The sequence below is a fragment of the Amblyomma americanum genome, chromosome 8 (genome assembly GCF_052857255.1).
Source record: "Amblyomma americanum isolate KBUSLIRL-KWMA chromosome 8, ASM5285725v1, whole genome shotgun sequence".
Lineage (NCBI taxonomy): Eukaryota > Metazoa > Arthropoda > Arachnida > Ixodida > Ixodidae > Amblyomma > Amblyomma americanum.
In genome coordinates this window covers 43866373-43938461 of record NC_135504.1, presented here as the reverse complement: position 1 = coordinate 43938461, position 72089 = coordinate 43866373, and the positions used below count along the sequence as shown (strand labels likewise).

At 45.4% G+C, this 72089-nt stretch overlaps 2 long non-coding RNA genes across 4 annotated transcripts; both read right to left on the bottom strand.

Moving 5' to 3' along the window:
- Positions 1–15006: 15006 nt before the first annotated feature.
- On the bottom strand, positions 15007–24054 carry LOC144100276 (uncharacterized). The gene is made up of 3 exons (XR_013307591.1): positions 23980–24054; positions 19596–19653; positions 15007–15219 (listed from the first exon to the last, which is right to left on the bottom strand). It is a non-coding gene; the product is annotated as an uncharacterized LOC144100276 (long non-coding RNA).
- Positions 24055–34653: 10599 nt separating this feature from the next.
- Positions 34654–49125, bottom strand: LOC144100274 (uncharacterized). Of its 3 annotated transcripts, none has more exons than XR_013307589.1 (4): positions 48937–49125; positions 48724–48779; positions 39210–39267; positions 34654–34868 (listed from the first exon to the last, which is right to left on the bottom strand). It is a non-coding gene; the product is annotated as an uncharacterized LOC144100274 (long non-coding RNA). The 3 variants fall into 3 exon arrangements; XR_013307590.1 differs by having other exon boundaries at positions 49012–49125; XR_013307588.1 differs by having other exon boundaries at positions 48932–49122.
- Positions 49126–72089: the final 22964 nt, after the last annotated feature.

Sequence of the window (72089 nt, the reverse complement as noted above, 5' to 3'; positions counted from 1 at the left end):
GCAGAGGTAAGCAGTGCTACCGCACCTACTTCGCATTTCATTGAGATCGCAAATGGGATGTATTTTTTCTTATATTGCACACTTGACATAAACGCATAATTTGGCTTCGTTATAATTTAATTAGAGGAAATCATGTAAGCTGCTCTCATGCAGGAACCGGAGGAGGCTACTACTAATATTGTTCTCAAAAGCGTTATTGGTGTGTAACTCAATTTTTTTCCAGAGCTTTTAGTCAAATTAATTTGAAACATTTCTATGCAGGAGATATCGATTAGCCGTATGTTTTTATTCATGATATTCGCAATACTCCTTAAGTTTTGTTGTCATCTTCACTAGATAGGTTTGCATTTCACAAGTGTTTTGGGGACTATAAATCCTTGGCTGCACATTTATTGCATGTGAGTCAAATGAAGATTGATGTTAGGAGACGTCCCTGTATTTTCCACCATTTCCCGATCAAACTATTTTAAAAAAAAAGCTCATGGCGTGGTTCAGGCGATCAGATCAGGTGCGAACAGAGCCGTGGCGGTGGCGTTTCGATGGAGGCGAAACGCAAAAATATTAGATGATTCCACTTGATTCACTTAATAGCGGAAATGCGAGCCGAAATCCCGTTCCGCGGTGCGTTAGAATGTATTGACAGGCAAAAAGTGTTTCCCAAAATGAAATCGTCGCTAAGGGTTGTGATAACCTCAGTAAACGATAGGAAAACACGCTCGCACTTCCAGATGTTTCTTTACCGAACTAGAGGACTTTCAACAGTATGCGTCAAACCGCGTAACAGTAACATTTGCTCTGCACCATATCCAGTTATTATAACTAAAGTTCTTTAAAACCAATTTAAACCACTTAAGCGTGATATCCAAGATAGCCTGCGGCAAGTAAAACAAGCTTGAAGGCCTCTATTGCCAAACAAAATGTTTTTTTTATTAAGAAGGAACCATACGTTCTGTGGCATGGAATAGATAGGTGCTGTTGTGCACATAGGGAGACCTAGCGTACTATAAAAATTACAGCAGCATATACCTAATTAAAACAATTAAAATCATAAATTATATCATCGACTATTTACTTTTTTCTCTCTTGTTGTTGTATGGATAAATCTAGAATGATATCCACCTAAACGCGGACGCAAGAAAAACATAAGCAAGCGACACCACTGCAGTTTCCGCGAAACAACAATCATGAACTTGCTCCATGCAGAGATGACAAACTAAGGTCAAGAAATGCGCCTTTATAGTTAAGGGGCGGCGACTTTACCCCTAGTGAGAAAAGCATGACCCACTTGAAAAGCAACATTCAATGTTTAGTTGAATTTTTTCAAAATGTAATCGCACTTTTAAAACTATTTTCAACTACCACCATTTGTGCCTTTTGAAAGAAAAAAATTGTTATAAAATGTGCCTTTTCGGTGAAGTTGCGGTAAGGTACTCACTATGACATGACAATCATTGCGGCAAAAAAGATCAAATAGATCCTGCGCTGGCTCACACTGATTTGTAAAATCATTGTTCCCGGAATCCAAAAGGATCTTCCAGAATACGACGCTAGCTCAGCTGTATATGAGCAGGCAACGGTCCATGCAAAGGATCGTTTCCGTGGGAAGTCTAATTATACTTTCTTCATTGTTGGACCCGCCGCATGTCCTTGGGGTTTCACCTTCAAGCTACGTGCGGCGTCTGTGAGGTGTTTTGATGCGTTTGGGGGTCATCACGACCACATATCCCACCAGATCACAACAAAGATTGCTCATAAGAAGGGCGGGCGCATGCAGAGTGGACACGTACTCCACCCGCTCCATTTTACCCCTCCCCCCCACCTACAACGCACCCCGCCTGAAGAGGACAAAACTAGCGCGAGCGACGTGCAGAGCGCGGTCACTACATCGCAGAACAGAGCCACGCATCGGTGATCGTGGGTCGTATCCTGGCTATGCCGTAAACACATTTGCTCAATGTTTCCCTGCCTACGGCGGTTTCTGAAGCGCTGCATGAGATACAGCTCGAGCGATGACTGATAACGTAATTTAAGCAGTAGTGGTTTTCTCTACAATTTTTTCCCTGTAAGTTTCGAAAACATTGCATTTTTATAAAATTGGTTTGGTTTATTGGGTTTAACATCCCAGAGCGACTAAGACTATGAGGGACGCCGTAGTGAAAGGCTCCGAAATTTTTGACCACCTGGGGCTCTTTAACGTGCACTGGCATTGCACAGTACACGGGCCTCTAGAATTTCGCCTCCATCAAAAATCGACTGCCACGGCCGGGATTGAACCCGCGTCTTCCGCCTCAGTAGCCGAGCGCAGTAACCACTCAGCCACCGCGGCGGCTGCACCATAGAATTGTGTTCAGAAAGCAAGAAAGAATTCGCACTGCACGGGCCGTAAAAGTGTTGCAGACGACATTAGCATTCTCGGCTTGAAAATCGCCAATATTGCAGAAATAATAATAATTGGTTTTGGGGGAAAGTAAATAGCGCAGTATCTGTCTCATATATCGTTGGACAGCTGAACCGAACCGTTAGGGAAGGGATAAGGGAGGGAGTGAAAAAGAAAGGAAGGAGGAGGTGCCGTAGTGGAGGGCTCCGGAATAATTTCGACCACCTGGGGACCTTTAACGTGCACTGACATCGCACAGCACACGGGCGCCTTAGCGTTTTTCCTCCATAAAAACGCAGCCGCCGAGGTCGGGTTCGTACCCGGGAACTCCGGATCAGTAGTCGAGCGCCCTAACCACTGAGCCACCGCGGCGGGCCCAATATTCCAGAAAGGAAGAACGCTAAAAAACATGGTTAGTCATTTCAAATACCATTGCATATTTTTTTAATCGTTGCTTTAGAAAGCGCATAAAATTGACAATAAGAATTTTGGTGTCTGAAACATTGCTTCATAGTGCGACGTTTAAACGATAATATATTCTCAAAAGTCTGAAAATGCTGCCTTCACGATACTGCATAGGAAATTCAATTAAGATTATCTGCATCGCATTCTGCCTTATATATGGGTAAAAAGTGAAATGGCGATTAAGGTAAGGAAGCATAAAAATATATTTTTTAACAAAAACCAGCCAAGGTAGCGACAGGTGGTGATGAGGGAAAGTTGCACATTCACAGTCTTATCTATAGTGTAAGATATAAAATGCGCTTTGCTGACTTTAACTATAGACCTTCTTTATTACATCTCATTAGACCTTCCCTTTTTCATCTCATTTGCTTAACTTAACTTTTATAGGTCATTTTGTGATTGAAATAAATGATCCGTTTCTCAATAAGATTAGAAGCACAGCTGTAATATACTCATGCTTCTCTACGCGTCGAAATTGCGATATTATTGGGAGCAGTTACTATGCAACCCTCAACTATGACTCTGCAGTCTCTGCAGTCTACATTTCGGCAAAATTTTAATAATGGAATACAGCGTTCGAATGAATCCCCTCCGGGGAGGATAGTTCGTATCTGCGTGACAAAGATACACACTCACCAAGGGTTGTATAAAATTATCTCCAAATTAAAAAAAAAAGACAGAGTAATGCCTTAAAGCCCGGGATACATGGAGCGATTTTTGGGCGATTTTCGCCCGACGGCGCGAATTTGACGCCTGGTCTCGAAAAAAACGCCCGCCGCCGCCGATCTGGTCCCGCCAGTTATTGACGCGTGGCGTCCGGAGAGACCGGAAGCGGCAGCCGGAGCAAGCCAATAGCAGCGCAGAAAACCCGCTCATCCGGTTTGGCCGCCTCCGCCGCCGCCGCCGCCAACATGGCCGCCATGGTTGACGAGCTCTGCTGTGTTTATTGCACGAAAATGTTGTTATCGTGAAAATAAACGCTTCACGAGACATGAAATGTCACTTTTTTTTTTGCAGAACAGGACCGAATCTTGGATCGAAATGCCTGCTTTTCCTCCCTGAAGCGAAGGTGCCGAACAAAACCGCAGCCGATGGTAGCCACGGCTGAGCGCGCATCGAAAGGTACGCGACCGCATGCATTCGAGCGCGCAAAAGCTTGTATATATCTATGCACGCGTGCTGCAATCAGTACAGTGGTGTCTAAATGAACAATTTCGTTATTCTGAATAAGGAGTCAGCGTCGCTGCTCTCAAAGAGCTCCTCGCTCAATGGTATTTGCCACTTGTTGATCATATTGCTTTCGCGCTGAGAGATACGCGGCGGCGGGCTGCCGCTTTTTCGCTCCATGTATCTCCGGCCGGGCGTCGCACCGCCGCGACGTTTTCTGCCGCGCGAACACCGTCGGAAAAAACGTCGCATGTATCCCGGGCTTAAGGACGCGTCCTCTCTTCCGAGTGTGTTTCTTTATTTGTAGCGATAGCTACATTACGATAGCATTTCGAGCCTTCAGCGTGGCGGTGGCACGTGACCAGCCATGTGGCGCGGAGCAGCTCCTGCTGCCGAGGGCGTGGTGCGCCGGCGAAACCGAGCTGCAACGGCTGTGCGCATGCGCAGGGTCAAGTGGGTCAAAGATGAGATAGGAACGCCCAGCGAAACGGAGCGGCGAAAGACTGACTTTGCAATTCAATTCAGCAAGTTCCACTCGGCAAGCTGTAGCTATCGCGTCACTCCAGGTTTAATCAGAGTTATACCACCGCCAATTTTTTAGCGGTAGCTACATTACGGTAGCATTTCGAGCCTTCAGCGTGGCGGCCCCGCCATCCTATGGCTGCGCCGCTACGCTGTCACATGGTTAGTCACGTGGTCCACTCGGTGCCGTTGCTGGTTACGTGGTTCGTCACGTGATAGGTCACGTGACCAGCGGCTGGTCACGTGATGCAGAGCAGCTGCTGAGCAAGCTCCACTCGGCCAGCTGTAGCTATCGCTTCCCTGTAGGTTTAACCAGAGGTAAAACCACCGATAATTGTTTTTCTAATCTCTCAGAAGAATCGTGTATGTAAACGAGAGAATTTTTTTATGTGTGTTAAAATGAAGAACCTATAGTAAATCTTCAGTTTTAATTAGGAGCCAGAGATGTTCACTATTGAGGCACTTCGGGCTAAATTTTGTGACACAGAGAACAGATAGGGCGCGGTTGAGACATAAGATAGTGAGTGACGCGGACTCGCACTGGGTCGCCAAGCCCTGTATGTCATTTTTTTTCAGTGTTTCCTTACTAGGAGTCTGTCTTGAATTTAGGCATCTCTGGAAATCAGCTGTGTTTCTTTATTTCGGTGCTGTGCAAAGGGCGTTTACAGGAGTTATCAACGTGGTATAGGGTTAATGTTAGAGCTTTCCTGACGCGTACTGCCAAGCTCTGTTCTACGCTTGAGCTGAGCTCAAGTGCGCTTGGCTATGTAGTTTCTATGCCCTGTACGGTGTCGTCTTATTGAATAATGCTCACTATCGATGGACCACAGAAATATTTCTGGATGGCAAAGGAAGGCAGGAGTCGCTGCGAATACGTGTCTTAACAAGCGAACGATGCCTTCTCGCTTCGTGAGTGCGATCCGGGTTTAAAATATACAAGCGCTCTCTACTGCCCCACACACTAGTTTGGTTACTTTGTCATCAAGAGTGGAGAGAATGAATGTGCACACATCTATAATGATGATGATAATGTCCTCAGGCTTAATGGCACATACCCACGTTGGGGGATTGGCCAGGGTGCATTGCGGAAACAACCGCACTCATTGACAAGCAGTGAATATTTGGATAATTTTGTGTCTCAGACTAAAATTTGTACAAAAAATGAGGAAAAAACACGGGAAAGAAAAAGCAGTGAATTCTCATTCTACCAGAGGAATCTACCTTATGTAATTATATCGTCGTGAATAGAATCGCACACTGGCTTCAGGCCTTATCCCTTGGCGCTTGCCCCAGAGGAGAGTAGAATGCCAATAGATAGAGGAAGACCTCGTTGAGCGAGGGGGATCTCCAAGTAAATTCTACGGAGAGAAGCGGCTGAAGAAGGAAATGTGATCTATGGACTCAATTTCGCCACAAGACTCACCAAGATTGGTCAGAGATAACCCGGATCGATTTAAATAACGGTTTTAGTCGCGGTATTCTGCAGCGCAGCGGGATCAAGGACACCTCACGTTGCCTTTAACCGCACATCCGAACAGCCCAAGGCAATTCCAGGTGTTGAAAACCCGCTGCAGCAAGGAGAGGCTTATGGCTCAAGTAGTGGATGCGCTTTAATCGTGGAAAGTGTGTTATTGTCATGTAGACAGTATTTCGGAGGAACGGAAGAATACATCCTCTAAGAGCGGACTTTGCTAAAAAAATCAAGCCATGCCGCAGTGCCCAGGAACGCCGTGAAAGCGTACTTCTGTAACATGTGGTGGAATAAAAAATTGAAAGGAACGGCTCATAGGAGTATCCCTCTATTTTTCGAGTGCCGTCAAAGAAGGGAAGGCTGTTAGGAAGTGATGATGATGACGGATTTTTATGGAGCTAGAGAATCTGGCCAGAGAGTGCCATGAAGCAAGGTATTTTTCCTCTACTCAAGGTGAGGTGAACGACCAATTTTGAAAGTATAATAACCTGAGAGATACTGCAGGGAATCCTGATTAAGGCCAACTCAGTTACCAGAAACTCTGCGCGATAAAAAATAGGGATATAGTCAGGGGCCCGAAATGAGTAACTCCAAACAAGAGCCCTTGAGCAAATGCAAATGGCTGGCTTTTTATTTCGCTGAGTGGCGTATGTGAAAACGGCAATAAGGTTAGCAAAAATAACTAGATACTGCTCTATAAGCCCATTTAATACACTACCAAGCAGACATTTAGCATTCCCTTGGAGGCTGTCGTCAAAGGACATTACAGTATCAGTCCGCCAGTGGTAAACTTGTACTAAAAAAGTTATCAATACAGAAATTTTTGACAGCAAGGATAAGGTAACACATCCTGAGGGAGCTTATACCTAGGCCAAGGAGCACAAAAGAAGATAGTTGGGTTCGTCGAAAGTATGGGGTTAGCCAATCCAGGAACAGGCTCCAAGGACCTCAAAAACGTCCTCACAGTGAGAAGCTGAAACCGCAAATTTAGGTCAGGTATCCGCGCCTCCAATTGCAGTACAGCATTGGACACCGTTTTAGGCCGGCCTAAGCAGAGGCGCAGAGCACGTCGCTCCACATTTAGCCAGTTTAAGTTTAAATAGTCCACCTTCCCTCATCCGTGCTTGTTTGAATGAGGGGGCAATGACAATTGTTTGGCATGCCTTTAATGGTGGTTGTAGAGGCTCATGTACGGTGCCATGTAAGTGCACGTTAACGAACAACAGGTGGTCGGAATTTATGGAGCCTTTCACTATGACATCCCTCATAGCCTCAGTCGCTTTGGGATGTTGAGCCCCCCTAAAGCAAACCAAACCTCAATGGCGGTCTTTTTACAGAATCCCATTTCTTTTAGAATACAGGAAAGAGAAAAGTTCTCATTTTTTTTTCTAGCCGCGTTCATTTGTGTTCAAGAACGAACTTTCGAAAAAATTTTAAATGCCGAGTAGAGCTTAAAGTGCTATCAGTCCAGTCCAATGTATCCGAAAAATTGAATAAAAAGTCTAGGCATCCTATTTAAGGCCGCTCTTTCTGTTCTCAGTGGCTTCAAAAGATTGCCGTCAGCGATAACTCTCATCGCGCACAAAGTTTATCCGCGCTCACTGCCACTCTACGCAGTGCTCTCATCGAGCCTCTATTCAGCGTCGTATCGCTCTTCCACTCAAGTGGCACGAAATTCCGCCCGATATATTTTCTTGAATGAAACTGCAAGAAAGCAAGCGGACTGATGGAAAGGGCATTCCTCCAATCTTTGAACACAGTCTACTGACGAATTTTTGTATTATTATTTTGCGTGAATTGTCGTTTCCGTGCACTTGAGGTTTCCTTTTTTATGTGCTGTTCGGTCCGTTTCCTTGCTTTTTGAAACTGACGTCGTGGAATGAAAAGAAGCTGGCGCTTTGCGGATCGTGCTCCGAAGTTTTTTCGTTTTATAGTACTTCACTGATCGCAGTACTGTTTTGTACATTTTTATATGCATAGGAAAATTTGAGCCAGCATCCTTCTGGCCTAACACGAGGAGCAACATTATTTCCTGGCAGGAGTCATTGTGATTGACCAGTGTTATTCCGTCCTTTTTCTTTAGGGGCAAAAATTGTGGGAGTGTTTAGCTTTTGCAGAGCGGTGGCATCCATAGCTTAAGCGCACAATTAAGCGGAGAGCAGTTTCACACTCCAAATAAATATACTCCTGCCGCTGACGCGATTTTATAATATTTTCCCAACTCTTCTTTCTTCATGCAGTGGAAGAACAAAGGACATGGATTCAGCTTATTTTTCAATTATCACCATAAAATCGCTAGAATACATGTAGGTAAGTGCGAAAGATTCATTCTAATATTTGCACTTCTCATGCATGAACACAACACAATAAATGAAATCAGAAATTTATTAAATGGAAGTGCATTTTCTAAACAAAGTGCTCAAAAATGTTCTGGAACTATAACTGACATCTTGTGCCAAGCAGTTCCGCCGCTCTTTGGTACTGTGGCCTATAAATGAAATTAGCGCAAGTGGCCGCTAATAGAACAGGCAAGAAAGGAGAAGCTGTAGGTGACGAGTGTTTGCTGAACCGGCTCTAACGATCAATCACAGGAACTCTGCTCACATTCGTTTTGGGCATGTTCCTGAACGACACCTCCGCATTCTGCCATTCCGCCACTCGATTGATGGGTTAGATCGGCTAATATTTTAATCCGAATGCACTAAAATAGCTCACCGGCAACGAAACACGGCGTTTACCAGCAGCAATGGTTCCAAAAATTTGAGATGACATCAACGTGACATAAATTTCTTCCGGGAATAAAATTTCGTTTGATGTATCAGGGAACTGAACTCATGAATTTAAGACTACGATAAGGGCACGCATCCTACGGGCCTCAAAACCGCGTTTCTTTTTGGCGACCGAAGGTAAGCCTAGTATACGGTTTACCTTACGACTGTGTGCTGAGAGTAGACGTGTCATCAGGCAGGAAGATAGGAAGATTGGAAAATAAATGAAAATATAAAGAAACTAAATCAAACGCAATGCCTTCGCATTCCAAGCATTTAAGCAGTCTTAAGTGCCCTCCGTAATTTTTTCTGCCCGCCGCTGTTTGTTTTGTCGCGATTGGGTACCGAACACGCGGCGGCGCGAACAGATAAGCTTCGCTGGCCACGGTTTGAGAGTACTATGCTATCGCTGCTTCCGATCGCACCTAGAGTTAAACAACATACTATCGCGCTGTGAATTGCACATCGTCGTCCTCATCAACTCACTTCTGCTGTACGAACCGATCAGATCAGCTTAAACTCGATCAGAGCTTAGCCTGAATCTAATATCGTCTCCACATGTGCCGACGACCCCTCAAAGCAAAACAATGACCCAACCAGGTTAGACACACGCTTCACACGTCTACTCGGTTTAAATACGTTAAAATCCGACCACTGTTTTCTATTACAAAGATGTTTACAGCGCACCTATTACTTGCACATCCCCCGTTGGAACGTCGTTGACGGTGGAGCGGTAACCGAGGGCGTGCACACTCCCTTTATCTACACTCGGATAGTGAGTGAGTAAACTTAAACTGAATTAATTATTGAGGCTTCTCGTAGGTCACGGCCCCTATTTCAGGACTCTGCTGGGTTTCTCAAGTCTCTTGGCTCTTCCGACCACGAGGATCTGGGCCTCTAGGTATGCGCTCTCACCGATTTCTATTTGAATTAGTTATATGAGGCTCTATGTTTTGGGCTGTACACTTTCATATTGCGTTGTACAGGGTTGGTGTTGACCGGAACCATGGGAATATGCTCCTAAAAGCTCTGAGGTGCGTCTTGTGTCGTTTATGTAGGTTTGCGATGGTGCCTGCCTGGAGCCTACGCAGATATGTTTCCCCTTCAGTCTTTCTTTAGTTTTCTGTGGGTTGGTGGATAGATCATACGATTCCCTTTACAGTAGTTGGATATCGTAGAGTAATCGGAATCGATGGCCGTTAGCTCCTTTACCGCGGATGTGTTGAGGGCCCGGTAGTTTCCTTATCGTCGGGCCACTATTCGTATTTCTTTAAAGCGATATTTATTGCCTCAGGACGTGAAAGGGTATGTTTAGGGTTTATGGGGGTTTAACGTTACAAAGCGACTCAAGCTATGAGAGACGCCGTAGTGAAGGGCTCCGGAAATTTCGACCACCTAGGGTTCTTTATTGTGCACCGACATCGCACAGTGCACGGACCTCTAGAATGTCGCCTCCATCGAAATTCGAGCGCCGCGGCCGGGATCAAACCCGCGTCTCTCAGGCCAGCAGCCGAGCCCCGTAACCACTGAGCCACCACGGCGGCTCGTAGAAATATATGTAATGATAGATGATGAGCATGCTTAAATAAATTTAAAAAGGGTTGCTGATCTAATGAAGTAAATGAGTGAACGATCATGTGGTTCCTGCGTCCAAGCGGTATGTGAATCGGGATTGCTCGGCGAGACACCCGCTGCCGCCATGTGCCGAATTCTCATCGGCTTCAGCACCGGGCCGATCTATAGCGGGTAATGAATATCGTCCTCAGTATTTCTCTTCATGCAGACTCGGCACCCGGGACTACGATATAAACCTTGAAATTGCCGCCACTTTCCTGTCGCAGGTGGAGTTAGGCCGGCCCCACACGGATATTCCGAACACAGCCTCCTCTTCGCGGGTAAGGCCTCGGGAGAGGGTTGCCGCACATGGAGCGATTAGAGCACGTGTGCGGCGCACGGGGAGTTCCTTACTGGTTAAGACGAGGGTGTTGTCTTCCAGAGTGAGGACTCGAGGCAAAGACGAGGCTGGGGTCGCAAGGCGATTGGCAGAATCTGCACGGCTTTGTGAGCTTAGGAGGTCACGTGAGACCCACTCAATACGGAATGACTTCGGGATGCATGCCGGTAGACGATGGATGTCTTGGAAAATTTCTGGGGTGCGAATGACACGTCGCAGTAGGCGTATGACGTGAGGAGCGTCAATGCGAATGACAATATGGGCCGTACACGCAGCATGGGAATGGTGGCCAAAGAGCAAAGTTCCTCTTGAACCACAAGCATCTCCGCACAGAAGGAGGAAGTAAGGTCTGGGAGATGAAACCTGGACATTTTGTTCAAGGCAGGCTCGCAAGGGTAGTAAACTGCCACTTTTGTTTCGCAGGCCGGGATGCTTGCGCCAACGAATATAACATTGGAGCAATGCGGCAGATGGGCGTCTTGCTCTGTAATTCGGTCGCGAAACGAGGACGCCGCGAGGGTAGGTGACGGCCGACGTAGATAAATTGGTCTGTTGTCGTTTAGCTGCACAGAACGCCAGGATGGAGAATTTTAGGAGGCGAATGTAGGCTGGATTGCGATGAAGCATATGCCCTGAGTGCACACGTTGTGTGTATAAGGTTAGACTTAAGCCTGCGTTCTTCGCGTCGTTGCTGCACCCGCTCATCTAGTGTATTCAGCTGCGCATGTTCTTGGAACGCCATGAACGGCGTTATGCTGGAAAGGCAAATGATGACCCCCATTGCCTCTCGATTAACACCTTCGAGGCGATTCCATTGAGCCCTGGACAACTGCTGAAATGAGCTTGGTAAACGTGGAGCGGTTGCACAACCATCCGAACCAACTGTCGTGCAGCGTGAGAGCGGGCGCCGCCTATATAAAGAGCAATGCATCTAATGAGACCCTACGCCTTAATCTCTTGCTTTTTAGCTCGATAAAACCAAGCAGTCCCTGTTCCTGAATCGTGTATTGTCAAGCCCAAGAACTTTTCGGTCGTACTTTCGTGGAGCTCTGGATAGATGGAGACGAATTGGTGATGCAGGGAGACTACGGCGCCACCAGCGGTTCGCGACTGACGCGTACGTAGTTTTGCTCACTGCAAGTTCAAGACGAATTGAAGAAGGATAAGTCGACGTAATATTTATGGCTGATTGTAAGCCACCGTCTTGCGTCAGTAGGTTAGGCTGAGTGCTCCACAGCGTTATGTCACCAGCGTACCATAAGAGCTTGATGTGAGACCCATCATGCAAGCACCAAGCAAGACGGATAAAAGCAATGTTAAATAATGTTGCCGATAATACCGATCCCTGGGGTACGCCACGAAGAGGCACAATAGATCCGATGGCCTCACCACTGAGGAGAATGGCAAAGTGTCGCCTTTCAAGGAAGCATTGAACAAAATTCCGCCCTCTGGCGGGGAAAAGCAGCATATCAAGGGATTCCACGATGGCAGCATGACTGATATTATCGTACACCTTTTAAACGTCCATGGCGAGTATGGTACGTACATTGTGGCTGCGAGTTGATGCTAGAACTGCTGACGCCAAGACAGCCAATCCATCTTTTATACCTAAGGGCGTATGAAAGCCAATGTGAGTGGGGCCGTAAAAACCACCACACACTGGTGTGGAAAGCATTCTTTCGGTAAGCTTGCACAATGATGGCGCAAGGGATATGGGCCGGAAAATACAAATGTCTGTTGGTGGCTACACGCCGCGGTGGCTCAGTGGTTAGGGCGCTCGACTACTGATCCGGAGTTCCCGGGTTCGAACCCGACCGCGGCGGCTGCGTTTTTATGGAGGAAAAACGCTAAGGCGCCCGTGTGCTGTGCGATGTCAGTTTACGTTAAAGACCCCAGGTGGTCTAAATTATTCCGGAGCCCTCCACTACGGCACCTCTCTCTTCCTTTCTTCTTTCACTCCCTCCTTTATCCCTTCCCTTGCGGCGCGGTTCAGGTGTCCAACGATATATGAGACAGATACTGCGCCATTTCCTTTCCCCCGCAAAAACCAATTATTATTGTTGGTGGCTTCTCCAGCTTTGGGATGGGGTTCACAATAGCTGATTTCCAGGTTTCTGGTACGATGCATTCTATCCATACCTTGTTAAGGGTGGCGAGGAGTTAATGAAGTACAGCGGAACTCAAGTTCTAGTACACCTTGTAAAGAATGTAGTCTGGAACGGGCGCAGTCTTCCGACGGGCCTCATCTGTTGCTGCAAGCACATCGGGCATGGAAAATGGCTTGCGATTCCCTCGGCGTCGGCTGTAGATATTCGCTTATCGACATTCTGGAATTCCTGCCAAGTAGACTCCTGATACCCTTGGAAGTAGCAAGTCTTACTTAGGAAAACACGTCCACGATGCCTGTCTGGCGCAATCATCCGCAGCAAAGTTAGCTGCAAACCATGCTGTGGCTGTTGCGTAAGGACGACGGGAACCGTGGTCTATTGCACGGAACGTTCGCCAGAGAGAAGCATTCGATGACTTTGTCGAGAACTGCTCACACCACGCATGGCACTGCCGTCGCGAGAGATCGCGTTCATATCTGCGAGCTTTGGCAGTAAGGTAATTAAGCCTTGTCCGTGCTTGCACAGATGTCGAGTCTCAGAAAGCTGCCATCTCCGCTTGTCGCCGAGCAGCCGACAAGTTAAGCAGACCCACATCTGGCGCTGGGCGATTGGCGTCTGTCCAGATGAAAGTTGTAGCCTTATTAGGCGCGGTTTGTATGCAGTGTACAAATAGCGCAAGGGCCGATTACCGTTCTGGTATGTGTCATGGGCTCCTCTACCATCTTTTTGATAAAACCGAAGAAAGAGCATGCTGAAAGGAGATGCGAACGGTGGAGCCCGTATGCACCGCTCTGTTCGCCTTTCTTTCTATCGCCCCTGTAAAATTCCGCACGAAGATTCCTACACCAAAAAACAGCATAGCTAAATCTCGGAGAGCTGGGAACACTAACTTTTCACCTCCTGAAACAGAGGACCTCTAAGGAAAGGATAATCTCAACCACTCTCTTCACTACCACCATGATCGGCCTCGCAAGAAAACTTCAAAACATTCAAAGTATAAGACGTGAATTTTACACGGATGATATCCCGATATTGTTAACTAAGGGCTCCCTGGCCAAAAAGCAGGAACGGCTCTAAACAGCAGCCACAGCAGTAGAACAATCCTCGCAACAAAGTGAACTGCAGGGCTCACCGGACAAATCTGAAAACCCAAAAGCATAAGAATATGGAAAGGGAGAGGAAACCAAGCAGTGCTCATGAACCACCTTGGCACAGCACAGCCGCTGTGCTCATGGGCCACCTTGGCACCGCACTGAACGTGATCGACTATTTTTTTTCGCTCGCTGAAAAGTTTAGGGTGAGGAGTTTTGTAACTTTGAATGCATGTAACGCACAGAACGCAATTCGTGATTTTTTCTCCTTATTTGTTTCATTCAAATTTTGCGAATCAAAGATAATGTTCTTTACACAGCCACATATATTCTGTATTCTGAGTATCATTGAAAACAAAAATATATTTGCTACACAATGATGTGCTGGAATGAAATAATTTTTTTTATTAATTGGTTAAGAAGCATTATGCGCACAAGCAGAAATTTCCTGTTTTCGCGTTTTACAGATTCGCGTTTTCGCGTTTTACGGAAGGGGCGTTCAAAGCTCCCCTTGTACACCGTATGTGCAATTTTTCTCCTGCAGAATCTAAACATTCGAGTCGCAACATGATTTTATTATAGACGGTAAAAAAAGCTGAGGTTCTAATTTTTCTTTTCCGGTGGCGATCTGGTCTTGCTTTACTGCAAAATCGCAAAAGAAACGTTTTGCGTTCTGTTGTGATATACGCATGTTTCTTGAAGAAAACTACACCGTTTCTTGAAGACCGGGTCCAACATCTTCGCTTCGACATATTTAGCGATCACACACAATTTTCATCAAAAAACAAATGTGGATGGGACCTCGGTTGCCTTGCTTGTCTGAACACATCTTTATGCTGGTATTGATACATGAATTTTTAAAATCTTTATGAATATTTTTCCTGAGTTTTTATGTCAATCCTTCAATGGCATGCATGACAAATTCTTGAAGAGATCGTGTGAAGACATGCTTACCATAACACAGTATGTCCCATGTGCCGAAAAATCTGATAGTCGCCTGTGATCCCTCCCCTGTGCAAAATGGTTTCCGTCAACGCAGTTATTCAGAATCTTAAGCGTCTGCTACTAAAATAGAGCGCAATATCCAGCGAGCCTATTTTATTTGCTCCGTTTTATAGAAAGCATGCAGGCCCTGCATATTCAGCATAAGTAACGTAGTGTGCCTGCTCCCTACTATTCAACATAAGGTGGGACGAAAGAGTTTATATGCAGGCAGAACAGCTGGTTCCGTTCCATCTTCGTTCTCCGGCATATACATCCTGGATTGCAGGGCAATTTCCACTGTCCAGGGTGACACTAGAAAGTTGTAAAGAGAGCAATGTGTTAAAATAAAAATGCAGGAAGGCTTTTGTACATACAAGAGAATGTTTATCTAATCACATTGAAACACGGCCTGCGTAAGGAAAATTAGTTTTCTTACACGAATGAGAACCTTTCATGCGAAGTGCGTACTGTGCTTTCATACCGAATGTTTCTGTGCTGATTTCCGCTCCTCATATTGTACTGCTGTAATAGGTGAGAGGGGATTTTGTGCATGATTAAGCGAAATATTGGGTTCAACAATTGGGTAGAGATTTTCTTGAGATATTTCTCGATAACTTCGTAATGTGCTGCTTCGAATGATTTGCTTTAAGAAATAAGGGAAAAAAACCACGACGTCCATCTCTTCCCAGAGAGCAGGTTGTAGCAAAAAATTGGAGAGCCACTTAAGCTTCGCCTTTGAGGGTAGGGCCTGATAACGGTAATGGGGACCTCACCTAGCTGGGATCTGCAGAGGACTCATTCGACAATTCGCGTCTTATCGAATGAGGCTTCTTTAGTGCACGCTGTCGTCTGCAACACCGTCAAACTTAGGTAGCTGGTGGGATCAGACCTTTGTGCAGACGCTAATTTACCATATTTAGTCCTTTTAAGCAGGCAGGGCTTGAACCGCGAGATTTCGCTTTTTGGTTTTTCTATTTTTCTGGAGTAAATAACCAAAACGCATGAGCTCCAAAAAAGCCCTTTATGTGTTTCTCTTCATGCATACTCTCGGAGTTTTGCAGCTGAAGTTTTCAGAGGTTCGCGATGGCGCGAAGCATACCGATGCCCACTAATGCCTCAAACCTGAACTTCCGATCTAACTCGGGAACTCAAGATAGAGCCAGAGCACGGCGGCTTTCGGTAGACATAAGTGACGCTGAAAAGCCATCTCTGGCTTGTCAAAAGGGTCAATGTAGTGACGCGTCGCTTGGTACCGTGCCATCTACATGTGAAGGTGGCACATATTGCCAGACAGTGCACCTGATAATGATGGGGGGGGGGGGGCGCTCTGGCTGTTAATACAGAGGTTTATAATAGCGGACGCATGTTTGCATCCTTTAAACGAAAGCATTCTTTGGGGATTCCGCGAATACTGATCAGGCCACTTATCGCCTTCCACCCCCCTATCTCTTCCCTCTCGCATATTCTCTCTCCCTCCTCTTGTCTCAACGAAGGAAGAGAGATTTTACACTATGAACTTTGCCAACTGCCAACTTTTGTAGGCTGCCGCCACCTGTCGAGTTTGTCTGCTGGCAACGTAATTGATGCACTTGAATCGATGTATATTACCTTGGGTATTTAAAGGAAATTAATGGTTTATACTTTAAGAGGGCTTACCGTCTCAAAGCGACTCAGGATACAAGGGATGCCGTAGTGAAGCGCTCCGGAAATTTCGAACACATGGGGTTCTCTAACGTGGACTGATATCGCACAGTACACTGGCCTCTAGAATTTCCACTCCTTCGAAATTCGCCCCCGCGCCGAGCGCAGTAACCACTTTTGATAGGCTTTGCGCTAAAAAGACATTCACAGGAAAAAATGGGGTAGAGATGACAGGAAAGATGCGCAACTTTCAACTTTTATCACGACTTAAGAAGCCAGGCACACTTATGTATCCACAGAGACGAGCTCCATCAAAGAGCGTGAACCTAACAAACAAACAAGAGAAAGAGCAATGGGGCATGTCTAAATGAGATTATAAAAAAAAACCCAATACGGTAAACATATCAACACGTGCCGAGGAAGGGTAAAAAAGCATTCACATGAGTTGACAACAATGCATAACAACATGAGAATACACGGCTGCATGAAAGAAAAGAAAGAGTGCGTAACAACAAGAAGGTATGCATAACGACATAAAAAAAATTCTGACAATGAAAGGATACAAGAGAGACGCGGACAAAAACCGTGTAAAGGGCTGCACAAGAAAAAAGATAAAAGCACATTAAAAATTCTAAAAGCAAACTAAAATACAGAGCAGGGACCGGATTGAGAGACTAGATGTAACTATCCAAAAAGGATAGTTCATTCCTAGAAAGGTTAATAGAAGGCGTCCTAACGCACTTGTCTTTTCTTAGGTCATTTAAAAAGGACTCAATTTCTTCTCTCTCGGTCTTGCCCGGAGCCTTAGCTAGAAACCCAGGTTCATTAAACTTGGGGTAGCATTTTTGCAGCTGCTGCAGTGTAACAGAACGTTACCTCCAGATTTGTTCTCCAGGGTGACGTTGTGCTTGCGGGCGCGCTCATGGAAACATTTCCCGGTTTGGCCCAGACACACTTTGCCGAAGGTAAAGGGAATCTCATACACAACATTGGCAGTGCATTGTGTGTACACAGATGCTGGACATTACAGACCTCAACACGCTTCTTGCTCAACATCGGACAAAATTTCGCCAGTTTGTTATTTGCTTCCGGGAAGAGTTTTACTTACAACAGGCGGGAATTTGTATAAATTCTTCATTCGCACCGGTCCTACCCGAAATATTTCTGGCGCTATTTGACCGGCGTCTTGACGTCAGCTTGCAGGACACAGGAATAGCACGTATTTTGAGATACGTCGATGGCTTTCTTATCCACCTTAATGTACCTACACATTCTGCCGCAGATACACTTGTAAACCAAAATCTCACTGCTTTTGGCTCTTTAGCGAGCGGTCTGAAATTCACGCATGAACGTGCATATCAAGATCGACTCCCGTTTCTTGCCCTACGACTTATTTTTTCAAATGCGCATGCGTTTTGGGCTTATCAGCCGTGCTCAAAGAAGTCACTTTTGTCCTTTGGTAGTGCCCACTCCAAGATGGTAAAGCGTGGCATAGTATCTCTTTGAATGAAATCTACATTAGAAAAATCATGCGCGCACAAGATGGGTGAAAGCTTCCAGTGTCAGACCGACAGAATTTTATCTGCAGGTTACCCAGCCCATCTAGTCACCGGCATGTCTGAAAACCTTTTGAAAAATTATTAAAAAAACCGGACCATGCTGATCGCGAGAGAGAACTGAAAGCTGTGCAGGTAATGCCTGACCTGCACGGTCTTTCACACAATTTGAAGAAAGTTGCATGCCGTCACGGTGTTAAGCTGGTTTTTTCGGCTCCCTGCAAACTGGCGAAATTATGTCCAATGGTGACGAAGAAGCGTGTTAAAAAGGCCTCAAGCATCGAACCACGTACACAACAATGCACTGACAATGTTGTGTATGAGATTTACTTGACGTGCGGCAAAGTGTATGTGGGGCAAACCGGGAAATGTTTCAATGAGCGCGCTCGCAAGCACAACCTCACCCTGAAGAACAAATCTGGAGGTAACCTTCTGTTACACTGCAGCAATTGCCAAAAATGCTATCACAAGTTTAATGAAGCTAAGTTTCTATCTAAGGCTTAGGCCAAGACCGACAGAGAACGAATTGGGGCTTTTTTCATTAGGCTAGGAAAAGAGAAGGGCGTTAGCACGTCTTCTGTTAACATTTATATGAATGAACTATCATTTTTGGATGGTTACATCTAGTCTCTCAACCCGTTCGGTGCTCTGTATTTTAGTTTGCCTTTAGAATTTTAAATGTGCTTATGTCATTTTTGCCGCCATTTACACGGTTTTCATCCCAATCTTTCTTGTTTATTTTCATTGTCAGAACTTTTTCATGTTGTTATGCACTTGATTCTTTTCACTGTCACCTTTCATGAAGCTTTGTATTTTCATGTTGTTATGCATTGTTGTCAGCCCATGTGAGTGCTCTTTTACCATACCTCGGCACCTGTTGATATATACTTGGGTTTTTATAATCTCAATAAAATATGCACCATTGGTCCTTCTCTTGTTTGGTTTTTAGGTTCACGCTTTTTGATGCAGCTCGTCTCTGTATATCGGTGGATTTATAAGTATGCGTGATTTCTTTTTTCGTCATTTAAGTTGAAAGTTGCGCTATTTTCCTGACGTCTCTACCGTGTTTTTCCTTGTGAAAATCTTTTTAGCGCATATCCTACCAAAAATGAATATGTACCAACTATCCCGTCAGAAAGTCTTACCATAACCACTAAGCCACCGCGGCGGCTCGGAAATCAATAGTCAAATAAATAATTTCTCAAAAGAATTAACGTCTAACGGCTGACTCTGTAGATTTCGCAGTAAAGCGCAGGGCTGCGTGGCTAAAAAAGCTGCTACAGTATTTTCGGTCAAATGAGGCTTTTAGAGTTTCCCAATTACGCAGGCTTATAAGGCATCACAGCTGCGGTTTGTATATTATGTTTTCCTGTTCTATTTGAATCATATTTCTCAGCTTTTATATTCCGACTTCAATTGATTTTGTTAGTCACACACAGTAATGTGTTTGTGTCTGTTATTTACAAAAAAGTTTTAAAAAAATCCGCTTACTGCAGCTGGACAAAATCGCATGCTAGGCCGTGGCAGAAATTCTGGACCAAATCCGCCCCTGAAAGGACACAAATGAAATATATCCACAGCGATATACCTTTCTTATGAAACATTTATTGCGTCTTATTTAATTCATGTTTTCTGAGCATTCTTACTGGAAACAGTAAAGATTTGCATTACTCAATGCATTTGTTACGTACAGAGCATTCGTAAGAGAGGAGAAAGGCAAGTTAAAATTCACGGTCAAGGTACACTTGATTGCTTTCGTTCATATGTGTTCGTCACATAAATATTTTGTTCCCTTCTTGTCTGTTTCTCTGGAATCGTTCATTCGCTTTCCGGAAAACAAGCCAATTCGGAGACGGTGAGCAGCCGGCCTACAAAAATAAATGCGAGAGCATAGAGCTAATTCATACCAAACGTAACATATTTTTGGGGTGTGTTCCCCTCCCCGCGGTGCGCTTCTCTTCAAAGCAGGGTACAAGGTGGCCGACCTGCGATGATGGTCGGGGGTTTCTTCGGCCCGCTTCGTGACCCGTTGAACGTCCGGTTTCGAATTGAGCAGCGAGGCCTCCCACTGCGATTTTCACTGACCTTGCGAAGGTCTTTCACCTAAATCCCACAGTTTCCTGTTCTCGCTATTACAGCGCTCTATTCTTGGTTCAGTTGTCTACGTGCGAACACGTTTTTCTTGCAATAATTGTTCCGCACGCTAGGTTGTGAATGGTTCTCTATCACAAACCGTGACCATCTTTTTGTCTATGAAAGAGAGGTGTAAATTATCGCCACTTCGCTTTGCACTCTAATTTATGGTGCTCTGTTACAGCATTCTGCAGAGTCATGTACAACATTCTCCGACAAAAATGTTGAAAATTTGGAATATTGTAAGAGGTTATATTGAAAATACTGAAGGCAATGATCTATTCTTCTGATACGTAGTAAAATCTTTATTTTTAGGTGTTTCCATCGATCGCATCGAGAAATTATGGCTGCCATAAAAACCAATGGGGAAAGCTTTTGACGACATTAAAAGCGTTTGCAGAAAAATTGCAAGATTGCCATCGGGTCAACTGCGGACATATTGATTGTTATGGTGAAATCTTGCATTATATGAGAAAATTGCGTTGAAAAATGGTTTCCCTCTCAAAAATGCTTTTGTTCAAAATTGTCAGGTATGAGTGCCATTCGAGGTTTCCTTATAGCGAGACCAAAATATTAGCTGATGCAGATGATCTGGCGTTTTCTGCGCAGGCAAGCCTAGCGTAGACGAAGTTGTTCGCTTAACTGAGCAGTCATACCGTCAAAGCAGTCACTTTTGACAGACTGATTATGTCCTCTAACCTCACTACCGTGCTTGTTTGTGTGGGTCTATGCATGAGGTCTATTTTTAATTGCGGTTTCACACAGTCCGTTTTTCAACACTGATCATATTTTCAGTGTCGCCAGAAAACACTTATGCGAAAACTTCATTTCGAGAATTTTCCCTCCGACTATTTAGCGCTCGATTTACTTTGAATTGCCAGGACATGATGTCTTTATCCGGGCGCGAAAAATGTTACTTTTACCTCGCACTAAGGCTCTCATCTACAATTTGCATACGGAAACATTACCTGTGAAGACAACTTCAGAGAAAAGGTCAATTTTTTGTCATCTCTGAATTTCCGCCTCTATAACGTTCATGAAAAAAATTGAATAATGCTTCATCAATAACAATCCTGTACACATCTGCACATTATGAGGTCGTAAAGCGAGGCATTGTTAATTTATGCTTGAAAAATACCCTATAAATGTCACCCCCACTTCATCAGACAGAGCTTCCACGAACAACTCGCAAGGTTGTAAGAAGCAGGCTACCCAGCTGCAATCTGTGTTTCTGTCGCTGAAGGCCTACTGAAGAAGAAGCGCCAGGAACATGAACTACCGTGTGTGCCTTCATAAAGAAAGAAAGAGAAAATTGTCATCATTCCTTACTTTCATTGCCTGTCCCACAATATGAAGAAAATTGGGACGAAAGCGAATGTTCGCGTGGATTTTTCAGCCTCTGAAAAACTAAACACGCTATCCAAAAAAAAAATGCTTTGCCCGCCGATACGCGTTCACAAAAGCTGCAGTACGCCATTAACAGGGGAAAATTCGTGAAATGTACAGAAGGCATTGTTTATGACATCCCACTTTATTGTGGCAAGCGGTATGTAGGTCAATCTGGTCGTTGCTTGAATGAGAGGTTTCGTGAATATAAAAACAACATGAGAACTTTTACTGGCAGTAACCTGGCTTTGCACTGTAAGGAGTGTGGTTGTGTGCCATTTTTGCATTAGTGCTCGATAGTGGCCAGATGCCGGGATCAGTTAACACGTCAGATTATTGAAGCAGCGCGTATCGCGGCTTTCGAAGATAACTGTGTCAGCAAGATGTAAATCTCCCTGTCCAAAAAAAGAGCTGGCCTTCTTAGACAATCGTTTATTCGTATATGTGCGTAGTTCCTCATTAATCTAATTTTCATTATTTTTTCCGGACGCATGCGCCGGTTTCCCCTTTCGGATCATGGTCGTCTTGGTCACATAGGTTTCTGTCAGTCGGAAGTTAGCGCCCGTGTTGTGTGCGTCTTTCTTTGTCCCTTGTCCCGTATTGCGCTACACTCACATAACATTGTTCATCAATAGGTTTGGTTTGATTTGGCTTATGGCGGTCTAGCGTCCCACAGCGGTTCAGGCTATGAGGGACGCCGTAGTGAAGGGCTCCGGAAATTTCAACCACTTGGGTTTTTTTAACGTGCACTGACATCGCACAGTACGCGGGCCTCTAAAATTCTAAGGACGCAATTTTGTTTTGGGATTTCTTGACGCGGGCCTTGAAATGGCGAATTTATTTGACTTCTCATACATTCGATACCTCCCCGCAGTGCATTGTGTTGATGAACCTCTTGATATGTTTTTTTTTTCTGACTAGACTACACACCATATGGAAAACTAGAATGAGCGATCGGAATGGTGAATAAGTTGTTTCGACGAAATTTGATTTCTGCCAAAGGTTTGTTGAACTAAGGTATGTGTAGGAACAGAACGAATTTAAACCGGAGTGGCATTCCTTATTGGTGATGTGATCAGCCTTACCACCCGTGCAGTGGTCTGTTGCTGTGTGGTTTTGAGATGTCTTCCGTGGCATTTCCTAAAACCTTTGTAAATTACTCATCTAAATATAATACACTTTCAGTGTAGTGAATGGGATGTTTTAAAAAATGCGGTGATAACCTAGTGTTTTCTTGCAGTGGCTAGCGAATGAAGGTATCTGGGCAGTCGCGGGTTCGAATCCCAGTCGCAGCAGTGTTCATTTTGGTCATTTATTTATTTATGGCTGAACCAAGCTCTGTCTAAACGTCAAGTCTCACAAAAACCTTTCTGCCGCTATGGCATCGTGTTGTAGTGTTTCGAGTATAAATAATATATGTTGCTTACAAAAGAAGCCTCTTTGCCTAAATTTCACAATGTAGCACAAAAATATTAAACGTGCTCAGTAGGAAAATAGAATAAAGTTATAAAATACGCCTTTTTGCTTTAATATGGAAGCACATTTAGTATTCCAAGTTACACAACTGTTCACGGTAAACATTCCGGTCAGCAAGAAAGAAAAAACAAATGTCCGCACGCAAAGATTTGGGCTACTGCGCAGTGTAGAGTCAAGGTGGACACCTTGACATCCTGCAGCTAACTCTACGCTACAGTGCTGGTAGCAAGAAAAAGTTCAGAACATGCCCAGTGCTTTCAAAGAAGCCCTGAAAGCAGAGAATTTCTTCGGCAACGATGGAATCGTTTGTGAGAGAAGGCCACCGCTCAATAGTCCGAGCAAAGAGGAGTGGTCATTGCTGTTCGAACTAAATAAAATCAATGGACCTCCTCTGTTTGCACAAAGCTGTCGCTCGCGTCTACTAAGTCTAGTTCCAGTGACTTGAAATCACATCAACAGCGTCGGTGGTTAGCAGGCTCAGTGCGTGAAGACGACGTAACTTTGGGCGCCATGAGCGATCGCTCGGTGCTCACAGGTCTCGTGCGAAGCTTAAATATACTCCATCTTACGGCTGACGAAAATACCGACTCTGAACGCGAAGTAAAGTACTTTTGCATCACACCCAACGGCGCTACTTGCCCAGATGCGACTGGGATTGCTCAGAATGGCATATCTGATGCCATCGTTCAAATTGAACCATTTGAATAGACGCGATATGTAGACAGTTAAGCGCTGGCCATCTAAAAAGATCTCAGCGCCCCACTCGTTAAGGTGAACAATTCACAACCAAAAATACTATGACGCTCATTTCAATGGGGTGTCTTGTTTTGCTTATAGAGTAGGGCCTTTTTTGTGAAAATTTCGGCAATTTTGTACTTACTCGGAGATAGCAAGCAATGCGGCCAAAAGCAGCAGGCAGAACCCACTTGGATGCATCTAGATTGATAAGAAAAAGTTACAGGGATTAAACGACAGCTCTCTCGATAAAGATAGACTTCAAACAGAGGTCGTCAGCAAATTATTTTCCTTGTTAAAGCTTATTAGAACATATTTAGTGTTTCTTTCCAGCAATAACACCAGTACTCAACCCTACTGATGGCTCCTGTCGGCAATATTTAGTGCAAAGTCCTCAACAGCACCGGTAGAGATAACAATACAGGCAGCCTACTTGGTTGTTGCTGCAGCGCCTGCCTAGTTGTATACGTAATAAAAAATCAAGCGACGTCTAAGAGCACGGACTTCAAAAAAAAATTGCACTTGTCTCACAGAGGTTAGAACCGCTACCAACAGGCCGCTAAATGTTCAAGATGCATGCGATGACATTAAGCTCGGTTAATAGATGCGCTATGCCAATCATAATATTGAAACTTCTGTGTGACATCACATTTGCTTTATGTAAAGTGCGTGGGCATTGTATAGCTTTCAGAAGAAGGATCCTTTTCATAGTCAGATAGCCATCAGAGGAGCAATAATGCATGTTCCCGCAGCTCCACGCGTCGCAATGGCAACAGTGCAATTCGGAGTTTCTATTCGACGTTACAGCACGATTTGTAATTGCGAAGAAAATTTGAAGAGTAAATTTTTCAGGATGAACTTTGTCTTTCAAGCATGCGTTTTCAATTTGACTCTTGAAAGTAGTGCAAAGAAGAGAGATGGACAGAAATCGAATATTAGGGGTCAAACTAATCGTTCAGGAAACTTTCAGCCTGCCTCACCAGGCCTAACTGTACTCCAGGCAGCTCCGCTGGAAATGGGGCGATGCAAGGGGCGCAAGATGAGAGGGCTATGTTACCGTGTACCGTGCGAACAGAAAGGTATTTACAGTACCCGGATACTCAGATTGAGGACGTTTTTAGACATGTCCACGATGATGACGACGTTATCGACCAGCGCCTTGTTCTATTACGTTCGGCTTGAATGCATTGGTTACCGATTTCAAGCCATTTCGGCATGTTTTGCAGCCCTTTGCGCAGCTGTAAAAATGTAAATATTGTCCAGCTACAATTGTGCTGAGAGCTGACACTAGAGAAAACAAAAAATTGTTCCGTCGCACCACCGTGCGAAGGGTGTGCTCTTGGGGTGGGTGCGTTCATTGCTTACTCTGTGCGGAATGATATTTTCCCGGGCGTGGAATTGCATTTGCATTCATATAGAAAATTCGAGATGTGTAATGCTGAATATCCTATTATTTTGAAATTGAATAATTTTATTCAGTATTCACTGCGGCAACAACATGCTTAGCCATCCTCCAAACGTGCTTCTAGCCGCAGAATTAGCACAAAATCCAGTAAAGTAATGATGCTAGCTTTTAAAAAATGCTTGCATAGAGTGGTGTTGAACGTCCAGCGGAACGCACCTCTCTGGCATTTGACGTTGGAATTGAAGCGCTTTTGGTTATTTAAAAAAGTATAACTAAATTTGGCACCGTTATCTTAACTTTTATGTAAAGTTCAGAGTGGCTTTTTCTTTTGCACTTGAATTTGTGGATGCTTAGTAAAATAGATTTTAGACTATTCAAATTGTCTCTGATGATGGAAATCAGTAAAAAGAAATTGTTGAACTTTTATTTTCGTCATGCTCAGAACTTTCTGTGATGTTCAGTGAAGATATTACTTAACAAATTAAAGGCAAACTGAAGTACAAAAATCAAGAATCTAACATTTCTTCAAAAATTAACTTAAAAGCAGTACCGCGTATATATGAAAAAAAATCTACAGCTTTATTCCACTACTGAAGGTCAAAATATTCATGCAAAAAGAAACGGAATAATTATACTGCCATCGTTTACGAAATGCGGAAGGGATAAAAACAACAATCGCGCAAAAAAAAATCTGAGAAAAAAACGTAAATTTTTTTTACGTTTGTTCAGTTTTTTAATGGCCTCGCTTGTTTATCCTTTTTGTCAAAGAAATTCAATAATGCAAATAACGGAGGCTCTGATCTCTCCGCTTCACGATGACACCGAACGATTTTAAGATCTTTGAGTTCGCTTGCCACAAAGTCGTGGAATCCACGATGCGCCAGGACCATGAGAAGGGTGATTTGCTCAGAGGGTTTTAACACTACACATGATGAAAACGTTTTGTTTCCATTTGCACTGTATTTTTGCTGTGACTTTTGCTACGAGACAAAAGAAGACCCGAGGTTCACGACAAAGTATCAATTGAAAAATGGGAAATGTCTACCATATTGTCTATTTACTTCGCCACCTGCCCCCTCAAAGGCATATAGAACGTGCGAGAATGAAAAAAGATCAGTAGTTTGTCAGGAGAGGCTTTATGTCGAGTTCATTTTATTTTACTCAATAAATTGCGCAGAATTTCTCCAGCCTAAATTTCGTACGCGTCTTAAATGCAGAGTTGAAATGCCTTTTAAAAGTAGGATTCGCTAGTTCCCACATATTGTAGATGTCATAGAGAACAGAAAACACAGCATCAATTTTTTATCTCAGCTTAAGGTTTTGTTGGCACATGTAAGTAGAATTCTAAAAGCATCGGGCGATGAAATCATTTTCTGCTATTTTTTTGTGCCAAAGCGGTATTATGCTTTTTTTTTGTATGTACACAGCTTGGAATATTCTTCGTTCCATTTGCAAAGAAAAACAGGTTCTGGAACATTCTTGATGGCACTGCTCGGTCCGTATTGGTGCTTTGATGTCGCAAATTTAAAAAAAAACAATAATTATATCTAAGGAAAGGAAATGCCACACTATCTGTCACACATATCGTTGGACACCTGAACCGCGCCGTAAGGAAAGGCATAAAGGAGGTAATGAAAGGAGAAAGGAAGAAACAGGTGCATTAGTGGAGGGCTCCAGAATACTTTCGACCATCTGAGGATCTTTAACGTGCACTGACATCGCACAGTACACGGGTGGCTTTCCGTTGCGTCTCAATCAAAACTCGGCCTCCGTGGCCTGGATCGAAACGGGGAACTCTGGCCCAGTAGCCGAACCCCTTAACCACTGAGCTACCGCGGCGGTCATCGACTGCTACACGGGGACGCTGGAAATGAAAACTAAATATCCAAAAAACATTTGCTGTTCAAGCATATGGTGAAACTGCTTAAGAAAAGCGGCCTTAGATAAGTAAATTAGCAGTTCTTGCACCAAATTCACGCCTAAAAAAATCGTGTTCAGTGTTTCTTGAATGAGCATGCGCAGCGCTTGACGTTTAGGTTCTTTTCAGTGTTTGTGAATAGAACTCAGCGGCAATCGTACGCACTGCTATGCTAAAGAACTCAGCGAGAAAGCTGTGTGAGTGCTTGTAAATGCTTATCAAAAAAGAAAATCGTTTCCGCCTGGTTATATCGTTTTGTGCACCCAGTACAGAAACCTTTATGAAATTTTTCATAACTCTGAAAAAATTTGAGAAATCAGTTGCTCACCTACAGTATCAGGAACCAATTTCACTGCGTCCACTGTGTACCGGTCGTCTGAGCTGTGCGTAAAACAAATGAAAAACCTCGAACGGATTGCCACCCCGAAAGAAAGAATTTCTTGTGAAGTAAAATGGTCCAGCTGAGGTAGTCAAAAAATATCAGACACCGAATTGTTCGACATTGTCTTGAAAGCAAAAGTAGCGATGGCGTAGAGGTAGAACATCCGCCTCGCGTGCAAGAAGACCGGGGTTCAAATCCTGGTGCCGCGCAATTCTCCACCGGGTTTAACCAAAAAAATCCGCGTGTCGATGGAATTGCATTACCAGGCCTGGAGTGCGGCCTGATCTCGGTGACCAAAACCGACAACGCACTCCCTCACCAGAGCAGGATTTGGCCACCCTAGTGTAGTACTTGGCCACAACCTTCTATGAATAAACCAATTAACCCTCGGCCCTCAGTCCCCAGCGGCTGCAGAGCAACTGACCACGGCGGCGGTCAGACGGCGGTGTGACGCAGCGGAGGGTGCTAAGAATCTGTGGCTCCGGACAGGCGGCCATTGGAATCTGAACCTGGCAACGTTTAACGCTAGAACTTTAGCTAGTGAGGCTAGCCTAGCAGTGCTGTTTGAGGAAATAGCGGCAATTAAATGGGATGTGATAGGGCTTAGCGAAGTTAGGAGGACAGGTGAGGCGTATACAGTACTAAAGGACGAACACATACTGTGCTATCACGGGTTAGAGGATAGACGAGAACTAGGTGTGGGTTTCCTCATTAATAAGGATATAGCTGGCAACGTAGAAGAGTTCTACAGTATTCACGAGAGGGTAGCAGCTATAGTAATTAGGCTGAATAGGAGGTACAACCTGAAAGTGGTGCAGGCTTACGCACCCACATCCAGACATGATGACCAGACCGTTGAAAGCTTCTATGAGGACGTAGAATCAGCAATGAATAAAGTAAAATCGCAGTACACTGTACTGATGGGCGACTTCAATGCGAAGGTGGGCAAGAAGCAGGCTGACGACCACGCGGTAGGTGACTATGGGATAGGCTATAGAAATAGCAGGGGAGAGTTATTAGTCGAATTCGCGGATAGAAATAATTTACGGATCATGAATACCTTCTTCCGCAAACGAGAAAACAGGAAGTGGACCTGGAAGAGCCCCAATGGTGAGATTAAAAATGAAATCGACTTCATACTATGCGCTAAACCTGGCATCATTCAGGATGTGGCCGTCCTCGGAAGGGTGCGTTGCAGCGACCATAGAATGGTAAGGTCTAGAATTAGCTTAGACTTGAAGAGGGAACGGAAGAAGCTAGCGAAGAAGAAGACCATTAACGAGTTAGCCGTAAGAGGGAAAGCACATTAGTTTAGGATAGCGCTGCAAAACAGATATTCGGCTTTAACTGAGGAAGATGATCTTGATGTTCATTCAATGCACGATAACCTGACATCAATAATTACGGAGTGCGCAGTAGAAGTAGGCGGTAGGACGGTTCGAAAAGATACCGGGAAGCTATCTCAGGTGACGAAAGATCTGATTAAGAAGCGCTAAAACATGAAGGCATCTAACACTACCGATAGAATAGAGCTAACGGAGCTATCAAAGTTAATAAATAAGCGCAAGGTAGCCGACATAAGGAAGTTTAATATGGAGAGAATCGAGCATGCTATAAAGAAAACAGTGAAGAGGAAACTAGGCATAGGTAAAAACCAGATGTATGCATTACGAGACAAGCAGGGCAATGTCATTAGCAATATGGATAAGATAGTTAACGTAGCCGAAGAGTTCTACACAGACCTGTACAGTAGCCAAATGTAATCAGAGCGCTAATGAGAAAGACAGCAGTGCATAGCAATGCGTCATCCCGCCAGTAACGAAAGATGAAGTAAAGAAAGCCTTAGAAGCAATGAAAAGGGGAAAAGCAGCTAGGGAGGATCAGGTAACAGCAGATCTGTTGAAGGATGGAGGGGACATCGTGCTAGAAAAACTAGCCACCCTGTACACGCAGTGCCTTATGACCTCGACTGTACCAGAAGCTTGGAAGAATGCAAACATTATCTTAATTCATAAGAAGGGAGACGCCAAGGACTAGAAAAATTACAGGCCGATCAGCTTACTATCCGTTGCCTACAAAGTATTTACTAAGGTAATCGCTAATAGAGTCAGGGCAACGTTAGACTTTAATCAACCAAATGATCAGGCAGGCTTTCGTAAAGGATATTCCAGAATAGATCATATTCACACTATCAATCAGGTGATAGAAAAAAGCGCAGAATATAACCACCCTCTCTATATAGCTTTCATTGATTACGAGAAAGCATTCGACTCAGTGGAAACCTCAGCAGTCATACAGGCATTGCGTAATCAGGGGGTAGAAGAGCCTTATGTCAAAATACTGGAAGATATATATATATAGCAACTGCACAGCTACTATAGTCCTCCACAAAGTCAGCAATAAAATTCCAATAAGGAAGGGCGTCAGGCAAGGAGACACGATCTCGCCAATGCTGTTCACCGCATGTTTGCAGGAGGTTTTTCGAGGCCTGAATTGGGAACAGTTGGGAATAAGAATAAATGGAGAATACCTAAATAATCTGCGATTTGCTGATGACATTGCCTTGCTGAGTCACTCAGGAGGTGAACTGCAAATCATGATCAACGAGTTAGACAGGCAGAGCAGATCGATGGGTTTAAAAATTAACATGCAGAAAACCAAGGTAATGTTCAACAGCCTAGCAAGGGAACAACAGTTCACAATTGGCAGCGACAGCCTAGAAATTGTGCCGGAATACGTCTACTTAGGGCAGGTAGTGACAGCTGATCCGGATCATGAGAGGGAGATAACTAGAAGGATAAGAATGGGGTGGAGCGCATATGGCAAATTCTCGCAGATCATGAGTGGCAGTTTACCAATTTCCCTCAAGAGGAAAGTGTACAACAGCATAATCTTACCGGTACTCACCTACGGGGCAGAAACGTGGAGGCTAACGAAAAGAGTTCAGCTTAAGTTAAGGACAACGCAGCGAGCCATGGAAAGATAAATGATAGGTATAACGTTAAGAGATCGGAAGCGGGCAGAGTGGGTGAGGGAACAAACACGGGTTAATGATATCCTGGTCGAAATCAAGAGAAAGAAATGGGCTTGGGCAGGGCATGTAATGCGAAGGCAAGATAACCGCTGGTCTTTAAGGGTAACGGAGTGGGTTCCAAGAGAAAGTAAGCGTAGCAGGGGGCGGCAGAAGGTTAGGTGGGCGGATGAGATTAAGAAGTTTGCAGGCAAAGGGTGGATGCAGCTGGCAAAGGATAGGGTTAATTGGAGAGACATGGGAGAGGCCTTTGCCCTGCAGTGGGTGTAGTAAGGCTGATGGTGATGATGTCTTGAAGTGGCATATTCGCTCCCCCTTATTTTTCTCAACAGTGATTACACAGACATTCACCGGAAAGCGATGGTTGATGAGAACACGTTGACGTCGAACTTTGTTTTCAAACACGAAAGGGAAATGAGTAAATGGCGTGCAAGTCGTAGGTCGCGAATGCACGGCACTGGCCGATTAAAAAGTAGTAAACATCTCCACAGCGTCAACTAACGGGAAACAACGGAGAGGATTGTTTATCAGTGCTCTCCGTTCGGTGACTGTCGGCTTTCTTCGCACATACACTAAGTAGCTACACCGTAGCAGGCAAGTAGTCGAAGCGCTAAATGTCTTCTTTTCTGTTTCGTTTCGTTTTCTTCGCAGGGTGAAACCCCAGCACCTTGAAGAACATGCATTCACTATATATATATATATATATATATATATATATATATATATATATATATATATATATATATATATATATATATATATATATATATATATATATATTAGCAGACAGGGCAAATGAAGTGAGGGGCTCGTTTGACAAACATATTAAGGAAGCTAACAGTCACCGAAATTAAGGTCCATAGGGGAATGTTTCTTTTTTTTAATATCTAATGCCAATCAATTAGTTTTTTTTAAGAAAATTACTTATAAAGCAGCAGAAAAAACAATCATGCCGCCGGTGGGATCCGAACCCAAGACCTCCGAATATCGCGTCCGGTGCTCTTACCAACTTACCAAGTTGGTAAGAGCACCGGCGGCATGGTTGTTTTTTCTGCTGCTTTATAAATAATTTTCCTTAAAAAAAACTAGTTGATTGGCATTAGATATTAAAAAAAAGAAACATTCCCCTATGCACCTTACTTTCGGTGACTGTTAGCTTTCTTAATATATATATATATATATATATATATATATATATATATATATTTATCTATATATATAATGTAAAATCACCAAAAATTGAAGAAACATAACAGGATATATATATATATATATATATATATATATATATATATATATATATATATATATATATATATATATATATATATATATATATACATTAGCAGGCAAAGTTAAGGAAATGAGGTGCCCGTTTGATAAGCTTATGAAGGGCCAACAGTCACCGAAACCAAGGTGCAAAGGGGAATGTTCAATTTTTTTTAAATATGTAGTGCTGATCAGTGGGATAATAATACTTGGATTAATCTATCGCTTAAAAAATTACTTACAAAACAGCAGAAAAAACAAACATGCCACTGGTGCGATCCCAACCCACGACCTCTGCATACCGCGTCGGGTGCTCTACCAACTGAGCTACGGGGACGGCTGTCCAATCTGCTGCTTTATAAGTAATTTCTTTAAGCGATAGATTAATAGAAGTAATATTATCCCACTGATCAGAACTACACATTAAAACAATTAGACATATATATATATATATATATATATATATATATATATATATGTGTGTGTGTGTGTGTGTGTGTGTGTGTGTGTGTGTGTGTGTGTGTGTGTGTGCGTGTGTGCGTGTGTGTGTGTGTGTGCGTGCGTGTGCGCGTGTGTGTGTGTGTGTAGTGCTGCTCAGTGGGATTATAATACTTCAATTAATCTATATATATTTTGCGTTTTTTATAGAGTATACATCTTATCTGTATAATCTGTCAAGATTGGCAGCGGTTCCTTGATTTTCTTCTCTCTTGGGTAGCGAGAGCAATGACTTCGTACCCTGCTTCCGTGATTGATCTGCGAGATATCGACACGCCGGATGTTATTGCTATCTGGGATCGGTCACCACTGTTAAAGCTTTCTTAACGATGCCTGCGTAGAGTGCGGCGTCTGCAAATGAGGCAGCATTCATAAATATGAATTCCTTTTCGGTGTATTAGGCTAGTCTCAATCTCTTTCCGGGGCGAACCCATGCAGCACAGGTCATCGGCCCAATATTGCAACAGGATGGCCCCATCCTAGTCCTTTGTAAGGCCAACCTTTGCCAATTCGATTACGATATTGGGCCAATTACTTGTGCTGCTTGGGAAGCTTCGGGTCCCGGTTTTCGGGATTCGGGCTTTCCCGGTACAGCTTCAGATCGCAAGGTAGTGGAGGCGAACGCGTTGTCCTAGCGATAGATAACAAAGAGGCTTATGACAATGTGAGCCACCGACGAATCTTGGAAGGACTAGCAAACACAAACTGTGGGGAGCAAACGTGCTATCATAGAGGAAAGAAACAGGAACAAAGTGGTGCCTACGCGCTCCTCTGTTCTAATTTTTTTCATCCTGAGTAGTAAGAAAAAGACGTTAGAACCGTCCTGGTATGTGTCATGGGCTACTTAGCATCTTTTTGATAAAACCGAAGTAAGAGCATGCTGAAAGGAGATGCGAACGGTGGAGCCTGTATGCACCGCTCTGTTCGCCTTTCTTTCTATCGCCCCCGAAAAATTCCGCACGAAGATTCCTACACCAAAACATAGCATAGCTAAATCTCGGAGAGCTGGGAACACTAACTTTTCACCTCCTGAAACAGACGACCTCTAAGGAAAGGGTAATCTCAACCACTCTCTTCACTACCACCATGATCGGCCTCGCAAGAATACTTCAAAACATTCAAAGTATAACATGTGAATATTACACGGATGATATACCGATATTGTTAACTAAGTGCTCCCTGGCCAAAAAGCAGGAACGGCTCTAAACAGCAGCCACAGCAGTAGAACAATCCTCGCAACAAAGTGAACTGCAGGGCTCACCGGACAAATCTGAAAACACAAAAGCATAATAATATGGAAAGGGAGAGGAAACCAAGCAGTGCTCATGGACCACCTTGGCACAGCACAGCCGCTGTGCTCATGGGCCACCTTGGCACCGCACAGAACATGATTGACTATTTTTTTCGCTCGCTGAAAAGTTTAGGGTGAGGAGTTTTGTAACTTTGAATACATGTAACGCACAGAACGCACTGTAACGCACAGAACGGAAATCGTGAATTTTTCTCCTTTTTTATTTCATTCAAATTTTGCGAATCAAAGGTAATTTTCTATTCTAAGCGACATATATTTTGTATTCTGCGTATCATTGAAAACAATAATATATTTGCTACACAATGATGTGCTGGAATGAAACAATTTTTTTAATGAATTGGTTAAGAAGCCTTATGCGCACGAGCCGAAATTTCCCGTTTTCGCGTTTTACAAATTCGCGTTTTCGCGTTTCACGGAAGGGGCGTTAAAAACTCCCCTTGTACACCGTATGTGCGATTTTTCTCCTGCGGAATGTAAACATTCGAGTCGCAACATGATTTTTTTATAGACGGTAAAAAACGCTGAGGTTCTAATTTTTCTTTTCCTGTGGCGATCTGGTCTTGCTTTACTGCGAAATCACAAAAGTAACGTTTTGCGTTCTGTTGTGATATACGCATGTTTCTTGAAGAAAACTACACGGTTTCTTGAAGACCGTGTCCAACATCTTCGCTTCAACATATTTAGCGATCCCACAAAATTTTCACAGTAAAAACAAATGCGGATGGAACCTCGGTTGCCATCCTTGTCTGAGCACATCCGTATGCTGGTATTATTACATGAATTTTTTAATCTGTATGAATATTTTTCTTTACTTTTTATGTCAATCGTTCATTGTCATGCATGACAAATTCTTGAAGAGATCATGTGAAGACGTGCTTACCATAACACAGTATGTCCCATCTGCCGAAAAATTTTATAGTCGCCTGTGATCCTTCTGTGCAATCTGGTTTTCATCAACACAGTTATTCGGAATCTTAAGCGTCTGCTATTAAAATAGAGCGCAATATCCAGCGAGCCTATTTTATTTGCTCCCTTTTATAGAAAGCATGCAGGCCCTGCATATTCAGCATACGTAACGTAGTGTGCCCGCTCCCAACTATTCAATATAAGCTGGGACGAATGATTCTTTATGCAGGCAGAACAGGTGGTTCCGATTCATCTTCCTTCTCCGGCATATACATCCTGGATGGCAGGGAAATTTCCACTGTCCAGGGTGACACTAGAAAGTTGTAAACAGAGCAATGCGTTAAAATAAAAATGCGGGAAGGCTTTTGTACATACAAGAGAATGTTTATCAAGTCACATTGAAACACGGCCTGCGTAAGGAAAATTAGTTTTTCTTACACGAATGAGAACCTTTCATGCGAAGTGCGTACTGTGCTTTCATACCGAATGTTTCTGTGCTGATTTCCGCTCCTCATATTGTACTGCTGTAATAGGTGAGAGGGGATTTTGTGCATGATTAAGCGAAATATTAGGTTCAACAATTGGGTAGAGATTTTCTTGAGATATTTCTCGATAACTTCGTAATGTGCTGCTTCGAATGATTTGCTTTAAGAAATAAGTGAAAAAAACCACGACGTCCATCTCTTCCCAGAGAGCAGGTTGTAGCAAAAAATTGGAGAGCCACTTAATCTTCGCCTTTGAGGGTAGGGCCTGATAACGGTAATGGGGACCTCACCTAGCTGGGATCTGCAGAGGACTCATTCCACAATTCGCGTCTCGTTGAACGAGGCTTCTTTAGTGCACGCTGTCGTCTGGAACACCGTCAAACATAGGTAGCTGGTGGGATCACACCTTTGTGCAGACGCTAATTTACCATATTTAGTCATTTTAAGCAGGCAGTGCATGAACCGCGAGATTCCGCTTTCTGATTTTTCTATTTTTGTGGAGTAAATAACCAAAACGCATGAGCTCAAAAAAAGCCCTTGCTGTGTTTCTCTTCATGTATACTCTCGGAGGTTTGCAGCTAAAGTTTTCAGAGGTTCGCGGTAGCGCGATGCATACCCATGTCCACTAATGCCTCAAGCCTGAACTTCCGATCTAACTCGGGAACTCAAGATAGATCCAGAGCACGGCGGCTTTCGATAGACATAAGTGACGCTGAAAAGCCATCTCTGGCTTGTCAAAAGGGTCAATGTAGTGACGCGTCGGTTGGTACCGTGCCATCTACATGTGAAGGTGGCACATGCTGCCAGACAGTGCACCTGATAATGATGGGGGGGGGGGGCGCTCTGGCTGTTAATACAGTTTTTTAATAGCGAATGCATGTTTGCATCCTTTAATCCAAAGCATTCTTGGGGAATTGCGCGAATACTGATCTGGCCACTTATCGCCTTCCACCCCCCTATCTCTTCCCTCTCGCATATTCTCTCTCCCTCCTCTTGTCTCAACGAAGGAAGAGAGATTTTACACTATGGACTTTGCCAACTGCCAACTTTTGTAGGCTGCCGCCACCTGCCGAGTTTGTCAGCTGGCAACGGAATTGATGCACTTGAATCGATGTATATTACCTTGGGTATTTAAAGGAAATTAATGGTTTATACTTTAAGAGGGCTTACCTTCTCAAAGCGACTCAGGATACAAGGGACGCCGTAGTGAAGCGCTCCGGAAATTTCGAACACATGGGGTTCTCTAACGTGGACTGATATCGCACAGTACACTGGCCTCTAGAATTTCCACTCCATTGAAATTCGCCCCCGCGCCGAGCGCAGTAACGACTTTTGATAGGCTTTGCGCTAAGAAGACATTCACAGGAAAAAATGAGGTAGAGACGACAGGAAACAAGCGCAACTTTCAACTTTTATCACGACTTAAGAAGCCAGGCGCACTTATGTATCCACAGAGACGAGCTCCATCAAAGAGTGTAAACCTAACAAACAAACAAGAGAAAGAGCAATGGGGCATGTCTAAGTGAGATTATAAAAAGCCAATAAGGTAAACATATCAACACGTGCCGAGGAAGGGTAAAAAAGCATTCACATGGGTTGACAACAATGCGTAACAACATGAGAATACAGGGCTGCATGAAAAATGACAGCGAAAAGAAACAAGTGCAAAACAACATGAAAATATGCATAACAACAGAAAAAATTTCTTACAATGAAAAAAACAACAAGAGAGACGGGGATAAAAACCCAGTTAAGGGTGGCAAAAAAAGAAAAAAACCCATTAAAAACTTTAAAAACAAACTAATATACAGAGCAGCGTACGGGTTAACTACCCAAAAAGGATAGTTCATCTCAAGAAAGGTGAATAGAAGGCGTGCTAAGTCACTTGTCTTTCTTTAACTCAATGAAAAAGTCTTCAATTGCTTTGCTCTAGGTCTTATCCTGACCCTTCCGTAGAAACATAGTTTCATTAAACTTGGGGTAGCAGTTTCGGCAACTGCTGCAGTGTAACGGAAGCTTACCTCCAGATTTGTTCTTCAAGGTGACGTTGTGCTTGCGGGTGAGCTCATTGAAACATTTCCCGGTTTTCCCCACATACACTTTGCCACACGTCATTGTGCATTGTGTGTACACGGTTTGGTGCTGGACATTGCAGGCCTTCTTAACACGCTTCTTGGTCACCATCGGACATAATTTCGCCAATTTGTTATTTGCTTCCGGGAAGATTTTCACTTACAACAGGCGGGAATCCGTACGGGTTCGTCAGTCGCACCGGTTCCATGCGAAATATTTTTGGCATCATTTTCCCGGCACCTTGAAGCCTGCTTGCAGGGCACATGGATAGCACGTATTTTCAGATACGTCGATGACTATCTTATCCATCTTAATGTACCTACACACTCTGCCGCAGATACACTTGTAAACCAAACTCTCACTGCTTTTGGTTCTTTAGCGAGGGGTCTGAAATTCACGCATGAACGTGCATATCAAGATCGACTCCCGTTTCTAGATCTACAACTTATTTTTACAGATGCTCATGTGTTTTAGGCTTATCAGCCGTGCTCAAAGAAGTCACTTTTTTCCTGTGGTAGTGCCCACTCCAAGATGGTAAAGCGTGGCATTGTGTCTCTTTGAATGAAATCTGCATTAGGAAAATCATTCGCGCACAATATAGGTGAAAGCTTCCAGTGCCAGACCGACCAAATTTTATCTGCAGGTTACCTAGCCCATCTCGTCACCGGCATGTCTGAAAACATTTTGCAAAAAATTAAAAAACCGGAGTATGCTAAACGGGAGAGAGAACATAAACCTGTGCAGGTAATGCCTTACCAGCACGGTCTTTCACACAATTTGAAGAAACTTGGATGCCGTCACGGTGTTGAGCTGGTTTTTTCGGCTCTCTGCAAACTGGCGAAATTATTTCCAATGGTGACGAAGAAACGTGTTAAAAAGGCTTCAAGCATCGAACCACGTACACACAACGGACTGCCAATGTTGTGTATGAGATTTACTTGACGTGCGGCAAAGTGTATGTGGGGCAAACCGGGAAATGTTTCAGTGAGCGCGCCCGCAAGCACAACCTTACCCTAAAAAAAATTGGAGGTAACCTTCTGTTACACTGCAGCAATTGCCAAAAATGCTACCCCAAGTTTAATAAAGCTAAGTTTTTATCTAAGGCTTAGGCCAAGACCGACAGAGAACGAATTGAGGCTTTTTTCATTAGCCTAGGAAAAGAGAAGGGCGTTAGCACGTTTTCTGTTAACATTTATAAGATGAACTATCATTTTTGGATGGTTACATCTAGTCTCTCAACCCGTTCGGTGCTCTGTATTTTAGTTTGCTTTTAGAATTTTAAATGTGCTTATGTCATTTTTGCCGCCATTTGCACGGTTTTTATCCCAATCTTTCTTGTTTATTTTCATTGTCAGAATCTTTTCATGTTGTTATGCACTTGTTTCTTTTCACTGTCAGCTTTCATAAAGCTCGGTATTCTCATGTTTTTATGCAATATTGTCAGCCCATGTGAATGCTCGTTTACCATACCTCGGCACCTGATGATATGTTCTTGGGTTTTTATAATCTCAATTAGATATGCACCATTGGTCCTTCTCTTGTTTGGTTGTTAGGTTCACGCTCTTTGATGCGGCTCGTTTCTGTATATCAGTGGATATATAAGTATGCCTGGCTTCTTTTGTCGTCATTTCAGTTGAAAGTTGCGCTATTTTTCCTGACGCCTCTACCCCGTTTTTTCTTGTGAGCGTCTTTTTAGCGCATATCATACCAAAAATGAATATGTACCAACTATCCCGTCAGCAAGCCTTACCATAACCACTAAGCCACCGCGGCGGCTCGGAAATCAATGTGAAATAAATAAGTTCTCAAAAAAATTAACGTCTAACGGCTGACTCTGTAGATTTCGCAGTAAAGCGCAGGACTGCGTGGCTAAAAAAGCTGCTACAGCTTTTTCGGTCAAATGAGACTTTTAGAGTTTCCCAATTACACAGGCTTATAAGGCATCACAGCTGCGGTTTGTATATTATGTTTTCCTGTTCTATTTGAATCATATTTCTCAGCTTTTATATTCCGACTTCAATTGATTTTGTTAGTCACACACCGTAATGTGTTTGTGTCTGTTATTTACAAAAAAGTTTTAAAAAAAATTCGCTTACTGCAGCTGGACAAAATCGCATGCTAGGCCGTGGCAGAAATTCTGGATTAAATCCGCCCCTGAAAGGACACAAATGAAATATATCCACAGCGATATCTTTCTTATGAAATATTTATTGCGTCTTATTTAATTCATGTTTTCTGAGCATTCTTACTGGAAAAGTAAAGATTTGCATTACTCAATGCATTTGTTACGTACAGAGCATTCGTAAGAGAGGAGAAAGGGAAGTTAAAATTCACGTTCAAGGTACACTTGATTGTTTTCGTTCATATGTGCTCGTCACATAAATATTTTGTTCCCTTGTCTGTTTCTCTGGAATCGTTCATTCGCTTTCCGGAAGACAAGCAAATTGGCAGGCGGTGAGCAGCCGGCCTACAAAAATAAATGCGAGAGCATAGAGCTAATTCATACCAAACGTAATATATTTTTGGGGTGTGTTCCCCTCCCCGAGGTGCGCTTCTCATCAAGGCAGGGTACAAGGTGGCCGACCTGCGATGACGGTCGGGGGTTTCTTCGGCCCGCTTCGTGACCCGCTGATCCTCCGGTTTCGAGTTGAGCAGCGAGGCCTCCCACTGCGATTTTCACTAACTTTGCGAAGGTCTTTCACCTAAATCCCACACTTTCCTGTTCTCGCTATTACAGCGTGCTATTCTTGGTTCAGTTGTCTACGTGCGAACACGTTTTTCTTGCAATAATTGTTTCGCACGCTAGGTTGTGAATGGTTCTCTATCACAAACCGTGACCATTTTTTCGTCTATGACAGAGAGGTGTAAATTATCGCCACTTCGCTTTGCACTCTAATTTATGGTGCTCTGTTTCAGCATTCTGCAGAGTCATGTACAACATTCTCCGACAAAAATTTTGAAAATTTGGATTATTGTAAGATGCTCTATTGAAAATACTGAAGGCAATGATCTATTCTTCTGATACGTAGTAAAATCTTTATTTTTAGGTGTTTCCATCGATCGCATCCAGAAATTGTGGCTGCCATAATAACCAATGGGGAAAGCTTTTGACGATAGTAAAAGCGTTTGCAGAAAAAGTTCAAGATTGCCATCGGGTCAACTGCGGACATATTAATTTTTATGGTGAAATCTTTCATTATATGAGAAAATTGCGTTGAAAAATGGTTTCTCGCTCAATATTGCTTTTGTTCAAAATTGTCAGTATGAGTGCCATTCGAGGTTTCCTTATAGCGAGACCAAAAGATCAGCTGGTGCAGATGATCTGGCGTTTTCTGCGCAGGCAAGCCTAGCGTGGACGAAGTTGTTCGCTTAACTGAGCAGTCAGACAGTCAAAGCAGTAAGTTTTGACAGACTGATTATGTCCTCTAACTTCACTACCGTGCTTGTTTGTGTGGGTCTATGCAGGAGGTCTATTTTTAATTGCGGTTTCACACAGTCCGTTCTTCAACGGTGATCATAATGTAACGTGAAGATGTGCACACCAAAAGGGAAAAATATATTTACAGGGAAACAGCTTACAGCCACGCAGCCGAACAACCGGGCACGCGAAGCCCAGCCGCAGAAACGCACTTCGTCCTCCTCGCGTTCCAAGCGCGAGCGCACCAAGCACGAGCGTTCCAAGCACAAGCACAACCGTAGCATAACTCCCGGCGGCAAAAGCACCGTCCCGGTGCTAAGTGGATGATGTAGCAGGCGTGTGGTACGGTTTGAGACGGACTACATGAACGACGTCAGTCAAAGGTCTAGTGGACGACGTCGGAGCATGAAGAGGTGTAATCTCGTAGGTCCCGTCGGTCACCTGACGGAGAACTCGATAAGGGCCACTGTACTGACGTAGAAGTTTCTCAGAGAGACCTACACGGCGAGAAGGAGACCAAAGGAGGACGAGTGAGCCCGGCGGATAGTGTACTGGGCGATGCCGGCGGTCGTTAACTGACTTCTGGTAGGTCTGAGATGCGGTGAGCCGGTCTCGGGCGATTTCACGGGCCATAGTTGCTCGGGAGATGGCGTCACGTGCATACTCTGAGGTCGAGGCAGTAGAACTCGGTAGTAATGTATCCAATGGCAGCGCAGGATGCCGACCAAACAGAAGGTAGAAAGGAGAATAGCCGGTGGTATCATGCCGCGACGAATTATAAGCAAATGTTACATAAGGCAAGGCAACGTCCCAATCGCGGTGGTCGGGCGAGACATACATGGATAGCATATCGGACAGAGTCCTGTTGAGGCGCTCGGTAAGCCCGTTCGTCTGGGGATGGTAAGCTGTAGTGAGCTTATGCTGCGTGCCACAGGACCGGAGGATATCGTCAACTACTCGGGACAAAAAGTAGCGGCCGCGGTCCGTCAGCAATTGGTGTGGAGCGCCGTGGTGAAGGATTACGTTCTGCAATAGGAAGTCGGCGACATCGGTTGCGCAACTTGTTGGTAACGCACGCGTGATAGCGTACCGGGTCGCATAGTCGGTCGCGACAGCAATCCAACGGTTGCCGGAGCAGGACGTCGGAAAAGGTCCGAGAAGGTCGAGTCCAACACGGTAGAATGGTTCGAGAGGTACGTCAATAGGCTGTAGAAGGCCAGCAGGCAACGTTGATGGTCTCTTCCTGCGTTGACAGAGGTCGCAGGAGGCAACGTAACGCCGAACGGAGCGGTACAGACCAGGCCAAAAGAAGCGGCGTCGGACCCGATCGTATGTGCGGGAGACGCCGAGGTGGCCTGCGATCGGTAGGTCGTGTAGTTCCGCTAGGACAGATGAACGGAGACGGTGGGAGACGACTAGCAGGAGCGGAGGTCCGTCAGGACGAAGGTTGCGGCGGTATAGGACGCCATCCTGAATGACGAACAGTTGCAATGAAGGATCTCGGCTGGCACAGTTGAGGCGATCAATGAGAATACGCAAGGAAGAGTCTTGTCGCTGCTCGTCCGCGATGTTAACCAGATCGGAGATAGCGAAGAGGCACGGGCCGAGGTCGTTGTCTCCAGGATCAGGCGGCTCTACAGGGTGCCGAGACAGGCAGTCGGCGTCTTGATGGAGACGCCCTGACTTGTAATGAACAGTGTAAGAATACTCTTGGAGGCGCAACGTCCAACGTCCGAGCCGGCCTGTGGGGTCTTTCAGTGAAGACAGCCAACAAAGGGCGTGGTGATCGGTCACTACGGAGAATGGACGGCCAAACAGGTACGGTCGGAACTTAGCTACAGCCCAAACAAGAGCTAGACACTCGCGCTCTGTAATTGAGTAATTTCGCTCAGCTGTAGAAAGGAGGCGGCTGGCATATGCAATAACGCGTTCTTGCCCTTGGTGACGTTGGGCTAGCACGGCGCCAATCCCATAACCGCAGGCGTCTGTGCGAACTTCAGTCGGAGCCGACGGATCAAAATGGGCCAGAATAGGTGGGGAGGTGAGTAAGTCGACTAGCGAAGAAAAGGCCTCCTCTTGGGCAGGGCCCCAGGTAAAAGGGGTGTCTTTCTTTAGAAGGTCGGTCAGGGGGCGAGCGGTGCCGGCAAAATTTTTGATGAAACGGCGGAAGTACGAGCAGAGGCCGACGAAGCTGCGCACATCCGTAGAAGACTGGGGAATAGGGAAGTCCTTGACGGCTTTAACTTTAACAGGATCCGGGCGGACACCAGAAGCGTCGACTAGATGTCCGAGAATGGTGAGTTGGCGGCGACCGAATTGACATTTCGACGAATTGAGCTGTAGCCCGGCTCTACGGAAGACAGAAAGAATGCTCGCCAGTCTTTCGAGGTGCGTGGTAAACGTGGGCGAAAAAACCACAACATCGTCGAGGTAACATAGACATGTGGACCATTTAAAGCCGCGAAGCAAGGAGTCCATCATTCTTTCCAAGGTAGCTGGCGCATTACAGAGACCGAATGGCATAACTTTAAACTGATATAAGCCGTCCGGTGTGACGAATGCCGTCTTTTCGCGGTCATTGTCATCAACAGAGATTTGCCAATACCCGGACCGAAGGTCAATTGAAGAGAAATATTTGGCTCCGTGAAGGCAGTCCAAAGCATCGTCTATTCTTGGGAGTGGATAGACGTCTTTTTTTGTTATGTTGTTTAGGTGCCGGTAATCAACACAAAAGCGCCAGCTGCCGTCCTTCTTTTTAACCAGCACAACTGGTGAGGCCCAAGGGCTCGACGAGGGCTCTATGATGTCTTTACTGAGCATCTTGTCCACCTCTTGCTGTATGATGGTGCGTTCTGTACTGGACACTCTGTAGGGTCGTCTGTGAATAGGAGCTGCGTCACCGGTGTTGATGCGATGCGTGACCACAGATGTTCGAGCCAAAGGGCGGTCATCGAAGTCAAAGATGTCGCGAAAAGACGACAGAAGATACCGAAGGTCGTGAGCTTGCCCTGGTAAGAGGTCAGCAGCAATCATTTTTGCATATTCATCAGGTGGTGGGACGTCAGAGTCGCGGCAGTTCGACGAGGGTGGGACGCTGCTCACCGCCGATACGACGCATTCGGCAGCAGGGCACAGCGTGGCGAGCGACATACCTTGTGGGAGCGGCTGAACGTAAGAGGCAAAGTTGAGAACCGGAAGGGACGCTTGATTTGCCGACATGGTGACAATTGTATGCGCAAGGGCAACACTGCGTGTAAAGGGCACATCAGGAACCGGAGTAATGATGTAGTCACCATCGGGAACTGGCGGGACAGAGGAGAAACGGACGTAAGTGGCGGCATCGGGGTCCAGGCGGACAAAGTCGGCGGTGCACAGTCGGTGAACAATTGGATCCGGTGGCTCTGAAGGAACAGGTAGAGCGAGTTGAACGATGCTTGTGGCGCAATCTATAACGGCGGAATGGTCGGTGAGAAAGTCAAGGCCGAGAATGATGTCATGAGGGCAGTGTTCGAGGACAGTGAAGAGCACAGAAGTATGGCGGCCGGCTATTGAAACACGAGCAGTACACATTCCGACGACAATAGACATACCGCCATCTGCAACACGGACCACAGTTGAGGGGGCAGGAGTGAGCACTTTCCTTAGGCGACGGCGAAGACGAGCATTCATGACTGAGACGTGCGCTCCAGTGTCGATCAGAGCGGTAACAGGGACCCCGTCCACGTCGACGTTAAGGATGTTCCGATGAGCATGAAGAGTTAAAGGAGGGTTTTCTGGTCGGGTCGTCAGAGCAGCATCACCCCCAGACGCTGCAGCCATCAGTTTTCCGACCGGGAGCGGACATATGGGGCCGGCGACGAAGGGCGGCGAGGTCGGGGCGATGGAGATCGACGGCGCTGAGGTGACGACGAACGGTTGGTAAGCGGGGTCTGAGCGTGGTGGCCAGAAGAGGTCGTTTCCGAGGGCGAGGGAGAGCGGCGGGAATATGCAGAACCCGGCGGGTAGCGGCTGTAGGTCGAGGACGGACGGCTTCGGCAGTGTCGAGATATGTGGCCAACTCGGGAGCAGTTAAAGCAGATGGGCCTGTCATCAGGTGTTCTCCATTCATCTGGATTGCGGCTGCGTCGAGGGTAGTATGCACGTTCAGAACCGAGCTCCGGGGACATGCGGCGAGCATATGGGGCACTAACTGAGCAAACAGGTTGAATCCCAAGATTGGCAAATTCTTTGCGAACGACAGCCTGTATAAGGGATACTGCTGGAGTACTGTCTGTTGCGGGTGGATGAAACGCAACGGGGGACATTGCCTCTACTTCTTGGCGCACAAGTCGTGTCAGGCTCTCAGATGTCGGCAGACGGCTCGGTGGAGTCGCGTCTACACAGGACGACGTCGCAGTCGTATTCGGCAACCGCGTGAACTGCGGAGAAATTCGGCGGCTCTTCGCTTGTTCGAACCGGCGGCATTCCTTGATGATTGCGTCAACCGTTCCGCAGTCCTTGTATACAAGAAGGTTAAAGGCGTCATCTGCGATGCCTTTGAGCACGTGACCTACTTTGTCGCACTCTGACATAGTGGCGTCGACTTTAATGCAGAGAGCTGATATGTCCTGAATGTATGATACATAGGACTCTGTGGACGTTTGTGCACGGCATGCGAGCTCATTCTTCGCAGCGAGCTGACGCCCGAATGGCTTACCAAACAGGTCACAAAGCTTGCGCTTGCAGAGATCCCAGCTGGTGAGTTCATCCTCGTGGGTCTCGAACCATACCCTGGCAGTGCCCGTCAGGTAGAAGATGACGTTGGCCAACTTTAGGGACGGGTCCCACCTGTTGTGTGTGCTCACGCGCTCGTACATTGCGAGCCAGTCCTCCACGTCGACGCCGTCCGTTCCGTTGAAGGTCCCAGGATCTCTCGGATGGGCAATGATGAACGCCGGGTTGGCGGACGCCGACGGAGCGGCCCCTTCGCTGGTCATGGTTGAAGAGCCGGCGAGCTGACGACCGCTGCGGAGTTCCGTGCTTGCTGTGGCTGTACCCCGCACCTCACACCAATAATGTAACGTGAAGATGTGCACACCAAAAGGGAAAAATATATTTACAGGGAAACAGCTTACAGCCACGCAGCCGAACAACCGGGCACGCGAAGCCCAGCCGCAGAAACGCACTTCGTCCTCCTCGCGTTCCAAGCGCGAGCGCACCAAGCACGAGCGTTCCAAGCACAAGCACAACCGTAGCAATATTTTCAGTGTCACCAGAAAACACTAATGCGAAAACTTCATTTCGAGACTTTTCCCTCCTACTATTTACCGCTCGATTTACTTTCAATTGCCAGGACATGATGTCTTTATCCGGGTGCAAAAAAATGTTACTTTTACCTCGCACTAAGGCTCTCATCTACAATTTGCATACGGAACCATTACCTGTGAAGGCTTAGCTTCAGAAAAAGGGTCAATTTTTTGTCATCTCTGAATTTCCGCCTCTACAATTTTCATGAAACAATTGAATAATGTTTCATCGATAACAATCCTGTACGCATCTGCACATTATGAGGTCGTACAGCAAGGCATTGTTAATTTATGCTTGAAAAATTCCGTAGAAATGTCATCCCCCACTTTATCAGACAGAGCTTTCACGAACAACTGGCAAGGTTGTAAGAAGCAGGCTACCCAGCTGCTATCTGTGTTTCTGTCGCTGAAGGCCTACTGAAGAAGAAGCGCCAGGAACATGAACTACCGTGTGTGCCTTCAGAACGAAAGAAAGACAAAATTGTCGTCATTCCTTACTTTCATTGCCTGTCCCACAATATGAAGAAAATTGGGACGAAAGCGAATGTTCGCGTCGATTTTTCAGCCTCTGAAAAACTAAGCACGCTATCCAAAAAAAATACTTTGCCCGCCGATACGCGTTTACAAAAGCTGCAGTACGCCATTAACAGGGGAAAATTCGTGAAATGCACAGAAGGCATTGTTTATGACATCCCACTTTATTGTGGAAAGCGGTAGGTAGGTCAATCTGGTTGTTGCTTGAATGAGAGGTTTCGTGAACATAAAAACAACATGAGAACTTTTACTGGCAGTAACCTGGCTTTGCACTGTAAGGAGTGTGGTTGTGTGCCATTTTTGAAGAAGTGCTTGATTGTGGCCAGACGTCGGGATCAGTTAACACGTCAAATTATTGAAGCAGCGCGTATCGCGGCTTTCGAAGATAACTGTGCCAGCAATACGTAAATCTCCCTGTCCAAAAAAAGAGCTGGCCTTCTTAGACAATCGTTTATTCGTATATGTGCGTAGCTCCTCATTAATCTAATTTTCATTATTTTTTCCGGACGCATGCGCCGGTTTCCCCTTTCGGATCATGTTCGTCTTGGTCACCTAAGTTTCTGTCAGTCGGAAGTTAGCGCCTGTGTTGTGTGCGTCTTTCTTTGTCCCTTGTCCCGTTTTGCGCTACACTCACATAACATTGTTCATCAATCGGTTTGGTTTGATTTGGCTTATGGCGGTCTAACGTCCCACAGCGGTTCAGGCTATGAGGGACGCCGTAGTGAAAGGCTCCGGAAATTTCAACCACTTGGGTTTTTTTAACGTGCACTGACATCGCACAGTACGCGGGCCTCTAAAATTCTAAGGACGCAATTTTGTTTTGGGATTTCTTGACGCGGACCTTGAAATGGCGAATTTATTTCACTTCTCATACATTCGATACCTCCCCGTAGTGCATTGTGTTGATGAACTTCTTGATATGTTTTTTTTCTGACTAGACTACACACCATATGGAAAACTAGAATGAGGCATCGGAATTGTGAATACGTTGTTTCGACGAATTTGATTTCTGCCAAATGTTTGTTGAACTAAGGTATGTGTAGGAACAGAACGAATTTAAACCGGAGTGGCATTCCTTATTGGTGATGTGATCAGCCTTACCACCCGTGCAGTGGTCTGTTGCTGTGTGGTTTTGAGATGTCTTCCGTGGCATTTCCTAAAACCTTTGTAAATTGCTCATCTAAATATAATACACTTTCAGTGTAGTGAATGGGATGTTTTAAAAAGGCGGTGATAACCTAGTGTTTTCTTGCAGTGGCTAGCGAATGAAGGTATCTGGGCAGTCGCGGGTTCGAATCCCAGTCGCAGCAGTGTTCATTTTGGTCATTTATTTATTTATGGCTGAACCAAGCTCTGTCTAAACGTTAGGTCTCACAAAAACCTTTCTGCCGCTATGGCATCGTGTCGTAGTGTTTCGAGTATAAATAATATATGTTGCTTACAAAAGAAGCCTCCTTGCCTAAATTTCACAATGTAGCACAAAAATATTAAACGTTTTAGTAGGAAAATAAAATAAAGTTATAAAATACGTATTTTTGCTTTAATATAGAAACACATTTAGTATTCCAAGTTACACAACTGTTCACGGTAAACAATCCGGTCAGCAAGAAAGAAAAAACAAATGCCCGCAGGCAAAGATTTGGGCTACTGCGCAGTGTAGAGTCAAGGTGGACACCTTGCCATCCTGCAGCTAACTCTACGCTACAGTGCTGGTAGCAAGAAAAAGTTCAGAACATGCCCAGTGCTTTCAAAGAAGCCCTGAAAGCAGAGAATTTCTTCGGCAAAGATGGAATCGTTTGTGAGAGAAGGCCACCGCTCAATAGTCCGAGCAAAGAGGAGCGGTCATTGCTGTTCGAACTAAATAAAATCAATGGACCTCCTCTGTTTGCACAAAGCTGTCGCTCGCGTCTACTAAGTCAAGTTTCCGTGACTTGAAATCCCAAGAACAGCGTCGGTGGTTAGCAAGCTCAGCGCGGGAAGACGACGTAACTTTGGGCGCCATGCTTGAGCAATTGCTCGGTGCTCACAGGTCTCCCGCGAAGCTTAAAAATACTCCATCATACGGCTGACGAATATACCGACTCTGAACGCGAAGTAAAGTACTTTTGCATCACACCCAACGGCGCTACTTGCCCAGATGCGACTGGGATTGCTCAGAACGGCATATCTTATGCCATCGTTCAAATTGAACCATTTGAATAGACGCGATAAGTAGACAGTTAAGCGCTGGCCATCTGAAAAGATCTCAGCGCCCCACTCGTTAAGGTGAACATTTCACAACCAAAAATACTATGACGCTGATTTCAATGGGGTGTCTTGTTTTGCTTATAGAGTAGGGCCTTTTTGTGAAAATTTCACCAATTTTGTACTTACTCGGAGATAGCAAGCAATGCGGCCAAAAGCAGCAGGTAGATCCCACCTGGGCGCATCTAGATTGATAAGAAAAAGTTACAGGGATTAAAAGACGGCTCTCTCCATAAAGATAGACTTCAAGCAGTGGTCGTCAGCAAATTATTTTCCTTGTTAAAGCTTATTAGAACATATTTAGTGTTTCTTTACAGCAATAACACCAGTACTCAACCCTACTGATGGCTCCTGTCGGCAATATTTAGTGCAAAGTCCTCAACAGCACCGGTAGAGATAACAATACAGGCAGCCTACTTGGTTGTTGCTGCAGCGCCTGCCTAGTTGTATACGTAATAAAAAATCAAGCGACTTCTAAGAGCCCGGACTTCAAAAAAAAATTGCACTTGTCTCACAGAGGTTAGAACCGCTTCCAACAGGCCGCTAAATGTTCAAGATGCATGCGATGATATTAAGCTCGGTTAATAGATGCGCTATGCCAATCATAATATTGAAACTTCTGTGTGACATCACATTTGCTTTATGTAAAGTGCGTGGGCATTGTATAGCTTTCAGAAGAAGGATCCTTTTCACAGTCAGATAGCCATCAGAGGAGCAATATTGCATGTTCCCGCAGCTCCACGCGTCGAAATGGCAACAGTGCAAATCGGAGTTTCTAGTCGACGTTCCAGCACGATTTGTAATTGCGAAGAAAATTTGAAGACTAAATTTTTCAGGATGAACTTTGTCTTTCAAGCATGCGTTTTCAATTTGACTCTTGAAAGTAGTGCAAAGAAGAGAGATGGACAGAAACTGAATATTAGGGGTCAAACTAATCGTTCAGGAAACTTTCAGCCTGCCTCACCAGGCCTAACTGTACTCCAGGCAGCTCCGCTGGAAATGGGGCGATGCAAGGGGCGCAAGATGAGAGGGCTGTGGGACCGTGTACCGTGGGAACAGAAAGGTATTTACAGTACCCGGATACCCAGATTGAGGACGTTTTTAGACATGTCCACGATGATGACGACGTTATCTACCAGCGCCTTGTTCTATTACGTTCGGCTTGAATGCATTGGTTACCGATTTCAAGCCATTTCGGCATGTTTTGCTGCCCTTTGCGCAGCTGTAAAAATGTAAATATTGTCCAGCTACAATTGCGCTGAGAGCTGACACTAGAGAAAACAAAAAATTGTTCCGTCGCACCACCGTGCGAAGGGTGTGCTCTTGGGGTGGGCGCGTTCATTGCTTACTCTGTGCGGAATGATATTTTCCCGGGCGTGGAATTGCATTGGCATTCATATAAAAAATTCGAGATGTATAATGCTGAATATCCTATTATTTTGAAATTGAATAATTTTATTTAGTATTCACTGCGGCAACAACATGCTTAGCCATCCTCCAAACGTGCTTCTAGCCGCAGAATTAGCACAACATCCAGTGAAGTAATGATCCTAGCTTTTAAAAAATGCTTGCATAGAGTGGTGTTGAACGTCCAGCGGAACGCACCTCCCTGGCATTTGATGTTGGAATTGAAGCGCTTTTGGTTATTTAAAAAAGTATAACTAAATTTGGCACCGTTATTTGAACTTTTATGTAAATTTCAGAGTGGCTTTTTCTTTTGCACTTGAATTTGTGGATGCTTAGTAAAATAGATTTTAGACTATTCAAGTTGTCTCTGATGATGGAAATCAGTAAAAAGAAATTGTTGAACTTTTATTTTCGTCATGCTCAGAACTTTCTGTGCTGTTTAGTGAAGATATTACTTAACAAATTAAAGGCAAACTTAAGTACGCAAATCAAGAATCTAACATTTCTTCAAAAATTAACTTAAAAGCAATACCGCGTATATATGAAAAAAAATCTACAGCGTTATTCCACTACTGAAGGTCAAAATATTCATGCAAAAAGAAACGGAATAATTATACTGCCATCGTTTACGAAATGCGGAAGGGATGAAAACAACAATCGCGCAAAAAAAAAATTTGAGAAAAAAACGTAAATTTTTTTTACGTTTGTTCAGTTTGTTAATGGCCTCGCTTGTTTATCCTTTTTGTCAAAGAAATTCAATAATGCAAATAACGGAGGCTCTGATCTCTCCGCTTCACGATGACCCCGAACGATTTTAAGATCTTTGAGTTCGCTTGCCACAAAGTCGTGGAATCCACGATGCGCCAGGACCATGAGAAGGGCGATTTGCTCAGAGGGTTTTAACACTACACATGATGAAAACGTTTTGTTTCCATTTGCACTGTATTTTTGCTGTGAATTTTGCTACGAGACAAAAGAAGACCCGAGGTTCACGACAAAGTATCAATTGAAAAATGGGAAATGTCTACCATATTGTCTATTTACTTCGCCACCTGCCCCCTCAAAGGCATATAGAACGTGCGAAAATGAAAAAAGATCAGTAGTTTGTCAGGAGAGGCTTTATGTCGAGTTCATTTTATTTTCCTCAATAAATTGCGCAGAATTTCTCCAGCCTAAATTTCGTACGCGTCTTAAATGCAGAGTTGAAATGCCTTCTCAAAGTAGGATTCGCTAGTTCCCGCATATTGTAGATGTCATAGAGAACAGAAAACACAGCATCAATTTTTTATCTCAGCTTAAGGTTTTGTTGGCACATGTAAGTAGAATTCTAAAAGCATCGGGCGATGAAATCATTTTCTGCTATTTTTTTGTGCCAAAGCGGTATTATGCTTTTTTTTGTATGTACACAGCTTGGAATATTCTTCGTTCCATTTGCAAAGAAAAACAGGTTCTGGAACAGTCTTGATGGCACTGCTCTTTCCGTATTGGTGCTTTGATGTCGCAAATTTAAAAAAAAAAACAATAATTATACCTAAGGAAAGGAAATGGCACACTATCTGTCACACATATCGTTGGACACCTGAACCGCGCCGTAAGGAAAGGCATAAAGGAGGTAATGAAAGGAGAAAGGAAGAAAGAGGTGCATTAGTGGAGGGCTCCAGAATACTTTCGACCATCTGAGGATCTTTAACGTGCACTGACATCGCACAGTACACGGGTGGCTTTCCGTTGCGTCTCAATCAAACCGCGGCCTCCGTGGCCTGGATCGAAACGGGGAACTCTGGCCCAGTTGCCGAACCCCTTAACCACTGAGCCACCGCGGCGGTCATCGACTGCCACACGGGGACGCTGGAAATGAAAACTAAATATCCAAAAAACATTTGCTGTCCAAGCATATGGTGAAACTACTTAAAAAAAGGCGCCTTAGATAAGTAAACTAGCAGTTCTTGCACCAAATTCACGCCTAATAAAATCGTGTTCAGTGTTTCTTGAAAGAGCATGAGCAGCGCTTGACGTTTAGGTTCTTTTCAGTGTTTGTGAATAGAGCTCAGCGGCAATCGTATGCACTGCTATGCTACAGAACTCAGCGAGAAAGCTGTGTGAGTGCTTGTAAATGCTTATCAAAAAAAAATCGTTTCTGCCTGGTTATATCGTGTTTTGCACCCAGTACAGAAGCCTTTATGAAATTTTTCATAACTCTGAAAAAATTTGAGAAATCAGTTGCTCACCTATAGTGTCAGGAACCAATTTCACTGCGTCCACTGTGTACCGGTCGTTTGAGCTGTGCGTAAAACAAATGAAAAACCTCGGACGGATTGCCACCCAGAAAGAAAGAATTTTTTGTGAGGTAAAATGGTCCAGCTGAGGTTGTCAAAAAATATCAGACAACGAATTGTTCGACATTGTCTTGAAAGCAAAAGTAGCGATACCGTAGAGGTAGAACATCCGCCTCGCGTGCAAGAGGACCGGGGTTTAAATCCTGGTGCCGCGCAATTCTCCACCGGGTTTAACAAAAAAAATCCGCGTGTCGATGGAATTGCATTACCAGGCCTGGAGTGCGGCCTGATCTCGGCGACCAAAACCGACAACGCACTCCCTCACCAGAGCAGGATTTGGCCACCCTAGTGTAGTACTTGGCCACAACCTTCTATGAATAAACCAATTAACCCTCGGCCCTCAGTCCCCAGCGGCTGCAGAGCAACTGACTACGGCGGCGGTCAGACCTGTGACGCAGCGGAGGGTGCTAAGAATCTGTGGCTCCGGACAGGCCGCCATTGGAATCTGAACCTGGCAACGTTTAACGCTAGAACTTTAGCTAGTGAGGCTAGCCTAGCAGTGCTGTTTGAGGAAATAGCGGGAATTAAATGGGATGTGATAGGGCTTAGCGAAGTTAGGAGGACAGGTGAGGCGTATACAGCACTAAAGGACGGACACATACTGTGCTATCACGGGTTAGAGGATAGACGAGAACTAGGTGTGGGTTTCCTCATTAATAAGGATATAGCTGGCAACGTAGAGGAGTTCTACAGTATTCACGAGAGGGTAGCAGCTATAGTAATTAGGCTGAATAGGAGGTACAAGCTGAAAGTGGTGCAGGCCTACGCACCCACATCCAGCCATGATGACCAGACCGTTGAAAGCTTCTATGAGGACGTAGAATCAGCAATGAATAAAGTAAAATCGCAGTACACTGTACTGATGGGCAACTTCAATGCGAAGGTGGGCAAGAAGCAGGCTGACGACCACGCGGTAGGTGACTATGGGATAGGCTCTAGAAATAGCAGGGGAGAGTTATTAGTCGAATTCGCGGATAGAAATAATTTACGGATCATGAATACCTTCTTCGCAAACGAAAAAACAGGAAGTGGACCTGGAAGAGCCCCAATGGTGAGATTAAAAATGAAATCGACTTCATACTATGCGCTAAACCTGGCATCATTCAGGATGTGGCCGTCCTCGGAAGGGTGCGTTGCAGCGACCATAGAATGGTAAGGTCTAGAATTAGCTTAGACTTGAAGAGGGAACGGAAGAAGCTAGCGAAGAAGAAGACCATTAACGAGTTAGCCGTAAGAGGGTAAGCACAGGAGTTTAGGATAGCGCTGCAAAACAGATATTCGGCTTTAACTGAGGCAGATGATCTTGATGTTCATTCAATGCACGATAACCTGACATCAATAATTACGGAGTGCGCAGTAGAAGTAGGCGGTAGGACAGCTCGAAAAAATAACGGGAAGCTATCTCAGGTGACGAAAGATCTGATTAAGAAGCGCCAAAACATGAAGGCATCTAACACTACCGATAGAATAGAGCTTACGGAGCTATCAAAGTTAATAAATAAGCGCAAGGTAGCCGACATAAGGAAGTTTAATATGGAGAGAATCGAGCATGCTATAAAGAACGGAGGTAGCCTAAAAACAGTGAAGAGGAAACTAGACATAGGTAAAAACCAGATGTATGCATTAAGAGACAAGCAGGGCAATGTCATTAGCAATATGGATAAGATAGTTAACGTAGCCGAAGAGTTCTACACTGACCTGTACAGTAGCCAATGTAATCAGAGCGCTAATGAGAAAGACAGCAGTGCATAGCAATGCGTCATCCCGCCAGTAACGAAAGATGAAATAAAGAAAGCCTTAGAAGCAATGAAAAGGGGAAAAGCAGCTGGGGAGGATCAGGTAACAGCAGATCTGTTGAAGGATGGAGGGGACATCGTGCTAGAAAAACTAGCCACCCTGTACACGCAGTGCCTTATGACCATGACTGTACCAGAAGCTTGGAAGAATGCAAACATTATCTTAATTCATAAGAAGGGAGACGCCAAGGACTTGAAAAATTACAGGCCGATCAGCTTACTATCCGTTGCCTACAAAGTATTTACTAAGGTAATCGCTAATAGAGTCAGGGCAACGTTAGACTTTAATCAACCAAATGATCTGGCAGGCTTTCGTAAAGGATATTCCGCAATAGATCACATTCACACTATCAGTCAGGTGATAGAAAAATGCGCAGAATATAACCACCCTCTCTATATAGCTTTCATTGATTACGAGAAAGCATTCGACTCAGTGGAAACCTCAGCAGTCATACAGGCATTGCGTAATCAGGGGGTAGAAGAGCCTTATGTCAAAATACTGGAAGATATATATAGCAACTGCACAGCTACTATAGTCCTCCACAAAGTCAGCAGTAAAATTCCAATAAGGAAGGGCATCAGGCAAGGAGACACGATCTCGCCAATGCTGTTCACCGCATGTTTGCAGGAGGTTTTTCGAGGCCTGAATTGGGAACAGTTGGGAATAAGAATAAATGGAGAATACCTAAATAATCTGCGATTTGCTGATGACATTGCCTTGCTGAGTCACTCAGGAGGTGAACTGCAAATCAGGATCAACGAGTTAGACAGGCAGAGCAGATCGATGGGTCTAAAAATTAACATGCAGAAAACCAAGGTAATGTTCAACAGCCTAGCAAGGGAACAACAGTTCACAATTGGCAGCGAGAGCCGAGAAATTGTGCCGGAATACATCTACTTAGGGCAGGTAGTGACAGCTGATCCGGATCATGAGAGGAAGATAACAAGAAGGATAAGAATGGGGTGGAGCGCGTATGGCAAATTCTCGCAGATCATGAGTGGCAGTTTACCAATTTCCCTCAAGAGGAAAGTGTACAACAGCATAATCTTACCGGTACTCACCTACGGGGCAGAAACGTAGAGGCTAACGAAAAGAGTTCAGCTTAAGTTAAGGACAACGCAGCGAGCCATGGAAAGAAAAATGATAGGTATAACGTTAAGAGATCGGAAGCGGGCAGAGTGGGTGAGGGAACAAACACGGGTTAATGACATCCTGGACGAAATCAAGAGAAAGAAATGGGCTTGGGCAGGGCATGTAATGCGAAGGCAAGATAACCGCTGGTCTTGAACGGTAACGGAGTAGGTTCCAAGAGAAAGTAAGCGTAGCAGGGGGCGGCAGAAGGTTAGGTGGGCGGATGAGATTAAGAAGTTTGCAGGCAAAGGGTGGATGCAGCTGGCAAAGGATAGGGTTAATTGGAGAGACATGGGAGAGGATTTTGCCCTGCAGTGGGTGTAGTAAGGCTGGTGATGATGATGTCTTGAAGTGGCATATTCGCTCCCCCTTATTTTTCTCAACAGTGATTACACGGACATTCACCGGAAAGCGATGGTTGATGAGAACACGTTGACGTCGAACTTTGTTTTCAAACATGAAAGGGAAATGAGTAAATGGCGTGCAAGTCGTAGGTCGCGAGTGCACGGCACTGGCCGATTAAAAAGTAGTAAACATCTCCACAGCGTCAACTAACGGGAAACAACGGAGAGGATTGTTTATCAGTGCTCTCCGTTCGGTGACTGTCGGCTTTCTTCGCACATACACTAAGTAGCTACACCGTAGCAGGCAAGTAGTCGAAGCGCTAAATGTCTTCTTTTCTGTTTCGTTTCGTTTTCTTCGCAGGGTGAAACCCCAGCACCTTGAAAAACATGCATTCACTATATCTATATATATATATATATATATATATATATATATATATATATATATATATATATATATATATATATATATATATATATATATATATATATATATATATATATATATATATATATATTAGCAGACAAGGCAAATGAAGTGAGGGGCTCGTTTGACAAACATATTAAGGAAGCTAACAGTCACCGAAATTAAGGTCCATAGGGGAATGTTTCTTTTTTTTAATATCTAATGCCAATCAATTAGTTTTTTTTAAGAAAATTACTTATAAAGCAGCAGAAAAAACAACCATGCCGCCGGTTGGATGCGAACCCAAGACCTCCGAATATCGCGTCCGGTGCTCTTACCAACTTACCAAGTTGGTAAGAGCACCGGCGGCATGGTTGTTTTTTCTGCTGCTTTATAAATAATTTAAAAAAAAACTAGTTGATTGGCATTAGATATTAAAAAAAAGAAACATTCCACTATGCACCTTAATTTCGGTGACTGATAGCTTCCTAAATATATATATATATATATATATATATATATATATATATATATATATATATATATATATATATATATATTATATATATATATATATATATATATATATATATATATATATATATATATATATATATATTTATGAAGGGAGCCAACAGTCACCGAAACCAAGGTGCATAGGGGAACGTTATTTTTTTTTTATTATTATTATTAATGTGTTATGCTTATCAGTGGGATAATATTACTTAGATTAATAAATCGCTTAAAGAAAATTACTTATAAACAGCAGAAAAAACAACCATGCCGCCGGTGGGATCCGAACCCACGACCTCCGAATATCGCGTCCGGTGCTCTTACCAACTGAGCTACGGCGACGGCTGTCCAATCTGCTGCTCTCGTGGGTATTTATGTTTTACTGGGTGTAAGCGAGCCTTGAGAGTGTTCACCAGCGCCACCCTCGATCATAGCGGCGGACGTAGCATGTCCTGTAATACCGCGAGCGTGACGTAGAACGTCATATAACGGTGAGGGCGGAAACTGTGCGAGAGCCCTCTTATGCTACCTATGGCATCAAGACTGCCAGAACCGAGACCCTCGTTAAGCTATTAGCAGACAAGTTAAAGGAAATGAGGGGCCCGTTAGACAAATTTATGAAGGGAGCCAACAGTCACCGAAACCAAGGTGCATAGGGGAACGTTAATTTTTTTTTTATTATTATTAATAATGTGTTATGCTTATCAGTGGGATAATATTACTTAGATTAATAAATCGCTTAAAGAAAATTACTTATAAAGCAGCAGAAAAAACAACCATGCCGCCGGTGGGATCCGAACCCACGACCTCCGAATATCGCGTCCGGTGCTCTTGCCAACTGAGCTACGGCGACGGCTGTCCAATCTGCTGCTCTCGTGGGTATTTATGTTTTACTGGGTGTAAGCGAGCCTTGAGAGTGTTCACCAGCGCCACCCTCGACCATAGCGGCGGACGTAGCATGTCCTGTAATACCGCGAGCGTGACGTAGAACGTCATATATATATATATATATATATATATATATATATATATATATATATATAGATTTAAGAGAAGTGGGCACTTCTACAAAGACACTTTTATTTATCAACGTTTCGACCGCGGTGCGGTCTTCAGGACTGTAGTGGTCTCACGTCAGATGGACGTTTTAAGTTTGTGAGCTCAAGAGGAAGGAGAAAGGAGTGTAACACGCAAATAGCAACAACGGTTCAAAAAATTGAAAAAAAAAATAAAGATGGGGGTGCGGGAAGCAGACAGGGACAATATTAGGGGAGGAAGCAAAAAAATAGAAATAAAAGAAAAAAAGGGGAAAACTAGTATAGTAAGGAAGGGTGTGCTACAAAAGGAGATGGCGAAACGAGAGAAAGGGGGAGGAAGACGGTGCGGGGGACATGGGCAGCACGGCAACCAAAGGCGTACGAAAGCAAAACGTGCAAACAAAACACACAAACAAAATGCACAAACACAAAGGGCGCCGCTGCAGATGCGTGGCCAAAGAGGAGCCGCTGCGCAAATGACACTGGCAGTGACGAACAGGCCAAACCAGGCGCCTTTTGGGGTCTCACTAATTTCCGGTGAGCCGAGGGCTAGAACGTTAAGGAAGGAGTGGTCTACGTTAACGAGCACATGTCTAAGAACTTACTCACGGGGTCTGGGTTTCACTGAACGGTGCACCCCTCTCCGTGGGTGGGTCGTTGAACCGACCTCGCCGGGAATACTTGTTTGCAGGAGAGGAGGGCTGGGCTAGCTGTGTGCAAAGATTTCAAATTGTCGGAAAATGTAAGGAAAGAACGTCAAAAGCTTATCAATACTGCACGAGGCAGGGTAGTGCAAGTAAGGAGGGGTATGATTGCCTGGGATATACACTAGGAGTTATAAAAGGTATATCTGAGTTAGCCAATTAACTAGAAATGTAGTATTATTTTGTTTTGAGGTCGTGAATAAAAAAAAGGGTACCAGGCTTTTCGTTAAGACCTTCTTGAATAGTATTAAACTTGTGGATAAAATAGGATAAAATAGAGCCCAACTACCGCCATCATCGGGGACTCTCATGTGAAATATTTACATCAGCACTTTGATCCTGCAATCCCGCACAGCCCAGCATTTATCTGCCAACCTGGTGCCAAAATTGAAGACATCCCCAACCTCCTGGATTGGGTACCACGAGGTGTGTCGGACATCGTCCTTCACGTCGGAAGCAGCGACGTCGCAATCATGGATGCCGCCACCGCCGCAGACCGGTACGTGCAACTAATACATCAAATCGGAATAGGAAGACCGGATATTATTAACATTTTTGCAACGCTCGTGCTTCCTCGGGCTCCAAACTTGCGAAGGAACTCAACCAACAGGCCTCAAGTGGTAAATATCAACCAGAAGGCCCAGACCTTTAATGCCCTTCTTGTCGACATCTGCCGACGAGAGCAGAACACCTTCTTCGTAGACCACCAAATGGAAATGTTCCACCCTAGCACAGTTCTGTCTGCAGATGGCGTGCACCCCAGCTTCGGTGGAGTCTCGCTGCTGTCATGGAATATCTATAATTTACTCCTCCGAATTCGCCACCTCACATTGGGGCAATGGAGAGACTACGCGCCACAACATCCACAGCCTCGGCAGCAACAAAATTCGATGAGTACTCCAGAGCCTCGAACAGAGCCTCGAACATTTGCACAAGTCGTAGGCCAAAAAGCTATTTCTACTAGACAAGCAGCAGCCAGCCGTCCAGACATCACCACCAGGCCACCACTCACCTCCCGGACATCGAGGGAACACTGCAGCGCAACACTAAAACAGTCACCCCAGACCACCAGTGGCACAGCAGCAGCACATTCCCCCACAGCAAGCACCTCAGCCGAGGGGAGCACATCAAACAAGCCATCGTGTCGAGAGGCAAGAACGAAGAGAGGTATGCAACCGAGGCGGAAACCTGCCGTGGATTCTGCACCAGAACAGCAACCCATCACCAGTAGCCCGTCATATAACTGTGGACTGATCCCCAGCACCCCTGTTTTATCATATGACCTCCGGAAGCGTTGTGGTTCCGCCCTGCGAGTGCGCCGGGACTGATACACAGGCCGCGTGAGTACTCCGCCTCCCTTGTTCTCATATCACCGGCAGCAATGTTTCAAATCTTCAGCTTTTCATAAATTACGAAAAATAATTGATAAGCGGCTTAGACATGACCTTCATGTTAAAACCTTAAAAACGTACCTTCGGGCTAATATCGTACCGAAAGGTCTACAAGTGAAGCTGATACCATCAATGAATAATCTATCAGAAGGAGACAAAAAGCAATGGAACGACATATTAAAATCAGCTTCCCTAGAGTTGCTCAAACTCACAATACGGCACTCTGAGAAAGCTTCGGTGATACTGGGAACAGAGAAGCGTCGGGCTCGGAATAATCTTCTTGTTTCCGCGCTGGAGGCCGAGGAACTAGAACGTTTCAAAACAAAAAAAACTTCAGAAATTGGCAGAATCAAAATTAGAAAATTTACACGGGACAAAGTTCCCCCTGACGAATGGATGAAAGAAGTACTAAGTGCGGTAGGATCAAATTCTCCCAACACCGATATCGCTCAGTCAAAGGTCAGCCAAGGGCAAACACTCTCAAAACAGGGCCATCACAGTGTAGACAACATCACCAATCTATCTCTAACACCGCTCACAGAGTATGAGCGAGCCGTCCTATCTAGAGGGCTGACTTTTTGCCCCCGCACAGGCAAATTCAATGAATTCCAACTCCTGAAAGATCTTGACGACTTCGCCAGAAAACTTCGCCTGAGAGAATACTTCTTTGATAAGCCCGAAACCCCCCCCCCCCCCCCAAAACACGGACTTCCACCCAGCAAACCAAAATTGGACTCCCAACATTGGGCGGGAAAAACACTTGGATATCTATATTAAGGCAGTTCAAAATGACATTGTTGAAAATTTTAGGAACCGCAGGTTAGGACCAGACAATCTTCCTAAAAGAGAACGTACTGCTCCCGAGGCGCTCAGCAACCGTACCGACATCGTCATAAAGCCAGCTGATAAGGGCGGAGGCATTGTTATCTTGAGCAGGGATGACTATATAGCAGAAGGCATCCGACAGCTTTCTGACAACCATTTTTATAAACAACTGCATGACGACCCCACCGACGAGCACTCAAAAGCTATATCTGACATTCTCCTCGAACTCACAACACGCAATGAAATCTCCCCGAAACTATGCAAGGCACTCACGGCTACCCATCCTTCTCCTGGGCGTTTCTACATGCTCCCTAAATTACATAAAGCCGGTATTCCTGGACGGCCAATCATTTCAGGAATCGGCACTCTCACAGAACCAATATCAAAGTACATTGACACACTAATTAGCCACATTCCAGCCACACATCCATCCTACATCAAAGATACAAACCACTTTCTCCGCCAGATAGACAATATAACATTACCAGAAGGAGCCTTTCTTGTGACCATGGATGTAACATCTTTATACACAAACATTCCCCATTCCGACGGCATTGCAGCCCTTTTAGAATCTTATGAACAGCAGAAACCTCATGAATCTCCAAGCCCAAACGTGTTAGGAACACTAGCCAAAATTGTGTTAGAATATAATAGCTTCGAATTTGATCTTCAATATTATCTGCAAGTAAGTGGCACCGCTATGGGGACAAGAATGGCCCCAAATTATGCCAATATCTTCATGCATCATATAGAGTCAAAATTTCTTTCTTCTTGTCCAATTCAGCCGTACTTTTACAAGCGCTATTTGGATGATATTTTTATAATATGGACAAACACAGAACAACAACTTATCCATTTCATTGACAGTTTCAACTCCGTGCACCCAAACATAAAGTTTACGCACACCTACTCAGCCAGTCAAATCAATTTTCTTGATGTTGACATTCTGGTGGACAAGGGGTCAGTTAGTACAACCGTTTATAGAAAACCAACCGACTCACAAAAATATCTACATTTTCAAAGCGCCCATCCCCGTCACTGCAAAACCAGCATCCCTTATTCGCAGGACCATCGTTTTCGAAGAATCTGCTCTAACGACCTAGACTTTCATGGAAACTCCGAACACATACGCAACGTGCTCTTAACACAGCGCTATCCACGTTCCCTTATTGATGACGCCATAAGCAGAGCTTCAAATCTTAACCGTAGTCAAATACTCCAGGGGCACCAAATAGATAACCGAAATGATTACACTACAAACCTTATCCTCACATTTAACAGTAACGCACCGAACATAAACAGAATTCTTAATAAGCACTTTAACATTCTCCAGCAAAGTCAACGACTATCGAAAATATTTACATGCGCACCCCGCGTGATTTACAGGCGCGCCAAAAACATTCAGAACCACCTAGTACATTCCAAGGAACACAAAACCCCAAAATATGGATTCCAGCCCTGTGGTAAGGGTCGCTGCAAAGTTTGCAGGCACATGCAGACTACGTGTTCCGCAACTAGTACGAGGTCAGTTTTCCAGCATTCAGTCAACGGTAACTTTGACTGCGACTCATCAAACATTATTTACCTTCTTGAATGCACTTTGTGTAACCAGCAATACATAGGACAGACAAACACTGCATTCCGCATTCGATTTAACAATCACCGGGCACACGCCAAGTCTCTTCCAAACCTTCCCCTATCCAAGCATGTAAACGCAGGACACCCATTTGACCAACTAAAAGTAACAATTATTCAAGGGGGCTTCAAAAACAGGCGAGAACGTGAACAGCGTGAATCCTATTTTATCCACAAGTTTAATACTATTCAAGAAGGTCTTAACGAAAAGCCTGGTACCCTTTCTTTTATTCACGACCTCCAAACAAAATAATACTACATTTCTCGTTAATTGGCTAACTCAGATATACCTTTTATAACTCCTAGTGTATATCCCAGGCAATCATACCCCTCCTTACTTGCACTATCCTGCCTCGTGCAGTATTGATAAGCTTTTGACGTTCTTTCCTTACATTTTCCGACAATTTGAAATCTTTGCACACAGCTAGCCCAGCCCTCCTCCCCTACAAACAAGTATTCCCGGCGAGGTCGGTTCAACGACCCACCCACGGAGAGGGGTGCACCGTTCAGTGAAACCCAGACCCCGTGAGTAAGTTCTTAGACATGTGCTCGTTAACGTAGCCCACTACTTCCTTAACGTTCTAGCCCTCGGCTCACCGGAAATTAGTGAGACCCCAAAAGGCGCCTGGTTTGGCCTGTTCGTCACTGCCAGTGTCATTTGCGCAGCGGCTCCTCTTTGGCCACGCATCTGCAGCGGCGCCCTTTGTGTTTGTGCATTTTGTTTGTGTGTTTTGTTTGCACGTTTTGCTTTCGTACGCCTTTGGTTGCCGTGCTGCCCATGTCCCCCGCACCGTCTTCCTCTCCCTTTCTCTCGTTTCGCCATCTCCTTTTGTAGCACACCCTTCCTTACTATACTAGTTTTTCCCCTTTTTTTCTTTTATTTCTATTTTTTTGCTTCCTCCCCCAATATTGTCCCTGTCTGCTCCCCGCACCCCCATCTTTATTTTCTTTTTTTCAATTTTTTGAACCGTTGTTGCTATTTGCGTGTTACACTCCTTTCTCCCTCCTCTTGAGCTCACAAATTTAAAACGTCCATCTGACGCGAGACCACTACAGTCCTGAAGAAGACCGCACCGCGGTCGAAACGTTGATAAATAAAAGTGTCTTTGTAGAAGTGCCCACTTCTCTTAAATCTTTATTCTGCGGAGCCAACGCAACCTACGTTCGCAACACACACACACATATATATATATATATATATATATATATATATATATATATATATATATATATATATATATATATATATATATAGATTTAAGAGAAGTGGGCACTTCTACAAAGACACTTTTATTTATCAACGTTTCGACCGCGGTGCGGTCTTCTTCAGGACTGTAGTGGTCTCGCGTCAGATGGACGTTTTAAGTTTGTGAGCTCAAGAGGAGGGAGAAAGGAGTGTAACACGCAAATAGCAACAACGGTTCAAAAAACTGAAAAAAAGAAAATAAAGATGGGGGTGCGGGGAGCAGACCGGGACAATATTGGGGGAGGAAGCAAAAAAATAGAAATAAAAGAAAAAAAGGGGGGAAAACTAGTATAGTAAGGAAGGGTGGGGTACAAAAGGAGATGGCGAAACGAGAGAAAGGGAGAGGAAGACGGTGCGGGGGACATGGGCAGCACGGAAACAAAACACACAAACAAAATGCACAAACACAAAGGGCGCCGCTGCAGATGCGTGGCCAAAGAGGAGCCGCTGCGCAAATGACACTGGCAGTGACGAACAGGCCAAACCAGGCGCCTTTTGGGGGTCTCACTAATTTCCGGTGAGCCGAGGGCTAGAACGTTAAGGAAGGAGTGGGCTACGTTAACGAGCACATGTCTAAGAACTTACTCACGGGGTCTGGGTTTCACTGAACGGTGCACCCCTCTCCGTGGGTGGGTCGTTGAACCGACCTCGCCGGGAATACTTGTTTGTAGGGGAGGAGGGCTGGGCTAGCTGTGTGCAAAGATTTCAAATTGTCGGAAAATGTAAGGAAAGAACGTCAAAAGCTTATCAATACTGCACGAGGCAGGATAGTGTAAGTAAGGAGGGGTATGATTGCCTGGGATATACACTAGGAGTTATAAAAGGTATATCTGAGTTAGCCAATTAACGAGAAGTGTAGTATTATTTTGTTTGGAGGTCGTGAATAAAAGAAAGGGTACCAGGCTTTTCGTTAAGACCTTCTTGAATAGTATTAAACTTGTGGATAAAATAGGATTCACGCTGTTCACGTTCTCGCCTGTTTTTGAAGCCCCCTTGAATAATTGTTACTTTTAGTTGGTCAAATGGGTGTCCTTCTGCGTTTACATGCTTGGATAGCGGAAGGTTTGGGAGAGACTTGGCGTGTGCGCGGTGATTGCTAAATCGAATGCGGAATGCAGTGTTTGTCTGTCCTATGTATTGCTGGTTACATAAAGTGCATTCAAGAAGGTAAATAATGTTTGATGAGTCGCAGTCAAAGTTACCGTTGATTGAATGCTGGAAAACTGACCTCGTACTAGTTGCGGAACACGTAGTCTGCATGTGCTTGCAAACTTTGCAGCGACCCTTACCACAGGGCTGGCATCCATATTTTGGGGTTTTGTGTTCCTTGGAGTGGACTAGGTGGTTCTGAATGTTTTTGGCACGCCTGTAAATCACGCGGGGTGCGCATGTAAATATTTTCGATAGTCGTTGACTTTGCTGGAGAATGTTAAAGTGCTTATTAAGAATTCTGTTTATGTTCGGTGCGTTACTGTTAAATGTGAGGATAAGGTTTGTAGTGTAATCATTTCGGTTTACTATTTGGTGCCCCTGGAGTATTTGACTACGGTTAAGATTTGAAGCTCTGCTTATGGCGTCATCAATAAGGGAACGTGGATAGCGCTGTGTTAAGAGCACGTTGCGCATGTGTTCGGAGTTTTCATGAAAGTCTAGGTCGTTAGAGCAGATTCTTCGAAAACGATGGGCCTGCGAATAAGGGATGCTGGTTTTGCAGAGACGGGGATGGGCGCTTTGAAAATGTAGATATTTTTGTGAGTCGGTTGGTTTTCTATAAACGGTTGTACGAACTGACCCCTTGTCCACCAGAATGTCGACATCAAGAAAATTGATTTGACTGGCTGAGTAGGTGTGCGTAAACTTTATGTTTGGGTTGTGATGACCCCCATAATGCGCAGGTCCACACGGGACGGAGAGGCAAAGAGACACCGTATGGCTCAGTTTAAACAAACAGGTATATTCAATAATTACACATGATTAAGGTTATACATCAGAGGCTGGGGCGTCCGAGCTTACGTGCCGACGACTTCATGGGGGCGATGGAGTGGCTCCGGAGTTGGGCTCGAGCGGTTGCTGGCAGAAGCTGCACGCCGTCGGGCTTTTGCGCTGAAGGCCCTCTTGGCGAACGATGTCGTCCTGAGCGTTCTTCTTCCGTTTCTTCGAGGATGGTTCACAAACCCTTCCTCTAGTGTCGTTCGGCTTGGAAGATGAACAGGAGGCGAGCTTGTAGATGATGACAGCAGAGCATAATTTTACAACAGAACAAACTTTGCACTTCTTTACTCATCGACCGGGCAGGTTAGTGCCTAAGTAGCATCACATTACATGCTAAGCATGGAGCCCCAGCTCAGACTGAACTGCATCCGTTTACATGCGCTTATAAGCACTTGATTAACAAAGGACTAAGGGCGGTCATTTCCAGTGGCCCGCCCAAAGCATCAATTCTCCAATCCAAAATAACATACGAGATGGGGACCACCCCTTTGGGTTGGGCTTAGCCTCGAACCCAGAGTCTGTTAACAATACAAACTAAATAAACAACAAAAACGCCACCACTCTCTCTCAAGTGAGAGTATACACAGGCTCTCTCTTCGGAGCTAATTCACTAGCGCCTGTCTTTCCACATTCTTGGCGAGTACTGCCTGTCCGCCATGACAGGTGTCCGTCGCGGCCCTTCTGGGAAGCTGTGGGTGCCTTCCCGGCGATAGCCCACGACAAAGGGGGGGAGGGAAAGAATGTCGTCTTCCCGGTAGCGCATAGCGTCGGCTGTGGTACGGCGCGCTCTGGCCCGCTGACAGCTCCCTTGTCCTGGAATGTAACCGGAAATTGGGGAGGATAAAGCCTGTTTCCCCGGGGCGGCGGCGGGTCCGGTTTTTCTGGTCGTCACTCAAAGAGCATGGCTGGGTAATTGATGATGCCGCTGTCACGGGTCTCCGTCTACGCCGCGCCGTCGAACGTGGATCCTCGTAGCACACACGGAATGTCACACTCGCTCACCCTCCAGAAGAATGTTCTCCGAACATTTGGGTCCACGCAGCTCCCCTTGTCTTTCTGAATCGCCTCGCACAGTGCGTCCGACAAAACACTTTTCGCTGCACTCAACACCACTGCACAACACCATATGCCTCCGCTGTCAATACTGGCGTCTCCAGGGGCAGCACTGATCTTCTTTTACAGATAAACATGAAACTCAGCACCCAAGCCTCTCCTTTCTAGTCCAAACTGGACGAAATAAATTTACCACAGTTACAAAGGAGCTCCCACTTCTAGCACGATCACGGCACAGACAAAAATATAGATAACGAAAGGAAGTAGGGCAGGTTCTGCATGCGCTCTGCATGCTCTCCTGTGAAGGTGTTACTTAATGACAGAAAGGTTTAACTACCAACTCCGATAACTTAACACATAAGCACATAGCAATGTTATGAGCTGTGGCATTACACAATTCTAACCAGTTCAAAACTCCGCTCTGTTTACGCCATTAGTCCGACTTAGCTTTCCGATTTCGCAGCGGATATCGGCCTTCATGAGTCATACTAAGTAAGTCTGTGCCCCTTTGTCTGCTTTGGGACTCGCGAGGGCTCGTGGCAGGAGCCTCTCCTGGCGTTATCTGCGCGGCAACCTCGCGCGCTTCTTCTTCTAGCAATGCATGAAGTAAATCCGGTGGCATTCTGGCCGTCACCTCTGGCGCCTGCCGAACAGATGCAGGAGAGGGCGTTTCTTGCGAACTATCTGCGCGCTCCGCTTCACTTCTGTCCCCATCAAAATCCGCGCTTTCCCTTTCCTCATTTCGTGAATACTGAACCGGTGCCGACTTGAGGCGATTTGCGTGTATCCTTATCAAGCGCCGGTTCACGTCTCGGACTCTGAAGTTTACCGGAGAAAGCTTCTCGACAACCTCGCACGGTCCTCTCCACTTCGTCTGGAACTTACGAGCTAGCCCAATCTGCCTTTGGCAGTTTTCAATGTACACGCTGTCCCCCACATTAAACGGCGCGTCTCTAGCACTGCGATCGTGCACCACCTTCCTGCGCTTCGCCGCTTTCTTTAAGGCCTCCTTTGCGATGTCCCTCGCCACTTGCAAGCGCGATTCTAGCTCCACCTTATAGTCGTCCAGTGAAGCGTATGGGACACGACGGGGGCCCTCTGGCACTTCACTAGGCTGGTCCGGGTCTCGGCCGTAGAGAAGAAAGAATGGCGATTCGCCCGTGCTCTCGTGTGCTGCGGAATTGTAGGCAAACATTGCATACGGGAGCCACAAGTCCCAGTCCCGCTGGTCGCGCGAAACAAAATGCGACAGGAACCCGGCCACGGTTTGGTTCAGTCGCTCCACCGCGCCGTTGCAAGCCGGATGGTACGGTGTTGTCTGCTTCTTAGCGATCTTAAGCAGCTCGCAAACTCTCCTCATTAGCTGCGACACGAAGTTCGTTCCCCGATCTGTCAAGAGTTGCCTCGGGGGTCCATGTCGGAGCACGATCTGTTCGACAAATGCTCTTGCAACCGTGTTTGCCTTCTGATCTGGGAGTGCTACCGCTTCCGCGTATTTTGAAAGGTGGTCGACAAATACTAAAATGTACTTGTTTCCGGAAGTGGTCGTGGGCAATGGGCCCATTATGTCCATACCTGTCCGGTCGAAGGGAGCCGAAACCTCAGGGAACGGCTGAATTGGAGCTGGTCTTCGTCCCTTGGGTGTTTTTCTTTCGAGACAGGAATGACACTTCGCACAGTAGTCTCTAACATCCTGTCGCATGCCACTCCAAAAGTACAAACGCTCCACACGCCTGCGTGTCTTCGCTACGCCAAAATGACCGGCGCATGACGCATCGTGAAACGCGCGAAGAACCCTTTCTGTCCACGACCGAGGTATGACGACTCTCTCCCAAGCGGTTTTCTCTGGTCTCCCTTTCCTGGTTGGCCTCGTGCGCCGACACAGGGTGCCGTCTTTGTCAATGAAATAACCTAGCTGTTCGGGATGAGACGGTGCGCCCTCTAAGCTTTCGATTATTCGCTTCAGGTCAGGATCTTTGCACTGCTCTGTGCGTAATTCGGCGGGGTCGACTACGGGGACAAACTCTTCTATAGCTGCCACGGCAGCTGTGCGGCTGAGTGCATCAGCATTCAGATGTGTCTTTCCTGACTTGTGCTCAACTTCAAAGCAGTATTCCTGCAGGTGTAGATTCCATCTAGCGAGTCGCGAGCTAGGGTCCCTGACACTCATCACCCATTTCAGAGGATGGCAGTCTGTGACTAGCTTGAATTTGCGGCCGTAAAGGTAGCATCTGAAGTGCTTTACTGCCCAGACAACGGCGAGGCACTCCCTTTCCGTAGCTCCGTACTTTTGCTCTGTGGGGCTCAGCTGTCGGCTAGCAAAAGCAACGGGATGTTCTTTGCCCTCGATAACCTGAGATAGCTCGGCACCCACTGCGAACTTTGACGCATCTGTGGCCATAACGAAGGGCAAATTAAAATCCGGGTGGCGCAACAGCGGTGCACTCATTAGCTTCCTTTTCAGGGCCCCAAAAGCATTCTCCGCGTTTTCGTCCCAGCGAAAGGCGACATTTTTGGCTGTTAAGGCGGTGAGCGGCTTAGCGAGCTTGGCGAACTCCTCTATGTGCCTTCGGTAGTAACCGATCAGGCCGAGAAACTGCCGGACCTGGCGGACGCTAGTCGGGGATGGAAAATCCGAGACACACCTTAGTTTCTCAGGGTCCGGTCGCACGCCGTCAGCTGAAACAACGTGCCCGAGGTATTTCACCTCGTTTTTGAGGAATTGGCACTTAGAGGGCTTCAGCTTGAGACCCGCTGCTCTTAGTCGCACCAAAACCTGCTCAATATCGCGCAAATGGTTATCAAAACTGTCACTGTATATGATAATGTCATCCATATACACGAAACACAGCCTTCCCAGAAGACCTGCCAGGATAACATCAGCGGTTCTCTGCCAGACAGCAGGGCTGTTGGCCAGACCCATCGGCATTCTTTTCCATTCATAGTGCCCTGAGGGCGTGTTGAATGCCGTTTTCTCGGCATCTGCCGGATCCATTGCTATCTGCCAGAATCCCGCCGCCATGTCCACTACCGTGAAGTACCTGGCAGAGCCCAGCTGAGAAAGCGTCTTCTGTATATTGGGGATGGGGTATGGATCGATGCGAGTTACGGCATTTAGTTTGCGGTAGTCCACTACCAATCGATACGAGCCATCTGGCTTTTCCACCAATAGTGCTGGTGCTCCCCAGGGTGCCTTTGAGTGTTCGACAATGCCGCGATCAATCAGGTCCTGCACCTGCCGCTCCATCTCCTCACGTTGGGAGTAAGGAATCCTGTACGCACGCTGGTAAACGGGCGATGAAGTGCCGGTTTCTATCCTGTGCTTTATAACGCCACAGCAGCCCAAATCCAGGTTGGACGCGGCGAATACCTCCGAGTAATCGTTCAGCAAACCAGCCAGAGCCTCCCTCTCCCTGGATTTTACGTGAGAAAGATCGAACGACACCTTTGGAGCAGCCGAAGGACTAGCATGCTCTACAGTTGCGAGTACCGTATCGGTGGGCTCACGTTGCTCTATCGCAGAGGTGAAGAAAGCCAATGTTTTGTTCTTGGGAAGGCTCAGTGGCTGCTGGCTACAGTTAACCACCCGTAGGGGCACTCTGTGGGCGTCATTAACTGTCACGAGGCACGCGGCTGCCTTCAGGCCATTGCTGAGAGAGTCGACCGGCTCAAGCACTCCCACGGCGCCGCTCTCTACATCTGAAGGCACAAACGCGTACAAAATGTGCTCCGACCAAGGAAGGACGACCGCCTCCTCGACCAGCCGGACGGCAACCCGCGAATATACCTTCTCCAATGATCCCACTGTTTGACGGGTGTCAATATCGGTAATGCGAATCTCAGCCCCTCTCCTGTTCAAAAACGGAACTTTTGAGCCGCCCGCATTAACCTCTTCCTCAGAGAATGAGACTACTACCTTCCCTTTTCTCAAAAAATCCTGCCGTAATATACCTGACACTCTGTTTGGCAGAGACACCGTGTCCGGGCATACGTAGCAGGGGTGCTCCAATGCAATTCCGCCGAGAGAGAAGTGTAACCGGTAGAGTCCACTTATGCCAAGAGGATCCCCCGTTATGCCTACAAATTTGGTTGCCATACCACCAGACGCTTCCAACACCTCGCGGTCCCCCTTCCTTCGAAGCGTGTTAAAACTGCTCTTCTTAAGCAATGTCACCTTTGACCCCGTATCTATCAACAATTCCATACAACAACCATTTAACTTGCAACGCACAACAGGGCATGCCTCGTCGGCCACACAAACTACCACCACCTCATCATCTACTGCTCCCTCCCCACGCTCCTCAGGCTGGGGAGGACTAACTAGTTTTTTGACTCGGTATCTGGAGCCCTGCTGTAGGCTTGCTTAGGACGTGTCTCGCCTGCTTCTCTTTGTGGCTCCCCACGGCGCACGTTTTGGCAGAACCTGGCGATGTGTCCGCGACCCTGGCAAGCGAAGCATACGATTTCTTCAAAATCCCGCATACCGCGCCTGTAGCTTTGTGGCGGTCTCCGGTTTCCAGCGAATGGGCGCTGTTGAGCGCGCGCTTCAACCTGGCATTCTACCTGCTGAGATAGCAGCTGTTCTAAGCGATCTAACCGCTCTGTCAAGAGAGCAACCTCAGGGTTGAGCACCGCTCTCTTTATGACGCGTACTCTCGCTGCGGCTGTCGTTAACGCCTCATTTTGTTCCTCATCCAATGCGGCCTCCACGGCTTGGTCGAAATTGCTCGGCTTGCGCGAGAGCACGAATCGGCGCACGGGGTCTTGCAGACCAGCCACGAACAAAGCGGTCATTTCCTCTTTAAGTATATCCTCCGCGTATTTCTTCTTAAGCTGGTCTCCTTCCTCCTCCCTGCTTAACGTATCGCGCGCTAAGCGCTGAAGCCGCGACGCAAACGTTCGCACGTCCTCCCCTACCATCTGTCCGGCGTCACGGAACCTCTGTACTCGCACGTGACGTGGTTCAGTGTCAAAATGCTCAAACGCGAGCTTCTTAAATTCCGCAAATGATTTTGTGGATTTTACTTTTTCGTCTCGCCATGCAAAATCATGAGCAGCTCCTGCCATCTTACACCTCGCCATTCCCAGCATTTGAGCATCGGACCATCCCCCCATTTTCCCAATCTCTTCTAGCATGGAAAAGAAATCGCAGATTGGAACCCCTGTCTTATCTACAGTAAACGTCGGAATGACGCTTCCTAATGCCAGCATGCTTGCTCCGAGCGACGGCTGTGGAGTGGGAGCTCCCTCAGATAGTCATTTTTTTTTCAAGCCCTCCAGTGCCTCAAGCCTCTCAAATGGGGGTAAAAGTCCCACAATCAGTCCCGTGATTCCCTTTTGATTACAATTTTGAAGTCATGAATGTCACAGCATTCAGAGGACATTTGCTTTTGAGACCCCACTTCTGACACCAGTGTGATGACCCCCATAATGCGCGGGTCCACACGGGACGGAGAGGCAAAGAGACACCGTATGGCTCAGTTTAAACAAACAGGTATATTCAATAATTACACATGATTAAGGTTATACATCAGAGGCTGGGGCGTCCGAGCTTACGTGCCGACGACTTCATGGGGGCGATGGAGTGGCTCCGGAGTTGGGCTCGAGCGGTTACTGGCAGAAGCTGCACGCCGTCGGGCTTCGGCGCTGAAGGCCCTCTTGGCGAACGATGTCGTCCT